This window comes from Triticum urartu, chromosome 5A (genome assembly GCF_056163025.1).
Source record: "Triticum urartu cultivar PI428250 chromosome 5A, HENAU_Tu73, whole genome shotgun sequence".
Taxonomy (NCBI): domain Eukaryota; kingdom Viridiplantae; phylum Streptophyta; class Magnoliopsida; order Poales; family Poaceae; genus Triticum; species Triticum urartu.
In genome coordinates this window covers 43,446,861-43,518,949 of record NC_141877.1, presented here as the reverse complement: position 1 = coordinate 43,518,949, position 72,089 = coordinate 43,446,861, and positions in this window count along the sequence as shown.

Sequence of the window (72,089 nt, the reverse complement as noted above, 5' to 3'; positions counted from 1 at the left end):
GTACCCACGCTAACGTGGATTATAGTGTGTGTCACATAATTAGTTATTTGAATTAGAGTGTGTGTCACGTAGATAGTTATTTGAATTAGAGTGTGTGTCACGTAGCGATCTCCAATTCTAACGTGGATTTCGCATTTCACTGTATCCATGCTACTTTTTTAATACAAATTCATATGTATGATGAACACCATGGTAGTGAGAAAACTTTTGGATGGATTCAAACATATGACCTACAAAATAGAACAACAAACTGAGTCAATGTCAACTTTTCGAAACTTAGTATGGCATGAATTCGAAATAATTACCCGTATGCCTGGCCCTTGGTTCAAATCTTACCATGTACACCGAATGGAACATCGATATTAAGTCTTGTACTATGTACATTCAAATATTGTTTTTAGCCCCCCCACACACAAACGCTACATACTTCCTGTATCGGTCAATCTTCCTCTCCTAACCACCTTAGGAAGCTATCGGTTTCCAACACACGTTCATTCTTTCTCTCCATGTTTCGATCTCTAAGTCTCTCAACTACACAACCCCTTTTTCCACTCGGTTACCAAATGTATTTACCTCACACACCCGCCATTGCACCCCATGCCGAGCTCTCTCTCTCCCCCCTCTCCCTCTCACCCTCTCGCGCTAAATACATGCATTGCCTATCTAGCCCCCCAACCTCTCGTGCGCACGCACACACGTTGTATATCTAGGTCACTCCCTCGAGACTGTCTCACTCTTTCTTCCGCACGGCGGGCCACACTTGCTCAATCTCGCTCTCTTTATCCGAGTCTCATTTAACCTCGTTTTCTTTCACGCATAAATGATATATCTCCCTGTTCGGGCCTCGATCGACACACTCTATACTCTCTCACGCAGATTGTCTATCTAGGTCAGTCCATCCAAGCCGCCGCCACTCTTTCGACCTCATGGTGGGCCACGCTCACTCAATCTCTCTCTTTCTCCGTATGTCTCAATTGACCTCGCTCTTTCTCGGATAAAAACAATATATCACCATGTTTGAGCCCAATTCGACCTATTCACATTGTATACTCTCTCACGCACATCGTCTATCTAGGTCACTCTCTCCAACCCGTCTCACTCTTTCGATCGCACGGCGACCCTATGTGATCGGTTGACCTTGCTTCCTCCCAAGCACAAAATATATCTACACATCTGTGACTGGATCATCTCTCAAGCTCTATCTTACAGCCCTCACCCTTGCCAAAAAGCTCAATCGGACAATATATCTCCAGAGCATATATATTTGTTCAATGAATGTCGGACCACACTCACTTTGTCTCTCTATCTATATGTCTCTCGATTGACCTCGCTTTCTCACACCGTATCTTCCACGCGTTGAAGCTACTACCTCTCCATCCCTCACAAAGCCGGAGCTATTTACATTGCGAGGGGCACTCCAACCTTGGATTAATTTGTGTAGGCATTTATTCCGGTCGGTTTAGATTATATTTTCGTAGCATTCGGCCCACAACTACTCCAAACACCGTTGCAACCCATGCAACTCCCCTAGTTGATTTCCCTCTGGCTCGGTCATCGCTCTCTCGCACGTCCTTTCTCGCCTTCAACATCGCACCATGGCATTATTGAAAAAACTATGTTGTTCTCTTTAATTATTATAAATAAGCTACAAAACTACACACCAATAGTCCACTTGAAATGGAACAAGTTTCGACCCACAAATTAAAGTGCTACAAACTACACACCGAGGGGCCCACATGCCATGAAACAAATTTGGACCCATATACAAATTAAAAATAAAGGACGAGGATCGAACATGCGACCGGGCCTTCAAGCCGCACGTCAATAGGCAACATACGTAGAATAGCAATGTTTGTTGTACCCCCTTTGTTCACATAATGTTTTTATATTACCACAGCCTAATTAATGGATAACATGTAATATTATTTTTAGTACTATTCGCCTTCACTTACTGGTGGGTTCCATGTGTGCTCTCTCTCTCTCTCTCTCTCTCTCTCTCTCCTCCCCTTCCGCGTTTAGACGCACGGGCAAACAGGAAGAACTCGCGGGCAATGTTGCCGTTGACCATATCTGGACGTGTTCACAAGTCACGGCACCAGTTTCACGTATTAGCAGCACTAGTCAGTGTGTACGTACAATGCATGTTAATTTGGAAGTATATTAAGTGCATGTGGATATTAACTACTAGGATATTATTTGCGTGTTGTCATGTGATTAGCACTATTTTTGGCATGAAATTAACTGCACGCTAAACGTGTTGAGCGCTCGACATTGAAACAGTCTAGGTCGTTGGATGACAAGGAATACATGTGGCTTGATGACGTTTTATATTTAATTTGATACAGCTCTAGCAGAACATTCAATCGATCAAACCATACATTTCGATCAAACCATACATTTCGTTCAGTCTGACTCCGACTTTAAATTATACGATGATTGATATAAAATAAACGGAAATGATAAACGTTCGGATTTTAAGCATGGCAATCCGAACGTTTTTCATGGCAAATTTAGATTACGCGGCGGCGGCAGCACTACTATGAAAAGGGCTATAGATAGGATTGACACTAATGGCGCACCAGGGAAGTAGTGCGCCACTACTATATACTAATGGCGCACCAGTTGGTGATGCGCCATTAGTGTGGAAGACACTAATGGCGCATCAGAAAACAGGTGCGCCACTAGTGATAAATTTTTTATTATTATTTTTACATACATACTAATGACGTATCCTATGTCTGGTGCGCCATTACTAGTTCTAACTAGTAATGGCGCACCAGACAAGGAGTGCGCCAGTACTGAATTTTTTTTATTCTTTTTTTACAAAACTATTAATGGCGCGCCCTATAAAAGTGCGCCATTAGTATATATTTTGATATCATGAATATTTTTAAATATCATGGGCACTTTTTGATATCATGAATATTTTTAAATTTCATGGGCACTTTTTGAATTCATGAATATTTTTTCAAATTTGATGATATTTTTTCATATTCAATATGATAAAATATTGAATATTCATGAATACACTCGATCTCGACCCCCCTCCATCTCGATCTCGATTCCCCCTCCATCTCGATCTCGATCCCACCCGCGCCTCCTCTCCCCTCTTCATTTAAAAAATAATAATAATAAAAAAGTGTAGACTACAATTGCTGTTAAACAACAATTATTACTGTTTTTATAAAAAAATATTACTGTTTCATATTCATATTCATTTTCTAAAACATTATTACATGCAACAAAAAAAATTACTTATGGCGCACCTCTGGCTGGTGCGCCATTAGTAAGATTTCCCCTAGCTAATTCCCTCCCTCTCGCCAGATCCCCTTCATCCCTCTCCCTCGCCCCCCTAGCTAATTCCCCCCGCTGCCCTGACCCACGCCGCCGCCGCCGACCCCCCGCACCCTCCGCCGCTCCACCGCCGCCGACGACCCACCGCTCCCACCCCCGCCATCGTCGACCCCCCGCACCCTCCCCCGCTCCACCACCGCTGCCGACCCCCTGCACCCTCCCCCGGCCCGCTCCACCGCGGCCGCCAACACCCCGCACCCTCCCCCGCTTTTTGATAATATTTTCAAATAACAAATTTTATGATATTTTCAAATAACAAACTTGATGATATTTTCAATTAAAAATAAAAAACAAATTTGATGATATTAAAAAAACAAATTTGATGATATTTGATGATATATTTTGTTCTAGTCCTCATGAAAATAACAAATTTGATAAAAACAAATTATTAGATGCAACAAGAAATAATGAAAAAAAGAAGTTACTAATGGCGCACCAGAGGAGGGTGCGCCATTGCTATCAGAAAAAAAAGTTACTAATGGCGCACCAGAGAATGGTGCGCCATTGCTATGAGTTTTTTATGGCGCACCCCTCGACGGTGCGCCATTACTAACATTCGGTCCTCTATAGCTGGATACCCGGCCCTTCGCCCGATACCTCCTTCCCTCTTCCTCGCCAGATCCCCTTCCATCCCTCGCCACACCCGCTCCGGCTCCCCCGCGCCGCCGCCCCCGCGCCCCCCGACCCGCGAAGCACATGGCCGCCGGCCTCCCCACGACCAACCGAGGCGCCTAGGAGGACCGCCGTCGTCTTCCTCTTCGACTACGAGGACCCGGACGAGCTCGAACGCCCTCGATCCACCCCTTCGACGCCGCCACCGACCCCGTCCCCTCCGGCGACTGGCCACGCCCGCCCAGGTACCTCTCCTCCTTCCTCCCTCTCCACCCTTCCTCCCCATTCCCTCCCTCCCTAGTTCTTCTTGCTATATGGATCAGAACATATGGAGCATTACTATTGCTATATGGAGCATTACTATTGTTCTTCTCTGAACCATTACCATTCCCTCCCTCCCTAGTTCTTCCTCCCCATTAATTTGCAGGATCAGAACAAGTTTGTAACAGGATGCTCTACAATGTTGATTATGTGCATTACTATTGCTATATGGAGCAGCAATTTACTATTGCTATATGCTCTAGTTTGTATCAATGTGATTGTAGTTTTTCTTGTCATCAAGTTTAGTTGATGTTTATTTAAATATAGCTTATATGATCAGCCACTCTATGTATGATTGTGGCTTGAAGGTTCTGGAAGAACGTTTTTCCTTCAAATTCTATCTGGTGGCATTGTCCTAGACTCCCTAGTTGTGTTGTTAATTGTGCTTCTATTAAAAGAATTGGGAGTTACTCACTGTACTAGAACTCTGTAGGTTGAATTTTGGTTAAATAATACTGACGTTATGAGAATGTAAGCACCTATTATTGCTATTGATATCATTGGCTCATTGCTGCCTTTGTGCAATGCAGAACTGTTAAGAGTGATTTGGAGGATTCAAGATTTTGTGAAGCTCTTTTGACATTTAAAACTCAGAACTGAAGGTACTTAATAAACTCAAAAGCATTGATGATAACTCTTGTTGCCTAGAAACAGAGGTAGTTTACATATTGCATTGCTGGTGTTTCTTTATGTTCAGAGTTTAAGCATGTGTAGTGTAGTGTAGTGTAGTGAGCTTGTTCTAGTGTAGTGAGGTCTGGACCATTGCACGATGTAGTGTAGTGTAGTGAGCTCTGAACCATGTTTAGTGTTGAGTACTTCAAGTTTACCGAACCTATTCATTTTTGTGGACTTAGTGAACATGATAAGACAAGCCAGATGCTCTATTTTTAATTAACAGTAATCCATGATCAGCAACAATTTCTTTCACTAATTTTCAGTTAACAGCAATCCATGATTTTTTTCAGCTAAAACTATTCATGATTTTTTTGGGTGACCTATTAGATCTGGAATGGAAGCTCACATAAGTTGAGCTGATTTTTGTCCATATGAAAGCAGAGGACCATATGGTCTGTGTCCTTTTCATCCATATGAAAGTAGAGGCACATTGTGGTGCTAGTTTGCTGGGTTTTGTCTCCGACCATCGTGTCGTGATGATTTTTCAGGTACCCCGAGAGGCCCTTGAGTTTGCCGGAATGTCGATTAACTTCCGTTCCGAAAAATTCGGGTACTCCATATGTCTTATTTTCAGCAAAGGTCATGCTGAAATTTTCTGTGAATTTTAGCATGACTTTGCTAAAAATCGGACATATGGGGTACTTGCTACTAATGCATGGCCCGGGGTATCTTAGTACTTAATTAAGTAGGATCAACTGCCCCGCCATTCTTGCTGCATTAAACCATAGGTGGCAATAGAGCCAAGTGATTAGGCCCAACTTAGAATTCTCGTTAGCATCGATAAACCCTAGATGATAAACCCAACATAGGTGGCAATAGAGCCAAGTGATTAGTGCCAAGTGATTAGGCCCAACCTAGGGTGCCTCGGTGTCGATGAGAACCTAAATGATGTACGCTTAGGCTTTTAGGGTGCCTCGGTGTCGACAAAACCTAAATGATGAAAGCTTAGGCTTTTAGGGTGCCTCGGTGTTGACAAACCGTAAATGATGTAGTTTTGAATTATGAACGTAGGATATGTCGTCATGATCATCGGACGACGAAAGTCTCCCGGCGGAGTGCGATTGGTGCCACGACGATCGAGGTCTGTGAGACATGCCTCACCTGGACGATGATCGGCGCTTCAGCATTAAGCTCGAGGAGACCTTCGAAGTTGAAACGGTACACAACGACGACAAGTGTTATTTTCATAATTAAGCATGACTTCAACTATTTCAACATGTAATTTTCATCTTTTACAATTCGAGTATAGCTTATCCCATGCCATGCAAGACGCTATGTCTTGGAGAGGATGGATTTTGAAGACCCTGAAATTTATGAAACAAAGAAAATTCACCTAAGGACTCATCACGATGTGGACTTTGAAGTAAATCTATATAATTCTAAGAGCCTAACCCATTTTGGTTGCAAAAATTGGGAAGCATTTTGCAAGATGTATGGTTTTGATGAGGGTATGCTTATCACCATGGATCTTGGTAATCCTGACATCAACCAAGACAATATGGACATTTGGATCCTTGTTGATACACCTCCAGTTCTACCGCTATGTGAGTTTCTAAAACATAGTTATTAGCTAATTTATATTGTTTATTTCAAAATAGTTGACAGCTTATTTCCATTGACAGCTTATTTTTATTGTTCAAAGAATGTGCGGGAGATGGTAGACAAAACCCACTACACCGATGGCTCCGAATTAACAACTTACAAGGAGAAAAATCATTTGGTCGGATTTTGTACTGACATTGAGAATTACAATATCTACAATCAAACTCCTCAACATTATGGTAAATACGTGCCACTAGTGCATGTGTTCAACTACGGTAACTACCATGGAGATACCCTGGTAAGATTTTTACTATTACGACATCCGTGCATCTTTTGCATACTTCTAAAACTAGTACATCATTGCTAACTATGAAGTTATTACTATGTTTTTCAACAGATAATCCCAGAGAATTGTGTGCCTCATATGATGTATCTGAAAGGTAGTGTTAATGTTTTGAACATACAGCCAGGTCGTCCTATGTCATGGAATTGTCACGGCAGATGTCCTTAGTGTCAGGACTTAGTTGCGAGGCCAACGCATCTATGTGGTAGCTTGAGAGGGGTTGAGCGGGACGAGAGACGCGATGTTTTACCCAGGTTCGGCCCCTCACGGTGGAGGTAAAAGCCTACATCCTGCTTCATATATGTTGATGATGATCACAGTTACAAGAGTGCTCTATCTCGAGAGCTATTGTCTAAACTTAACTTGTCCAACTTGTGGAACTTGTCAATATTGTCCCTCTTGGGGTACCCTGCCCCTCCTTATATATGTTGGAGGGGCGGGTTACATGTGGAGTCCTATTAGGATTAGGACTAGTCTACCTCTAATACAAACCGGATACAAGTCCAAGTCTTAGCTCCTTGTAAGATAATGTTCCTCATGCCTTTCCTCTTAAACCGGCCCACCGTTAAACGTGAACCAGCCTTCTGGGCTTTGGGCCTTGTCATCCGTCGATCCCGCATGCTGGATCACCAGTGATTCATAATGACCAGGTGGGCTGCTTGTAAACCGCCAGGTCAGGGCGGGTCGCCAGTAACTCGCCAAGTGTCAGCGGGGTCTTCAGATAAACCGCCAAGTCCGGCCGGGTGAACAAACCAGCTTCATAATCAATTTGCCGACATTGGCTTGTCACCAAGAAATATTGTGAAGAATAACTCCTTTGACTCAGCTCCGCCGGTTTAAGAAATATGGGTCTGAAAATACTTATCTAATATTCAGCCGGCTTGAAGATGTAAAACTTGCCGGTTTAATATTACCAAAATGGCCGGTTTATAAATATTGATGGCGCCGGGTCATAATTGTTGTCGACACCGGGTCATCTAATTGATCTTCCTGATTTGCTCAAAACTAATAAAATGAAGATGTTCCTCCTTTATATGCATAATACCTGTAGCCCCCAAGTCTTAAGAGGAGAACACAGTGATAACTTAAGACTTGCTCCAATAAGTGTTTCAACTTTGAAGAAATCCGGTTTGTTCATCTCGATCATATAAACTGAATACTCCATATATGTAGCCCCCAAGTGCCGGGTTGTCATGCTTGCAGCAACCTGGGACTTGCAATTGCTTATAAAAACTTCAATCAGTGTAGCCCCCAAGGGCCAGGTCATTATGCAATAATTAGCAGGGACTTTATAAATATAATCATGTAGACTTGAGCAGTGATGTGTAGCCCCCAAGGGCCGGCTTAGTAAGATAATAATGAACTAGGACTTGATATATACTGCAATGAAAATAACATCTGATAATGTAGCTTCCATCGTAGGGCTTGAACCCACATCCACAAGGTTAAGAGCTTTGTGTTTTACCAACTGAGCAACGGATCCTTCAATATTATGGACAAAAACTTGTGTACCTTGAATTGTTGACAGGAGAAATTGGTAGCCCCCAAGGTCTGACTCATTATGATGTGATGAGTCGGGTCTTCGATGGGGTGAGAAAAAATTACTTTGCATTAGCCCCCAAGTGTCATGGTGCATGCTTGCAGCGACATGAGACTTGCATATTTGATATAATCTCAACTTAAATAATGTAGCCCCCAAGTGCCGGGTTGTAAGCCTGCAGCGACTCGGGATTATTCCTTCCATTGTAGAATAAATCATATCCTTTGATAAAATAATAGCCATTGCGCTAAAGTGACTTTGAAAATTCAATAATACCGGTTATTAATAACCATACAAATCCAGCCATGTTGGCTATTCAAGATAATATAATCTGGTATGAAAACCTTATTCATTCAATACCATAATGAAAATTCAGCCACGTTTGGCTATTTGAATAATATAACCCAATGATTTATAAGCGCATAATTCCAATGGCGCAATCCAAATATATATATATACTGGCGACTTATAGTCCAAAGCCAGGCCGGTTTAACAAACCTGTTTCTGCATACAACAAGTTTAAAGTGTCCTGGCGGTTTACCGTCGGACAGGTCATAATGCCCAACATATACCCCGGGTTTATAACCAAGGCTGCACTTAAGAATAATCAAATATGAAATATATCATACATGTGACATTGAATCACATTGTTGGTTTTACCAACTTTTTTGTAGTAAAGGTGATAACCCCAATCTTGAGTACTGATAGCTCCTTCCATATTGTGCCGGTTTAAGATAAAACCGTACCGGGCTATGATAAACACTGGTTTAACCACAGATAATACTGGCGACTCGTAGTCAAACCAGACCGGGTTGATAGTCTCCGGATTATAACTTGATCGTGTACTGACAACTTGTAGTTGACAGCCTAACCGGGTTGATAAACGCCGGTTTGAAAGCATCACAAATCTTATCAAGAGAAAGCAAAACTTAGCAAAAAGCAAATAAAACCGTTGTAGTCGAGGCTTTTCACGGGCTGCCAGGCCCCAAATTCGAGGCTTTTCATGGGCTGCCAGGCCACTGAGTTAAACCATTTTTGCAAAGCCTTTTAAGATGGTCCTCAATCCTTAACCAATCATCGTTTTAACTTGACAAGTTCAGGGTCTTCATTTTAGAATAACTTGTCAAAGTTCGAAGGGTCATACTAGGTTTACCTGGGCGGAGTGACTTACTTAAATAGGCAGGTTAACCCGGGGTTTTAGGTGTATACACCAGGCTTCCAAGCCATGGCTTGATAGCCCATTACAAGTGTAGATTCTAAGTTCATTTTGATAGCAAAGAATCCCCAAGTAACATTTTGAGCTGTGCTCATTGGGTGCCTATGTTTGAGTTGTTGTTTTACAACACTCTCTTTGGCCCCAGATTGATTTGTCTTTGAGCCGATCAAAAGGTGTGACTATGGTTCGGATACAACCAAGCCCCCAAGTGATCAATAATATGATAAGCCAATAAGGCAGGATACCCATGTTTGAACCGCGCATCATGGCAGCAGGTCCTCTTTGGCAATTTTTTACTTTTTGCAAGAGATAAATTCTTCTTGAACCGGGATCTTGAACCGGATATTGAGAGCTTCAAAACATTGTGGGAGACAGAACCGGATTTTAAACCGAAATCATCATTTTCAGCCGGAAATTTTCTGACGGCCTTTAGATTTGCACCAATATGGCGGTTTAGGGTCCTGCATTAAACAACTTTGCAAACCGGAGTAATTTCTCTTTTAAAGAAGGCAATATAAAATATATTGGATGGGTTTCACCTGATATATCATGCCAGGGGTTATCCACCGTGGAGTTGATGATCACCGTCGTGAAGCTGAAAACAATCATCACCGAGTCGGCCGCGGGTGCTGACAGATATTTTGGCTGCGGCGTTTTAAACCGGTGTGGACGAGACAGTCAGCCATAGCGTTGTAAACCGGTGCGGTTGCGAGAGATGGCCACAACGCTGTAAGCCGGTGCGGTTGTTCGTTGAATAACGACGACCACTTGGGCCGAAAGATGTTGGCGTGCCTCCATCTCCGCGGTATAATATCACTTTTTGTCGCCCTGCATAAACAATATTGCAGACCAAGGCAGAGATAAACTTGTTTTTTGACAAAAACAACATGTTCTAATAAATCAAATTTGGATGGATATCACCTGATTTGTTTGGACGACGGATGACAAGGACGACCGCAGCATCAGAGGCGGCTCCGACAGACAAGTCGGCCACGGCATTGTAAGCCGGTGCGGACGGGAGAATCGGCCGCAGTGTTGTAAACCGACGCACACGCGTGAACCGGCCATGAGAGCGGACGGGTGAGCCAATCACAGGCGCAGTCCCGGCTAATTGATGTAAACCGGGCTGTACGGGCAGCAGCTTGTACGCGTCCATTCACCGTGTAATGTGGTATGGACGATCATCGGGCAGGATGTTGCCAGCGCGTACACCGTACCCATGGTATAAACCATGTTTTATAATGAATGAATAATTGTCCTGCATTTCATAATATCCGGTCCAAAGTAATTGTTCCCTTGATAAAAACAATATATACCAAGAAATTAGATTTAGATGGATATCACCTAATGTTTTTTATTTGGACAACAGATGATATGTTCGTCGTGCCAGAGGCGGTTTACATGTCTGGCGAATCAATATGGTCCCGGCGGTTCAAGCAGAAACCCTCCGGGTTATTCTCCAGGTCTTTAAATGCCCGGCACGGGCGGTGCAGATGTATACGTTGCCTCCGACGCCGGTGCATGAGGACCGGATCATACCTTGGCCATGAGTCCGTTGACCTGTGTATAGCATAGCATATCGTGGAAAAAGCTTTGAATGATACTTAGTTGTACCAGTAAAAATTTAGAAAAATAGCACCTGATTTGTTCGTATGGCAGATGATCCATATGTATTATCCATCAATAAATTTGGGAGTGAAGCGCGGCGGGAGGTGGAGCAGCGAAGACGATTTTGATGTGGCTGGGTGTGCAGTACTGCTGAACACGGGCCGGCCCTCGGCGAGCGGTGACTTAACGCTGGTCGTAGCGGAAGCGGCTCATCGCGCAGTAAAGGGCTCAAAACAGAGACGAGACGAGTCAGCCCGCCGGCGGAGACAGCATAAGCCGACTGCATGTTAAAGCGGCGGTGGCCGTTGACCACTGTGGTGACGTATCTGCTTCACGTGCACTACTACTTGAAGTAGTACCTTTCCTTCTATCTTTGCTCCATGCTCGTGGACGTTGCAGCAACAGCGTACGCTGATACGCCTTGGGACTTGATGCGAGCGCCCGGATGATTGTTTCTCACATCCAACTTGTACGAGTAGCACTTGGTCCTTTTGAAAAAGCTGGCCGCAAACCTAGGGTGCCACGCCATGCAATAATGATGCTCCGAGTTGGGTTTGGACACGGATGACAGAACCTCCAAAGTCTTTCGGTCTCGGCGAGTTGCACGTCGTGTCGATTGATTTCAGATGCAAGATTTCGACCCTCAGCGACAACGGAAATAAATCCAGCCCCGATGGATCATCTGGTGGTATCCGCTGGCGCATAAACGCGACCCTAATTTTCTCCTTTGATCTTTAAATCTTGTATACGTCGCTTTGACTGTTTGTTGATGATGTTGTCTTCTGCGTCGACTTCTTTTTCATCCGGAAAATTGCGAACTTCTCGATCCTTTTAGAGAAATCCCTTCAAGAACCCAACACCACCGTGCGCAGGCCCACGGTGGGCGCCAACTGTCGTGGAACTGTCACGGCAGATGTCCTTGGTGTCAGGACTTAGTCGTGAGGCCAACGCATCTATGTGGTAGCTTGAGAGGGGTTGAGCGGGACGAGAGACGCGATGTTTTACCCAGGTTTGGCCCCTCACGGTGGAGGTAAAAGCCTACATCCTACTTCATATATGTTGATGATGATCACAGTTAGAAGAGTGCTCTATCTTGAGAGCTATTGTCTAAACCTAACTTGTCCAACTTGTGGAACTTGTCAATCTTGTCCCTCTTGGGGTGCCCTGCCCCTCCTTATATATGTTGGAGGGATGGGTTACATGTGGAGTCCTATTAGGATTAGGACTAGTCTACCTCTAATACAAACCGGATACAAGTCCAGGTCTTAGCTCCTTGTAAGATAATGTTCCTCATGCCTTTGCTCTTAAACCGGCCCACCGTTAAACGTGAACCGGCCTTCTGGGCTTTGGGCCTTGTCATCCGTCGATCCCGCACTCTGGATCACCAGTGAGTCATAATGACCAGGTGGGCTGCTTGTAAACTGCCAGGTCAGGGCGGGTCGCCAGTAACTCGCCAAGTGTCAGCGGGGTCTTCAGATAAACCGCCAAGTCCGGCCGGTTTAACTTCCGGCCGGTTTACACCGTGGGGTATATCCCCGACATCCTACGAATCTCAACTGTCCATACGAGATTTCTAAAAGAAGTGGAGACATGAAAATCAAAGGATGGAAAAAATGTATGGACAGTCGTAAGGAGCTTCTTGGAAGCAAAAGGAAGCGAAGCGCAAGAATTGGAGACATGATGTTCTCCATTCTCCATAATGGAGAGTCAGGGTCTGTATTGTTTTATGCTATTTTAGCTTAAATAGGGTATTTAGGTCCTGCCTAATACTGATGATCATGTGCTAAGAACAATTAAGTAGGGTTGGTTCGATGACTATCAAGATGATGATCGTATGACTTGTTATGAATAACGAGTAGAAGTTGTATGATGATGATTAGTAGGACTTGTTAGGATTAGTATTACTTCCGACAAACTCGATACTCGCGGTCTCGAGACTTGTAATGTTTTATCTTTGTTCGGTCTTTTGAATTCGGAGACTAATATGATGAATTGTATTCGGAGACTAATCTTCTATTGTATTCGATGAATCTGTTGTTGCTGTGTGCTACTGTCTATATTCTGTCAAATAATATATTTTGTAACATGTGCAAAAATCATAAAAGTAAAAAAAATAATAAAACCTAATATTCATACTAATGGCGCATCACTACAGAGTGCGCCATTAGTATGCCAATTATACTAATGGCGCATCCATCCGCAGTGCGCCATTAGTGTGCCAAAGCACATGGTTAAATATGGCCCTTGGGAGGCACATGAATGGCGCATGGTGTTATATACTAATGGCGCACTGGATGGTGCGCCATTAGTAAAAAATACTAGTGGCATGCTAGTAATGGCGCACCAGTGATGCGCCATTAGTAGGCAAAACTGGTGCGCCATTAGTAGGCCTTTTCCTAGTAGTGCGGGGGCGTCTCGCGGTGGGAAGCGGCTCCTCTGTCGTGCTCTGTGTGTCGTCGGGCAACTGACCGACGGCGACGGCGGCGTCTTGCGCCGTTGTTGGCATACTCCTGGACGTTGGACTAGCTTCAAGGAAGGCCAAAATGTTCTGGACTTCGGAGCGAGTCAACTAGCGGGAGGAGGCGACTGGCGTTGGTGCAAGGAAGCGGTCGATGGCGGCCATCCATGCCGCCGAGGGGGGCACTGGCACCCGCGCAGGGACAGGCGCTGTCAATGGCGCGGCGGAGACATTCATGTGCACGGGCACTGGCAAGGGGGTGCGCACGTCAGTGCACGCGCAGGCGCATGCGCTGGCAGGTGCATGGGCACCGACACGGGGGTATGCGTCAGGGAACGCGCATGCGCATGCGCTGGTAGGTGCACGGGCGTGTGAAAGTCAGCGGGGACCTCGTGGAACCCCGTGGGATCAAGCTCGACGACAATGTGCGGCTCCCAGCCCATCAATGCCACAGGGATGGGCGCTGGCGCAGTCGGGGTGACGGGAGGTGGAACGGGAGCGGGGACAGGTGTGACGTCTTCCCGCAAGGCCAGTTCAAGCTCGTCCCAAAGCGCCTTATGTTCTTGAGACTCCGGCTGGGTGTCTGCCTCAGGAAACTGTAACGTTTAGGTCAGGCTAGTTGGAGGTAGACGACAGGAGAATCAAAGAGGAAGAGAGAGGATTGTAGCGATACCGGGTAGTGCGGGGTTGATTTTAAACTGCGGCGCCGGCGACATTAAAAGTGGGAGCAGTTGGGACGATGGTGGGCGGCGGAGCTTGGTCAAAGGGCTCGCCTCCCGGTGAGCCTGCACAGCGGTCTGCTCGCACACCTCCCCGACAGCCGGCGCAGCGGTCTGCTCGCACGCCTCCCGTCAATTCACACGCTTGCTCTGATGACACCTGCCGATGAGAAGCGGGGACTCGTGGCGGCACGTAAACGCCCACGGTTTCAATAGTGAAAGTGTTCGCCTTAACGTGACAGATCTTTGTTCCAAAATACCTTGGCTCTTCATTTGTGCAACTTGTCATAAGCAGCTTGTCTGAAATTGAAGAAAAAACTTACGAAGTAATATTTGTGCCGTATCACGTGACCATGCTTAGTTTCAAGAATTTATGCTCACTTTTGGATTTTCTAAAATTTAAGACCCAGGATTCGAAACAATATCATAACCTACATCATGCAATAAATTTTCGAGCCGTACATCTGTCCTGTTGTATTTCTTAAGAAAGGATTTGGTCAAACATTTTGCTTAGTTAGACTTCAGACAAGTTATATATGCAAAGTAAAAGGATAATCCCTCCGTACCAGTGCATTGCCTGATATATTAACTCAAGTACTAGGCACGAACAAACGGGCTCAATTCTGTGCTCATCCTGGTGTAGTAGTAGTACTAGGCAATGCAGTTGACGGGTGACCTTGACGAGCGGCGACCGAGGGAATTGAACCGTGCTCGGCACGGTAGGTAACATTGTCTAGTTACTAAAGCATCCCTCCGTTGTTCATCGGTATTCATTATGGACCGGGGACATGAGGGGAATTTCCTAGGGCTGGAATTTTGGCCGCCAGATATTTCGACTTGAAACGGTGAGGCTCGACTGGTTGGGGTTGCCTAATGTGCGTACCACGCACGCCACCGAAGGAAACGAGCCTGGTTTTTTTAGGATCAACACGAGCCAAGGTCTGGCTGGTATGCCGTTGGGTCCTACCATTCGAGAATACGAAAGGAACCTTTTAAATTGCCGAACGAATCTATGTGTATTCCAATACCCATATTTTCCTTGCAAATACTAATCTCAACGTGGTAATTGATTTATGACGAGTTGTTGAATTAGAGTGAGTTTGTGATATAGTGATCTCAACGTGGATTTCACATTTCATGGTATCCCTAGTAAGTTTTCCAATGCAAATTCAAATTTAAAAGATGCACAATATGGAGGTGGGAAAACTTTGTATGTATCACGCATATGTCCACACACACACACACACATAGAGAGACACACACGCACGAACACAACAACAATCCAATAAGTATAGTGCATCTATTTTTCCAAACCATGCATGTATGACACAAATTCAAAAATAATCCTTCTATTCCTAAATATTAGTCTTTTAGAGAGTTCAACAAGTGACTACATACGGAGCAAAATGAGTGAATCTAGACTCTAAAATATGTCTATATACATCCGTATGTGCCAGTCCATTTAAAGCCTCTAAAAAGACTAATATTTAGGAACGAAGGGAGTAAAATGTAAGACACCCATGGTCCTCAGTTCAATATTTAAAATGAACATGAAACTGAAACATGAATATTAAGTCTAGTACTACAGTACATGCAAATGTTGTGTTTAGGCGGAGCTATGATTGTCGGGGGTCAACCCCTCGACCTTAGATAAAATTGTGGAGCTCTGTTTAGGGTTGTTTAGATTATATTTGTCCCCACCCTCCCAACCACCGATTGGTTGTGCACCCCCACCCCTCCTCCCCGGGAGAATATCATGTGCCCCCATACCTTAGATGCTATATGCCGATACGAGTTGCTTGGAGCTTGTAGATATGAGATATAGCAGCTCACATGATGTGTCTTAATATTTTTGCAGGAAACCTTGATGAGTTTGAGAATTGCACACAATTTGTACAAAAACTACCTAGATGCCCTTTGATCCCATATCCAATGACCTCGAAGCTCGTATCACCATAGCATCTAAGATGAAGGAGGACATCATATTCTCCTGTATGTAAGAATATCATGTGCTACCACACCTTAGATGCTTTGGTGATACAAGCTCTTCGGAGGCGTTGGATTTGTGACCCAACACCTCCTCGGTGGTTCGAATGGTTTTTTGCAGAAAAGCCCCAAAAGAGTTCGGCCACTGCTTACAAGAAAAAAGACTGCTCAGATGCCATTGGATCTCAGATCAAACGACCTCAAAGCTCGTATCACCGTAGCATCCAAGATGCGATAGCACCTTATGTTTTCTCACACGGGAGAGTATGAGGTGCTCCCGCACCATAGATTCTATGGTGATACGAGTTCACTGAGATCTAACGGCCCACAGTAGGCGGTTTGAATGTTTTTGCAATATACGACTGATAGAGTTTGGGAAATGCGCAGATCACTTATCATACGACCTAGATGCTCATATCACCGTAGCGGGTAATTAAGCTACGGGGAGCACCTAATATGAGCACCGGGGAGCTGTTGGATCGAAGATGCAGCAGCACACACGAGGCCTAAATATTTTATTTGCAAAAAAACCTTTGGAGAGTTTGGAAATTGCGCATAATTACAAAGACTACTCCCAAGCCATTGGATCTCACTTCCAGCGGTGTAAAAACTCGTATCACCATAGTATCTAAGCTGCGGGGTGGATGTGATATTCTATGCCGCTGTCATTTTTGTTCGTAAACTTGCAAAATACGTGTCACTCGTGCCGTTACTTGTCTAACCGCGCAAAGTGTTTGTTCAAAAAAACCACCCTACACTGAAATATCGGAACAACACATGGGGGTTCCACTTGTCATTAATCAAATTTGGACCTAAAACTAACAAATCTGAAAGACGAGATTCGAACTGGCAACCTGGACTACAAAGCGTAAGTCGATAGCCTGAAAAAACGAACGGTTGTTGGCTTTGTCCCATAACTTGATTTTATACAGTACTTGCGTTGAGTAGAGTGGAGGGAGTGCCTCGTCAACATGTGCAAGACCGTTGTCTCACTTACTGGTGGGCCCCAGGTCTGCGATCTCAATCTCTCTTCTCTCCATCGTCTAACCTTTGCACGGGCACACACGAAGAGCGGCGCTAGCTTGCCTTGGTGTTATTACAACTAAAAAAAGCTTGGAAAATAGAAGAATCTCCTAGAACAAGAGACGTTGTGGCTGGTCGAGACAGAGCTAACCACATCTATCCTCCGTGCCACGTTTGCATGATGAAGCTGTGTGGCTAGTGGGGTGTTTTTGACCGACTGGCTGGGTCCCGAGGTCAAACCATAGGTACTACGTCTGATATAGTATATTTTTACACGCACATTTTTCCTCCGTGTCGAGACGTGGCACACCCTACAGCGCGGTTTCGGGGTCCTCCCGGGTGGTGCACGCATATATTCTTCATGACGTGGGACGCCCTACCGCGCGTTTTCTGGGCCTCCTCGGTCATAGCGCCGAAGCAAGTAAATGAGTCATCAAATCACGAAAGACCACCTTTCCCGCCGAGTACATCAGTGAAGCACGATGTCTAGCTAGTTGGGCTAGTTCGACCAATTATCTAGGCCACCGCCACATTTTCTTCACCCCTTTTTTTATCTACTTGCCGGCAGGTAAATTTAAATATCCACTGCGGCGTTGCCCTGGTGTTTGGGTGCGGCAGGATTTTTAATTTTTTGATTGACGGGAGCAGGCGCGGCAGGATTTTTAATTTTTTGATTGACGGGAGCAGGCGCGGCAGCAATTAGTCACGATGACTCTGCCTGTAAAAACCCACTGCTCCCTGATGTGAGAAGTCGTCGACTGGTGTTTTACCGTGGTGAAAACCAAAAGATTCCCCGCTCCCTCTGTCTTCCTGTAGATTGCATTGCCTTTCAGCCGTTTCGCCCCCTTTGCTCCCTCTCCCCATTGCTTCTACCTGGTGCCATGGCAGCGCAGCAGATCACAGAGTCCGAGGTGAGGCGCCTAACACAGGAGCTCCATGCCAAGGATGCGGAGCTCAGGGCCAAGGACGTGGAGCTCCGTGAGCTCAAGGAGGAGAGGAGTGCCATGCTCCTCCGTTATGTGCGGGAGTTCACGGAGCTTCAAAAGCGGCAGATGTCCACCACAAAGATGCTCGAGGCATCGGAGGCATTGCTGCAGAAAGCGGGAGATACGATAGGCCGTCAGGGGAGCCGGCTGGAGCGCGAGCGGGCTGATCGTGACAAGGTCCAGGATCGCCTCAGCCACTTGGTGAACCAAGTTGCCACACACGTGTTGCGACTGTCCGATGCCTACCGTTGTGCCAGCGCGACGATGCCAGCCATCGGGCTACACCCGTTCGACCACCCGGTCGACTTCAACGACCCGCGGCTTCCTGACCTGGTCTCCTTCTTCACCTATATCTTCGAGGAGCTGAGCCGTCTCCGCGCGATGGTGGGGGATGAGCTGGACAAGGAGGGGTTGCGGGCTGCCGTCACCGTTGCCGGGCGAATCCTTTCAGGGCTCCGTCACCGAAATCCATTCATGCCATTGGACACCGTCTTTGATGAGCTGGCTCCCGTCGACCGGGAGCAGGCTCTGCAGGCGGTTGCACCGTGCATCACCAACGTCGTGCGCCTCGAGAAGCAGAGGGACTTCGGTGGTGTTTAGGCCCCCTCTACATGGGCATGTCCATGTCTCGGCGCAACATGACCGTTGGATCAAACTCAGACCGTGCAGATCAGTCACTGTAGCACAAAGCGTGTGGGTGTGTTTGGTTGCATGCTCATCTCAATATAGTTGTTTCCTCTTCGTGTATTTTTGTCAACCTACTAGTGTGGACTCATGCACCCTTCATGCACTCTACCAAACACCCAAAAGTGGGTCGAGAAGGGAACTTTTGCTCCCATCCCGTGCACCCTTCATACACCCTGCCTAACACTATTCGTGCTTCATATATATGGTTCATGTTTCGTGGAGTACTATAGCACCGTACTCTCCGTGCGCTGTGGACCCAGTTCTGTTAACATTGATCTCACCGTTCATTCTCGACCGGACAGTCAAAAAAGCGGTACTATGTTACATATAGGAGTAGTTGACATGCGCACAACATCATTTGTTATCGTCATATCTTACTACACTAGCAACAAGATTGTGTAGTACTGACGTATGAACCACTGCATATGCCTAGTAGTAGGAGAACTGTGTATGTTAAAGTGGCTGCCGTGTTTCGCACTCCTCCATCGTAAGAGTGGAAACGCTTGCTGTAATCATTTTTTTCTTCAGAAAAACAATGGACACGCTCTACCGTGCGGATCCTCCTCCAGCCATGCACTAAATTACTCACTTTCGCCGACGTGTGGGACAGCCAGCACCTGGGTTCACCAGCCATGCACTAAATTACTCCGTAGTAGAGTGACGGTAGACTACCCCGATCGAACCGCCGTAGTAATGCCCAATGAGCCATCAAATCACAAAACCCCCTCCTTTCCAGCAGTAAGTTGGACGGACGAAGCAACCATCATTTCACTCTTCTCTCTCAGCTTCCTCTCTTAAAGAAAACCCCCACTCGCTTCGCTTCTCCCTCATCTCGTTCCTCCTTTCACTCTTCTCTCTCAGCTTCCTCTCTTGGATGGACGCCGGAGCACCGGCCGACGTGATGTCTACGGCTCTAGCCAAAACCGTCGAGGCTCATGGTACGAAGAAGCGCAAGCACCTCGCCGAGACTACCACAGACAAGCTCAAAGCCATCGCCCTGTCCAAGCCCCCTCTCCTGGATCCCTCATTAAGCAAGTCTCGGTAATGTCTCTTGTTGACGATCTTTTTCTCAATCTTGATCGTGTTTTTTCATCTAACACGCAGTACTAGTACTGGTAATACAACTTTCTGGGTGATCTTGCATCTGATTTTAGTGTGCCAAATGACAGTTCTAAATTCCTCTTTTGACCAAAACATGCGAGAGGTTGACACCGATTTCTTATAGATTACTTTCAACTACTCCCTTTGTCCCAAATTTCTTGTCTTAGATTTGTCTAGGTACGAATGTATCTAATACTAAAATGTGACTTGATACATCCGTATCTAGACAAATCTAAGACAAGAATTTTGGGACGGAGGGAGTACTTTATGAACATCAATGCTACATTTTAAGAGGGTATATTTGCCTCAGTAACTTGTGTTATGGATATTGCATGTAATCCCTCTGCTCTCATGCCTTTGAAGACATGTTCTAGTGTCTTTGTTCACTCATTTCTGTGTGTATATGTAGTCATATATGGAGTATAATATCGAAAATCATCTTATATTTCTGAACGGAGGTAGTAATAAAATATGGTTTCTGTTTGAATTAGAACCAGGTCCGCGGTGGAGATGAAGTTCTCAAAGTCATGCCGTGTGAACTGGAAGACCTGATGATGAGTTCTACTGCTGAACTATCCAGCTGCTGTGTCCTTGTCGCCACGTGTCCTGAACTAGTGTTTTCCTGTAGCATTGTTGCCCGGCGTGTCCTCGAGGCTGTACTTGACCACAACAATTTCCTGGATGTGCCTTCGATTACGAAGGGTGTGGTTCTTGTAATGCTTCCCAACAAATATGATGCGGCCTGTCTTCATCATCATGTTTATGAGTGGAAAGACCACTCTATTAGGTTCTCCAAGGTTGACAAGATGGTGATGGTGCATGTAGACATCTCACACGAAGTCCATGGCCTAGTCAGTTATGCGGGGTTCATCTCGTAGGTCGGTGGCAAGAAATAGTCTGCAGAGTTTAGTTAGTGCAACTTTGCTTGTCTGTAGTAAGTACTATTGTTCAGTACTTGATTTGTTTTTGTGAACCCTGTATTGTTTATTAGTACTGCCGCTTTTGGTGTGTGGTCAGTCCTGAGAACGGTATATGTTAATGTCTGTCCACTAAATTCAGTCTGTATATTTTGAAGTATCCAGATCATATTTTTTGTGAGGATGGTTTATCAATTATGGTTACACTCCAATATCTGTATGCATTGCAGGGTTTATCGCACCCACCAGGATTTCCAGTCCCATGGATGTTCGGTCCATACGATTTGTCACGACCTTTGGACTGTCCTGCTTGTGGGAGTAGGCGATGCCCCTGCATGCCACGCGTAGTTGAACGATCAATCTTCTGTTTAGTACTTCAACATAGTGATTTCCTGGCAAGGATTCACTCGTGTCACATCAAGTAAATCTTATTGATTTACTGTCTAAATCTTATTGATTTAATGTCATGTTTTCTTTCTTTTCCTGCAATTTTACGATGCAGGTTTTGCCATGTGTCATTCATCACAGAATAAACCGTTTGGTTTGCTCTACGATGGCTATTTTTGCAGGTTTCACTTCTTATGTCATGTCAGTAACGAAGGCACTGTCCATCACTTTGTCACAGCCCTAGATTTTGCTTCCCATTAGTTGCCTTAAAGCATCCATGCATCATGTTTATTTTTCAATTAAATTTGAAATGGGGATGATCAAACCCTAGCACCACATGAAATTCAAATAGGTTCAAATAAAATCTTTTTCAAAGACCCCAAAATGCCCTTTGAAAATGTTCATGATTTATGATAAAGGTGAAAACCTCTGCCAAAAATGATGAGCATATTTCTTGGCCATTTATGGATTTTTGAATTAATTCATATTGTATTTGAGTTGGAGCAAATAAAATCTATAACTAATTTCATTGCTCCAAATATTTTGAAAGTAATTGTGGATCATTGGTATATTGCAGAGAGCTCCCACAATTATTGTCAGAATTTATATAAATGGTTTAGTTTTCAAACTAAATCAAAACAGAGAAAAATAAATAGAAAAACAGAGTTAAATGAGAGAGAGAGAAGTGCTTACCTGTAGTCCACCTGGCATAGCCACCTGGCCCAGCACAGGAGGCCCAGCCCACAAGGGCATCCTTGTCTTCTACCCCTGCCAGAAGGCAGAGGCGAACCAGAGCACGACGCCGGCCGTGCCAGCTCTTGCTTCGTGCTGGCGAGCTCCCCTTCATCCCACCCGCGCCTGGAGAACGCGCTGGCCCCTCTCGCTTCCCCTCCTCTCTCTCGGTGCTCTCTCCCTCTCCTCTAGCTCCTCCCCCTCGCGTTCTCGCAGCCACCCAAGAGCCACCCGTCGCCGCCGTGCTTCGCTTGCGTGGCCGCCGTCGTTCCAAGTGCCACCGCCCTGTTCCAGAGATCCACCTCCTCGCGTTACTTCCTCCCGTTGACGCACGCGAGGCAGGGAGCAACAGAACGTCGTCCCCTTCGTCTCCATCGCCGTCTCTGCTTCGTCATCACCGTCGTCGATTTGCCAGCCACAGCGCTTCCCCGGCCTCTTCTTCGACTCCACCCGAACCATGGTGAGCTCGTGAACGAAACCCCTCTCTCGCCCCGGCCTCGCACGTCCTCTAGCCGCCGTTCCCGCAAGCTCCAAAGCTCGCCACCGCTGGCCATGGCACCGCCGCGTATAGAGCTGCCGCAACCCGCGTCCGGGCCCGCCAACGAGCTCCGCACCCTCCTAGGAGATGAACACCACCACAGTTCCCCCTCCCGTGCGCTGTAGCGTCATTTCCGCCACCGCCCGATCTCCGGCCGCCGCCCCGGTGCTCGCCGTCGTCGACTCCGGGCACCCCGTGACCTGCCGCTGCCTCTGCTGGATGTGCGGGAGCATGGGCTTCCTCCTGGTGCCCTCGGCGCACCTAGCCACCGCCCCTGGCGCCACTCCGGCAAGCCACCACCGCTCTGGATCGTCGCCGTTGTCTAACCGTCAGCGCAATCCGATGTGGCCGCGTGATTAGCGCTAATGACGCCTAACTAATCCCCTAGCTCACTGACACCTGGGCCCCACTTCCTATTTAACCTAGGTTTTATTTCTGTTTAGACTAAACTAATCCCACCGGCCCCACAGGTCAGTTTGACCTGGCCATGTCACATGTTGACCAGGCCCACCTGTCTGTGACCCTAGCTTGCACTTTGTCACCGACGTGTGGACCCCACACGTCAGGTTTGACCTGGACCCGTCCTGTTGACTTGATGACGTCATAGTGACGCAGTGATGAGGTCATAAATGCTTTTCTAGATTTTAAATAAATCAGAAATGATTTATTTAATTTAGAAAATGTCCAAAACTTCAAAAATTCATAGAAGTTCAACCGTAACTCCAAATGAAATAAATTATATATGAAAAATGATCAGCAAAATCCAAGGAATCTGAATATGGCACTTTCATGCATGTTTGAAAAACTCAACCTCACTGTCTAGTCCAAAACATGATAATGCACTATTTGAATTCATAGTTTGAATTTGAACCTAGGGTTCAAACCAACTCCATTTAACATGTTGCTAGTTGCATTAGCTCAAACCACAGCATATTGACATGTCATGATCATGCATCATATTGTTGCATCGCAATGATTGTGTTCTTCCTTGTTTGCCGGTAAGTGTCCCCTATCGGTAGACGCTGCTTCGACGCTGTGATCGTTGACACTGATGAAGACTCAATGTTATCTTCAGGAGTGCCAGGCAAGCACAACCCCCTTGTTCATTCCGATACAAGACCACTCTCTCGCTCCTGCTCTTTTTACTGCATTAGGACAACAACGATTCATCTGTTACTTGTTGCGGTAGTTGAACCCCTTATCCTCTGCTTGACCTGTCATTGCCACAGTAAATAGATGAAACCCACTAGCATGAGTAGGAGTTGTTTGAGCCCTAATGTGCCTACTCATTCATGCTTGTTTGTCATGCCTGCTATTGCTTAGAGTTGTGCCAGGGCTGATTCATCGGGGATGAATTGGAATAGTGATGAACATGTCCTACTATGTGTGAGCTAAGTGCGTGAACATGATTTGGTAAAGGTAGCGATGAGAGGCCATGTAGGAGTACATGGTGGGTTGTCTCATTGAAACCATTCTTAGGAACTGAGCTCTGTGTTTGTGATCCATGAAACAGTTACTACCATGCATTGGGCCCGAAACCAATGGACCCTCTCGGCTTCTTGATCACCCTTGTCCTCTGTCCAGGAGTTGCAACTAGTTTCTGGTGTTTATAGGATATGTGTTGGCAGCCGTGCGTAGCGCTGACCCTAGGGGTGGGCTATGATGCGGTAGATACACCATGGCCGGGCATGCCGGGTGCCCGTTTGGTGTCTCGGAACCCTGTACACATCATCCGGGGCCGTATGTGGAAACCTCGGCCGGACTCCCTGCGAATGGAACCTGGATAGGCGATAAACCTGTACTAGAGACTTGAGTGTTTAGGTAGGCCATGGCCGACACCCTCGTTGGGCTTCTGCTTGAAGATTGCCGAGTACATGTCATGTAAACGGCGGTAAGTGGTGAGAGCGTGTGTGAAGAAGTACACCCCTGCAGGGTTATAAATGATCTATTCGAATAGCCGTGTCCGCGGTAAAGGACTTCTGGGTTACCTATAACAGTTCATAGATAAGTGAAAGTGGATACTCTAAAACTCGCAAGATAAGTATGAGTGCTATGGATGGCCTTCTCGTAGGGAGACGGGAGCGGATCCATAGTGGTGTATTGAATGGTGAATATGTGGACTCGTGTGCGCCACCTCAAAAAAAGTTGCTTGCAGTCGTAGTTCAGGTTAGCCACTGAGTCAAAGCTGGCTTGCTGCAGTTAAACTCCACCACCCCTTTATTGATACTGATGCATATGTAGATAGTTCTGATGTAAGTCTTGATGGGTACATTTGTACTCACGTTTGCTTAATTTATATTTTGCAGAGAGATTTCAGTCTTGCTAGTAGTTCCACGGGGACTCCGATGTTTAGTTTTTTACCTCAGCTACAATCTTGTGCCCTCAGCAGGATCTGGTAGATAGTCAGGCTTCTCAGCCTTCTTCATTTGTAGTTGTCTGTACTCAGACAAGTTAAGCTTCTGCATGTGCTTGTTGCTTCTATGCTCTGTATGTTGGGTCATGAGACCCATGTTTGTAATATCTCGCTCCTCGAAGCCTAATGAGTAAATACTTGAGTCGTAGAGTCTTGTTGTGATGCCATGTTGTATTTACACATATCGAGCATATTGTGTGTATGATTGAAATGCTTGGTATGTGTGGGATCCGACAATCTAGTTGTTTATCCTTGGCAGCCTCTCTTATGGGGAAATGTAGTCCAGTGCTTCCATGAGCCATATTAGTCCTACTAGCCCAGCACTACTGCTCAGGACACTTGACTGGCCGGCATGTGTTTCACTTCGTTCCTGTGTCTGTCCCTTCGAGGAAATGTCACGCGGTGACATCCGGAGTCCTGCCTAGCCTGCTATAGACCGGGTTCCCGGAGTCCTGTTAGCCCAGTGCTACAGCCCGGATTCACACGCTGCTGACCAACATGCTCGAAGTTGATCATGTATGCCTGTCCCCATGGGTTAGTACCGCTTTGGGTTCACGACTAGCCATGTCGGCCCGGGTTCTCTGTCATATGGATGCTAGCGACACTATCATATACGTGAGCCAAAAGGCGCAAACGGTCCCGGGCCAGGTAAGGTGGCACCCGTGGGAATACCGTGCGTGAGGCCGCAAAGTGATATGATGTGTTACATGCTATATCGATGTGGCTTAGGATCAGGGTCCTGACAGCGTTGGTATCAGAGCCTGACTGCCTGTAGGATTACCAAGCCAACCCGTCGAAGTTGAGTCTAGAAATGCTTTAGTTATGTAAGGGAATTGATTGTGGAAGGGAACGTAAGGCTCTTTTTACTCCTTATACCTCATGGCCTTCTGATCTGAGTCATCCTCTTCCTTTCTATGGGGATTAAGAACTAGGCCTTCTCATCTATCTATTAGGATGACGAGTTACTATGATATAGACTTGTAGGATTGATGTATTCAAGCCTCTGTTCAGTTTCTACTACTTCTATGTGTTCTCAGTTGATCTCAGAACATTGATATTGTGATGTTGAGTGGTTATGCCACCATTTTGCAGGATGTCTCAAATCATTTTGAGCATTACAGCCATTATGCTGTCCGAGTCATCCCAGGTGTCTAAATAGTCTGATGCATTTGCAAATCCCTTCTTCTCGTTCCCAATGTTTCTTCGGGCTAGTTTAACCACACTAATCGGTGAGTTTATGTACTCCATTGCCTTGACATATATGTTGGAGCTATTATTATGACCCTAGGTGTCTTAGGAGTCATCTAGTAATCTAGCAATGCTATGTGTTCCCGGTGTGATGATTCTGGCCACCATTCTCGAAAGCATTCCGTGATGCCATTTAGTTAGTAGGTATTCTATTCCTGGGTTCTTGAACCCGAGATTCACCCTACTTACCTCATGTTGATAGTGTTGCTAGTTCCTTTAGGATATTAGTAACCTTTTCATTAGTCCTCGAGGTCCGTGGTAATTCCTTCTTCCAAATACTATGAACCACTTATGGCAGAAGTTCTTGAACCAAAGGATCACAACCAGAGTGCTCTTGATGAGTTCTCCATTCTATATTGTGGCTCTGCCAGTTCTACCTTTCTGCATGGGTTATCCGGAAGAAATATGTTGAACTCGTTCGACATACTAATCTATGCATCCACAACTCAGAAAGTTATATGTTCCTTTGAGTTGTCCCCCTTCAGTTATATTCCGACCTTCATCTATCAATTGATAGTAAGGAGTAGTTGGCAATCGTGTTTATCGATGCCTATTACTCTAGTGGTCCGTCAAGTCATTCTATTTCAGAATGACTAGGAGAAACAAACTCCAGTACCTCATCCATATCTAGGATTGGGTCAAAGAAATTGTACTTCGCAAATCAAAATGCCAATCCATCTTTTGTTCTGTTCTACCTCGGAGTATTACCCCCTTTATGTCAGGATTGTCATGAGAATTGCACCATCTCTCATGAATTTTTGACGCAGTGATACTCTCGCCATCATTATTCGTTCCTCGGTCTCCTTGTTGTTGTGACCGGAATGCCGACAAGTGAACCGTGATGTGTGAAATCAATACTCCTAGCAACCCAGTTGCTTGGTAGTTAATGGACAATAATTTCATTCTTAGCGTGTTGGTTATTCAATCATCATTCTATGATTAATCATGCTACCTAGTCCTTATTTCCGGTGCACACTTCGATCAATGAGTTAGGATTATTCAATCCCTTACTCTTCTGATCATGCCGTCTTGCCTTGAAAAGCAAGATTGTTCTCGAGCTTAGAGACATATCGGTGGTTCGTGATTTTCTGGATATCTTCATGGGAGTATCACCAGGTCGTCCCCTGACCGATATGTTGAGTTCGTGATCAAGTTGGTTTTCCAATAAACCACTCTTTCTCCAAGAATCTGTGTTGGATACCCTGAGCTAGTTGGTTAAGCTAAACAACAACTTGGAGAGTTGGAAGATAAAGGCTATATCCGACTTAGTTCTTTCCAAAGGGATATCTCTTTGTATATGTGTGTTGAAGAAAGATGATATCTTCATCGATTGATCTCCGTGACCAATTGGTGGAGCTATTGTTTTGTCCAAACTTTGACTTAAGTATGGGCCATCGTCAAGTTAAATCAGAACCAGCGATGTTCGTAATGTTGTCTTACTCGTGGTTGATCCCTCGAGCATACACCATTACATCTTTTGGTCTGACCAATGCTACCACAGTGTTCACATGATGGTGGGAGTCCAGTGATATGGAAATTCCGATGATTTGTTGTTGAGCCCATCAGCAACATTTTGTCTCCCCCATGATCCATATTGAACATTAACCTAGTGTTGAAAACTTTGTAAGCAATGCCTTCGTGTTCCGTTCATGAAGCTTATGCTTGGATGGAAGAAGTGACTTCCTCGAATTCATGTGCATTTGGTGCAAGTTGCCGCCGTGAGTTTGAGAAAGATTGTTTTTGCCTCCTCTGGAATCATCCCAAGTTAGTCATGCACGTGCGAAGTGCTCTATGGTTTGATAGGTTGGCCGCCTCTACTCCATATGTGTTCCTAGCACACCAAGCCACTGATTGATTTGTTCAAGAAAAAGGAGTTGTTGTGCGAATACTAGTTCATGCACAAGATTCCAATATCCTCGAAGATGGTTCCCCACCTGATCTCGGTAGTGTTTTATTATAAGTCTACTACGTGATCATGCTTGTCTGGGACAGTGTGTTCACATGTATGTAGCAGAACCAGCTCATGTTTTGGAGCTTGCTATCATAGTTCATTTCATGGGAATCTCGCAACGTCATCTCGTCGGTTTGTGTTGCAAACTTCCTTTTTCCGAACATGCTGTCTGAAATATCCTGTTACCAGCCAGATCTGAATCTCAGGCAGATATGATGGTTGGAACGTTTCTCAAGAGCTATAATATTGGTCTCTCGATAACCGGTAAAGTGGATGTCGTGGCCAACACATCTAGCCGGAAGACCTATTATTGTAGTATCTTGATTGAAGAAAGTTGGCCACCTTCCCATGAGGATTTCGTAGGATTTACCTCCGTAGTTAATCCTTACGGATTCTTGAGCTTCCGAAGTCCGACCTTTACTTGATGTCCTAGATACCAAACCGTATCAATAAATGGCTTATCCTAGCACATCAAGGAGAACATTAGAACCGGAGTGCTAAATGTCTCTCGGTCGATCATCCAGATTTTGTTCCCTTGGCCTCGCTAAGGTGAAATCTGAGAAAGTGTTATCTTCCTTTGCATCTGCATTATCCATCACCATTCATCATGGTGGTATGTTGTGTTGCCAGGATCCTTGACACGGATATTGGTAAAACCTTGATGAATATGGAGATGCTCAAGTTCTTGAGAGCATGCGCTAGCACCAGGTTTTACCGTTGGCGTTAACTGGGATTTGCTTCCAGTTTCCTAGGTTATGTTATTACCCTTTTCAAATAGTGGACTCACTCTCGACTGTTGAGCTCTCCCCAGTTACTAGAATCATTCCTAGCATTTGCATTTTGTTCCCATCTTGCACCGCCATTGTGTCATCCTACTACGGACTACCCTTCTCAGTAATTACTGATCAGGATCAACTTCAAAGTGGTCCTACCACGGGTTTCATCCATTTTCGATGATAAGCAAAAATCATCCATTGCGTTGTCTTCAACAAGATAGTCCACATCATCCTTTCTAGTTCAAGTTTATCATTCCTTTGAACTCCTTCAAATGATCGATTGTGATTGCCTTAGGCTGGCATAAAGAGTTTCAATGATCTCCGAATCAAAAGTAATTCTTTTTGCCACTTAAGGGAATAATTCTACGAGTCACCTTCCCCGAGGTATCACGTTACGAAATCATGGCAAATATTTTCTTGCTACTTTGAAATTCATGCTCCATCTTATTCGAGTATGGAATTGTTGCCTACCTAGTGAACCTTCACCATCCGTTTCACTCCATCCCTCTAGGTGTATGCTTCGTGTCTCAGCTCAAGAGATGTTACTATGTCTCATTCCATGAGTTGATCTTGTGATCATTAAGATGATCCTAAGTTGCTCAAACCTCAGGGAGGTCGATTCTTCTTAAATTCTCCCTTTCTACTCGTTGTCATGTTGGATGTAGTTCTCAAAGCAAGACGTCGAGATCAAGGTGATGCAATGAATCAACATCCTCAAGAAAGACGTCTGGATCGTGAAGGTCGTGTTAGCTGTGTATCCCCTCTGTCTTCTTACCTCACGTCTTGAATCTCGGGACGAGATGCTTGTTTTAGTGGGGGTGAGTTGTCACAGCCCTAGATTTTGCTTGCCATTAGTTGCCTTAAAGCATCCATGCATCATGTTTATTTTTCAATTAAATTTGAAATGGGGATGATCAAACCCTAGCACCACATGAAATTCAAATAGGTTCAAATAAAATCTTTTTCAAAGACCCCAAAATGCCCTTTGAAAATGTTCATGATTTATGATAAAGGTGAAAACCTCCGCCAAAAATGATGAGCATATTTCTTGGCCATTTATGGATTTTTGAATTAATTCATATTGTATTTGAGTTGGAGCAAATAAAATCTATAACTAATTTCATAGCTCCAAATATTTTGAAAGTAATTGTGGATCGCTGGAATATTGCAGAGAGCTCCCACAATTATTGTCAGAATTTATATAAATGGTTTAGTTTTCAAACTAAATCAAAACAGAGAAAACTAAATAGAAAAACAGAGTTAAATGAGAGAGAGAGAAGTGCTTACCTGTAGCCCACCTGGCATAGCCACCTGGCCCAGCACAGGAGGCCCAGCCCACAAGGGCATCCTTGTCTTCTACCCCTGCCAGAAGGCAGAGGCGAACCAGAGCACGACGCCGGCCGTGCCAGCTCCTGCTTCGCGCTGGCGCGCTCCCCTTCATCCCAACCGCGCCTGGAGAACGCGCTGGCCCCTGTCGCTTCCCCTCCTCTCTCTCGGCGCTCTCTCCCTCTCCTCTAGCTCCTCCCCCTCGCGTTCTCGCAGCCACCTGAGAGCCACCCGTCGCCGCCGTGCTTCGCTCGCGTGGCCGCCGTCGTTCCAAGCGCCACCGCACTGTTCCAGAGATCCACCTCCTCGCGTTACTTCCTCCCGTTGACGCACGCGAGGCAGGGAGCAACAGAACATCGCCCCTTTCGTCTCCATCGCCGTCTCTGCTTCGTCATCGCCGTCGTTGATTTGCCAGCCACAGCGCTTCCCCGGCCTCTTCTTCGACTCCACCCAAACCGTGGTGAGCTCGCGAACGAAACCCCTCTCTCGCCCCGGCCTCGCACGTCCTCTAGCCGCCGTTCCCGCAAGCTCCCGAGCTCGCCACCGCTGGCCATGGCACCGCCACGGCTAGAGCTGCCGCAACCCGCGTCCGGGCCCGCCAACGAGCTCCGCACCCTCCCAGGAGACGAACACCACCACAGTTCCCCCTCCCGTGCGCTGTAGCGTCATTTCCGCCGATGCCCGATCTCCGGCCGCCGCCTCGGTGCTCGCCGTCATCGACTCCGGGCACCCCGTGACCTGCCGCTGCCTCTGCTGGATGCGCGGGAGCGTGGGCTTCCTCCTGGTGCCCTCAGTGCACCTAGCCACCGCCCCCGGCGCCACTCCGGCGAGCCACCGCCGCTCTAGGTCGTCGTCGTCGTCTAACCGCCGACGCAATCCGACGTGGCCTCGTGATTAGCGCTAATGACGCCTAACTAATCCCCTAGTTCATTGACACCTGGGCCCCACTTCCTATTTAACCTAGGTTTTATTTCTGTTTAGACTAAACTAATCCCACGGGCCCCACAGGTCAGTTTGACCTGGCCATGTCACACGTTGACCAGGCCCACCTGTTTGTGACCCTAGCTCGCACTGTGTCACCGACGTGTGGACCCCACACGTCAGGTTTGACCTGGACCCGTTTTGTTGACTGGATGACGTCATAGTGACGCAGTGATGAGGTCATAAATGCTTTTCTGGATTTTAAATAAATCAAAAATGATTTATTTAATTTAGAAAATTCCCAAAACTTCAAAAATTCATAGAAATTCAACCGTAACTCCAAATGAAATAAATTATATATGAAAATGATCAGAAAAATCCAAGGAATCTGAATATGGCATTTTCATGCATGTCTGAACAACTTAACCTCACTGTCTAGTCCAAAACATCATAATGCACTATTTGAATTCATAGTTTGAATTTGAATTTGAACCTAGGGTTCAAACCAACTCCATTCAACATGTTGCTAGTTGCATTTGCTCAAACCACAGCATATTGACATGTCATGATCATGCATCATATTGTTGCATCGCAATGATTGTGTTCTTCCTTGTTTGCCGCTAAGTGTCCCCTCTCGGTAGACGCTGCTCCGACGCTGTGATCGTTGACACTGATGAAGACTCAATGTTATCTTCAGAAGTGCCAGGCAAGCACAACCCCCTTGTTCATTCCGATACAAGCCCACTCTCTCGCTCCTGCTCTTTTTACTGCATTAGGACAACAACGATTCATCTGTTACTTATTGCGGTAGTTGAACCCCTTATCCAATGCATGACCTGTCATTGCCACAGTAAATAGATGAAACCCACTAGCATGAGTAGGAGTTGTTTGAGCCCTAATGTGCCTACTCGTTCATGCTTGTTTGTCATGCCTGCTATTGCTTAGAGTTGTGTCAGGGCTGATTCATCGGGGATGAATTGGAATAGTGATGAACATGTCCTATTGTGTGTGAGCTAAGTGCGTGGACACGATTTGGTAAAGGTAGCGATGAGAGGCCATGTAGGAGTACATGGTGGGTTGTCTCATTGAAACCGTTCTTAGGAACTGAGCTCTGTGTTTGTGATCCATGAAATAGTTACTACCTTGCATTGGGCCCGAAATCAATGGACCCTCTCGGCTTCTTGATCACCCTTGTCCTCTGTCTAGGAGTTGCAACTAGTTTCTGGTATTTATAGGATATGTGTTGGCGGCCGTGCGTAGCGCTGACCCTAGGGGTGGGCTATGATGCGGTAGATACACCGTGGCCGGGCATGCCGGGCGCCCGTTTGGTGTCTCGGAACCCTGTACACATCATCCGGGGCCGTATGTGGAAACCTCGGCCGGACTCCCTGCGGATGGAACCTGGATAGGCGATAAACCTGGACTAGAGACTTGAGTGTTTAGGTAGGCCGTGGCCGACACCCTCGTTGGGCTTCCGCTTGAAGGTTGCCGAGTACATGTCGTGTAAACGGCGGTAAGTGGTGAGAGCGTGTGTGAAGAAGTACACCCCTGCAGGGTTATAAATGATCTATTCGAATAGCCGTGTCCGCGGTAAAGGACTTCTGGGTTACCTATAACAGTTCATAGATAAGTGAAAGTGGATACTCTAAAACTCGCAAGATAAGTGTGAGTGCTATGGATGGCCTTCTCGTAGGGAGACGGGAGCGGATCCAGAGTGGTGTATTGAATGGTGAATATGTGGACTCGTGTGCGCCACCTCAAAAAAAGTTGCTGCAGTTAAACTCCACCACCCCTTTATTGATATCGATGCATATGTAGATAGTTCTGATGTAAGTCTTGATGGGTACATTTGTAATCACGTTTGCTTAATTTATGTTTTGCAGAGAGATTTCAGTCTCGCTAGTAGTTCCACGGGGACTCCGACGTTTAGCTTGTTACCTCAGCTACGATCTTGTGCCCTCAGCAAGATCTGGTAGATAGTCAGGCTTCTCAGCCTTCTTCATTTGTAGTTGTCTGTACTCAGACAAGTTAAGCTTCCGCATGTGCTTATTGCTTGTATGCTCTGTATGTTGGGTCATGAGACCCATGTTTGTAATATCTCGCTCCTCGGAGCCTAATGAGTAAATACTTGAGTCGTAGAGTCTTGTTGTGATGCCATGTTGTATTTACACATATCGAGCATATTGTGTGTATGATTGAAATGCTTGGTATGTGTGGGATCCGACAATCTAGTTGTTTATCCTTGGCAGCCTCTCTTATGGGGAAATGTAGTCTAGTGCTTCCATGAGCCATAGTAGTCCGGCTAGCCCAGCACTACTGCTCAGGACACTTGACTGGCCGGCATGTGTTTCACTTCGTTCCTGTGTCTGTCCCTTCGGGGAAATGTCACACGGTGACATCCGGAGTCCTGCCTAGCCTGCTACAGCCCGGGTTCCCGGAGTCCTGTTAGCCCAGTGCTACAGCCCGGATTCACACGCTGCTGACCGACATGCTCGAAGTTGATTCATGTATGCCTGTCCCCATGGGTTAGTGCCGCTTTGGGTTCACGACTAGCCATGTCGGCCCGGGTTCTCTGTCATATGGATGCTAGCGACACTATCATATACGTGAGCCAGAAGGCACAAACGGTCCCGGGCCAGGTAAGGTGGCACCCGTGGGAATACCGTGCGTGAGGCCGCAAAGTGATATGATGTGTTACATGCTAGATCGATGTGGCTTAGGATCGGGGTCCTGACACACTTATATTACTGGAAAAAATTGGATCAGTCTGTTGTCTGAGTACAAGCCGAATCCCTATGATGAACTGCAGTTTGGTTTAACAAAAACGCCATAATTAGTCCTTCTCGCGTTTAAAAGAAATGAAGAAAAAACTGGATCACGGACACGGATCCTAGTCAAGTTAGAAAGCTGATCATAGCAGACCAGACACGATCGCCACTGTCTCGCATAGATCGAGCACCGGCAGCTGCTCTAGCACTAACAACGGCAACAGCTTAGTCTGATCCAGTTGAGGATTGGGCACCGACCGCGTCAGCGGATCAGTATGATCTACCGGAGGATGGGGCATCGACACCGGCACCTGCTCCGACACCGGCACCAGCTCTACAAGGAGCACCATCTTCGGTAGCAGCAGCGGCTTTGGCACCTGCACCAACACTTGCACTTGCATCTGCTCCGGCCCGTGCAGTTGCACCGGCAACAGACTGGGCTGCAGTTCGCACTTCATATACCAAAGTACTTACAAAAACCGACATGTCCACCTTCTTGGTAAGCATTAGCCGCCCAAGTGCTTCGTTCTTTTTTCTTTCCATGTTGTTTCACATGATTCACTGTGTTGATCTAACTGTTTGGGTATGTCTTCTTGTTTGCAAACAGAGAATTCCTAGAGCAACGATGGAGTCGTTCAACAATCCGGGCGACCGTGGCCAAGTTTCTCTTACCATGCGCAGCCTTGGTGTGAATGAACCTGCTCAATATACCATAAGTACAAAGGATGGTCGCATGATGATTGATGCTAAAGGATGGTCAAGGTTCAAATCTAAATCATATCTTGCGGTAGGGGATGATGTCAAAATCGAACTTTCTCGGCAAGGAGAGCTGGTCCAAATCTACTTTGAAATTCTTCAGTAGCAGGACGCAACTGCCGAACTGATCTATCATCAGAGAGATTTTGATATAATAATCTGGCATGGTGAAACAAGTGTCTTGTGTGTATAAGTAGTACGACAATATTATTTATCACATGGTATATCATTGATAGAATTGCAACTCCGATTGCTGGTTAGGAACTGTCATTCGATTTCATTTCAACAGCTGCCGTGCTTTATTCAATTTTGTGTATTCGCCTTGCGACAACATCTAAAACCAGCGCCGTACCGATCGCTTGCAATATGAAAAACGCCGAGGTAGAACACATGGCCCCCAAACATGCAGGGTCGGCCTGCGGCCCAAAGTCCAGAACCGTGAGCCTATCTGAGTATTATATTCTCAGCTGAACCCCCATAAAAAAAACTGAACACCCATAATGCCCGTGTGTTGTAGAGGGAGTATATTTCTCGGCAAGGTGAGCCTGTGATATAAACGATTTGTATATTTATTTACAGAGGGAGTATCTCTCTATCAAAAAATATATTTATGTGTAACTAGTTACTCCTGTCTTTCTACTTCCTTTCGCTGATATGTGGGGCAACCGTCAACGGGGTCCACGTGCCATATGCACAAATTAGAGTGCACAACTTCACAGTAGACACACCCCGGTCGTAGCGCCGCAGTAATGCACAATGAGCTGTCAAATCACAACCCCCCTTTCCAGCTTTAGCAGTAAGCTGGACGGACGAAGCAGAAATATTTCACTGGGCCTGAATCCCCTTCTCCCTCGTCTGCTTGTTCAGAGAAAACCCCCTCTCGGCGATTGCATAGGGTTTTCTCATGAAGAACCAGGTACGAATTCTTCATCCATCCCCGATAAATCCAAGTCCCTTGGTCGCAGGTAATCCTAGGATGGCAGCCGCCACCGTTGATGCATTTTTCTTCCTACTGAATCTAGTGTGTTTCATTTGCAGTGCCCAAAGTGCGAGAACCCTACAGGTTTCTGCGCCCTCGGCGAGATGCCACACTTGTTCCTCCTCATCCTAACACAGCATTTTGAAACGCGCACAGTATGTTCCTAGAATCCTCTTTTCTATCTGGGAGGGTGGGGTTTTTTTGAACATGCTGTGTTCTCATATTATTTTTCCTGCAGTGTATTATTTGCTCTGCCAGAACACATGTACTCAAGATGCTCAGCCTTGCCATAACTGAATACACTAGTTTAATGGTCACAGTGAAGACAAACAATGGATATAAGTTCCGAGTTGGGTTCATGAACCAAGAAGATCGTTGCTTTTTTTATGGCTGAACTTGGATAAACTTTCTCAAGTGTTACAGACTGAAAGTCGGCGCACGAATGTTGATGGAAATAGCAAAACCCGGTCTCATCTTCAATGCGATCTTCCACCCCGACGTCGTTCCAATTGTTCATCCATGTTAGTTTTGTATCTGGTTCTTGCTTGTTGCCTCGATTACTTCTTAATCCACCTATTCTGTCTAACTAATCACAATTTAACTTTAGAAGTAGCAACGAATCTCTCACGAAGATGCTACTTCTAACTAATATTTTCTTATAATTGGTGGCACATGTAGGTTTTTACGGAGTTAAGCAGTCTGCTCGTTTGTTACTCTGTAATAACTCGGCTGTTACTAATGGCACTGAAGTTGACTGGATCGACATCCACAAGTTCCTACACTTTATTGATCGTCTTGAGGTCCTTGTGGGGCGTTTCAATGGTGGAAGGCCACGTGGGATATGTGTGCTACTGCTGCACTCGTTGAACAGGTCCAACTGTGTTGAGAAACTTATGGTACGAGCTGTTTTCTGTTATATATGTTGTTCATAAACTATTGCTTATACACAGTTTTACAGTTGTGAACTTCTTGAAACAGGAACTGCCGAGTTCTATTGTTCCTATACAGATGCCTGACCATGGTCGGGTCAGACTTGCACTTGGTCACAACATGATGTTTATGTCGACCTACTCAATTCCCCTTGGAGATGAAAAGATACTTATTCATGGGTGGTCTCAAATAATGAAGGCCCGTCCATCTTGGAGAATAGGACAGAAGATTATGTTCATGCTTTTCCATGGCTCTAAAGAGAATATCCTGTTTATTGACCACGTTGCGAGATGAAGCCACTTTCAGAAGGTAGTGGATGCGCGGGGTGGCGCCTGGGCCTTGTCCTGGGGCTTGGCGGCCTCACCCTTGGTTAACTGTAGGCAAAGTAGCACTGTTCGAGGCGTGCTTTATACGGTTGAACCTGTAAAAGTACTCATACTGCTTTCAGCTTTGGTTGTTAAGTGCCCCTGCTGGTTTCAGTTAAGGTTGTTAAGTACTCCTGCTACTTTTACAGTCTGTCGTGTTTCTTCAGTCCTGTCTTCATTCAGCCGTCAAAACCAAACCAGCGCCGGTGGGGCCGCCTGCTTCCGCCTCCCACGGCTGGCTTCGCCTCAGCGCACGCATCGCCGCCCCAGCATCTCCTACATCGTTAACGTCGACGTCCTCCGCGCGCCTTGGTGCGCTCGCTGCGGCGCCGCCCTCTCGCGTTGTCAACATGGTCAACAAACAACAGGAATCGGCAGAAGTACGTGGAGAGGATGACAATAGGGGCCCACCACGTCAGCGTATGGAAAAATAAAATGCTTCCTCCTAGTGTTTTCCTGACATCTGGGACCCACGACATTGTGAGCGTATATAGTCAATAGACAAGAGAACAACACAAAATCGGCTGACACATGGGACGTAGCTACTCGAGCAGCATTTTTTTATTTGGTATTGTTGAGACGGAGCAGGGTTTGAACTGGGCTGTGACCCGTCTAGCCCAGACTTATATTTTATGTTCACCATGTGACCAGCCCAACTATTTTTTCTTTATGAAAATGAGCCCAGTTTATTTTTTTTGAAGAATAGCCAATCCAGGCCTACTTATTTTTCTACGCCCTGATGGGCTGCAACTCTTTCAAGACGCCTGCAAATCATGAAAGTAATATGAAATGGGTTGTAAATATAAAAACAGATGACAAATTGGCAATTACTTTATAATTTCTGAATTTTCACATTTTCAGATTCCTATTTCACTGGGCATTAACCTAATTTAAATATATCTTCAAAGTACTTTAAATCTGGCTCGACATTTCGGTATTAAAAATAGTTTGGAACCCACAGAAATATGCGAAATTGGCCCTGGCCAACCGAAAAAATGACCGCAATAAATTGCATAAGAAGTTGCCATGAGCTATATATAAATTATTAAAAAAAGAAGGAGTGGTCTGACTTGTGGACCTGTTTAGTTGACGCGTATGCAAGATTTTTTTAGTTATTATATACGTTAACAAACGATTCTAGCAGACGTAACCGTTGGATGTCAATCCAACGGCCGACGTGTTTCTTCAACCTCTGATCTTCTTGCTCTAGCCGCCAAAGCAACGCCAGCGGGACCGCCTACTCCCGCCTCCCGTGGCCGGCTGTGCTGCTGCGCAGGCCTCAGCGCCCCATACTACTCCCTCCGCTGGCCAGGGCATCCCTCTACTCACCCACACCCCCTGTTATTCCGCGGTGACGGCAACCTCACACCGCAGCCGAGCCGGTGAACCCTCGTACTCCTCTCCGCGCGGGCTTCCACTGCCGCGTCTTCCCTGGCTCCGCGTCGTCCCCTTCCTAGGCCTCGTCGTCGTCCACCGCCGTGGTGCTCTCGGCGCGGCGAGGTCAATGTGGTCAACGACTGACTTCCATTGGAAGAGTACTGTACGTGGAGCGGCTGACAGCTGGGTCCACGGCAGCCGCAAGGAAGTGCCTCCTTATTACGCGGAAAATAATTATTCATCCACCTGATAGCAGGGACCCACCGGATGGGCCACCAGTATTTCACGAAAAAAAACGTTTCCCCCTGACTGCTGGGAACCACAGGACGGGCCACCGTATTTCGCGAAAAAAACGCCCCCCCGCTGTCAGCTCGGACCCACCGGAAGTGCCTCCTTATTACGCACAAAAAAATGAATACCCCCTGCTAGCTGGGACCCACCTTGGTGGGAGGCTGACTTGTGGGCCTACTAAGTTGACTGGGACGGAGGCCTTTGTCAACTTTAGTCAATATATGAACGATTCTAGCTCCAGTGACCGTACGATGTCCATCCAACGGCCTTACTGCTTCTTCAACCTCTGGTCTTCTTGCTCCAGCCGCCCAAAGCAGCGCCAGTCGTGCCGTCTGCTCCTGCCGCCCGTGGCCGGCTGTGATGCCGCGGAGGTCTCACCGCCCCCTACTACCCCCACCGCTGGCCAGGTCATCCCTCTACGCACCCACACCCCCTGTTATTCTGTGGCGACGGCAGCCTCACACCACAGCCGAACGAGTGAACCCTCATGCTCCTCTACGCGTGGGCATCCACTGCCGCGTCTTCCCCGGCTCCACGTTGTCCCCTTCCTAGGCCTCGTTGTCGTTCACCGCCCTGGTGCTCTCGGCACGGCGTGGTCAACGTGGTCAAGGAATGACTTCCATCGGACGTGGACTGTACGTGGAGAGGCCGACAGCTGGGTCCACGGCCGTAGCAAGGAAGTGCCTCCTTATTACGCGCAAAATAATTATTCCTCCATCTGACAGCGAGGACCCAGCGGACGGGCCACCGTATTTCGTGAAAAAAGCATTTTCCCCTGACTGTTGGGACCCACCAGCTACATCTTCGCACACAAGGAAGTGCGTCCGAAAAAAAACGATTCGCCCCCCTGACTGCTGGGACCCACCAGCTACATCTTCGCACGCAAGGAAGTGCATCCGAAAAAAATGATTCGCCCCCCTGACTGCTGGGACCCACCAGCTACATCTTCGCACGCAAGGAAGTGCGTCTAGGCAAAAAATAAATAAAACGATTCCCCCCTGACTGCTGGGACCCAGCAGCTACACCATCGCACGCAAGGAAGTGCGTCCGGGCAAAAAAAACAAAACGATTCGCCCCCTGACTGCTGGGACCCACCAGCTACATCTTCACAGGTAAGGAAGTGCCTGACAGTCGGGACCCACCTGGTCGAAGCGTACGTAGCGTTGTCATTCTGGTCGCGAACGTGTACGTACATATATACTGGTCTATGTAGAGGTGCGCACGTGTCATAGTAGAGGCGCGTACGTGTTGTAGTAGAGGCGCGCACGTAGCATGTACACGTACGTACAGCGGTCAGGGTGCAAGAAAGAAAATACGGCCACGTATGTACATACGGGCAGGGTCTCGAACGCCTACTCGCGCATACGTACGGCCAGGGCTCGTGTACATGGCTGGGTCGGAATGGAGAAACAACGTCGTCGTCGTGTTCATGGGGAGGCAACAGAATGCGTCGTGTTCATGGGGAGGCAACGGAATGCGTCGTGTTCATCGGGAGGCAACAAAATGCGTCGTGTTCATCGGGAGGCAACGGAACGCATGGGAGCCAACCGGCTGGGTCGGAACGGAATGCGTGGTCATGTTCATCGGGATGGCTTGGACGGAACAGGCGATGGAAACGAGGCCTGGCGTACCGCAAAACGGAGAAAATGGCATTGTGTTCGACCGGCCACGTTCGAAATGGGATCCTGTTCATCGGGAGGGGTCGGACGTACCGCAAAACGGAGGAAACAGACCTCCTACGGTCGAAACGGGGGTCCTGTTGATCGGGAGGGGTGTGGCGTACCGCAAAACGGAGGAAACAGACTTGTGTTGGAGCGCTACGGTCGAAACGGGGGTCCTGTTGATCGGGAGGGGTGTGGCGTACCGCATAACGGGACTCCACGGGATACTGTTCATCTCCACCGTCGACCTCCTCCAGCCTCCACGGGCTACCGTCGACCTCCTCCAGCCTCCACGAGCTCCTATTCATCCAGCTTATACCGCATGCTACTTCACCGGCTACTGTTGAACCATCCCTCCACGGGCACCCCTCCACCGTCTACTGTTCATCCAACCTTCCACACCACGGGGTCCTGTTCATCCAGAGACAACGCCACCGCTCACTGTTCATCCACACCCCCCCGCAACGCTCACTGTTCATCCAATCGATCGGCTTCAGTTAGCAGCAGTAGCAAAGGAATCGCTCGATCCGGTTCAGTTAACAGCCATCGATCGATCGCTCGGGTTCAGTAACGCGTAACCTGCAGTGCAATCGCTCGGGTTCAGTTAGAGCCCAACGCCTCGCTCGAGTTCAGTTAGAGCCAACGCCTCGCACACACGCGCGTACATGTACGAGAGAAACGCGCATCACTCGGCCCCCGACCTCCCACCGTAACCGGGAACTCCCCGAAATTTTCCTCCCCCTTGCTTCTAGCTACCACGGTTTTTTTCGTCTTGGACGACCCAAAGAATGTCATGCAGCTGCGTTTCCGGCCCGCCCAGGACGAAAAACTCATTTTTTGTCATAGAAGTAGGAGCCCATCACATCTATTATGATACCGGATTTTGTCACAATTATCATCATAGAAGTGTCATATGTATGACAGAAATTATTTTAGTTCGGTCCAAAATGTCACGGATGTGTCTTTTTTTTGTAGTGTGAAGTTGACGATTCTAAAGTTGATGTTATTAAAACTTGGCCACAACCAACCAACTTAGCTTAAGAGTGTAGTTTCCTTGGTCTAGCCGGATTTTATCGCCGCTTTGTTAGAGTTTAGCAATATTGCTTCGCCATTACATGCTTTGAGTAAAAAGAACATACCATTTTTTTGTGGAACCCTCCCAAGATATCACATTTCATGAGCTAAAATCTTTGCTAACACATGTCCCAATTATTGCATTACCAAATTTTGAGAAACCTTTGAAGTGCATTGTTACACAAGTGGTAATGGCATAGGTGGCGTATTGATGCAAGAAAAGCGCCCATTGCATATTTTAGTGAGAAACTTTTCAGTGCACAACTTAATTACCTCATCTATGATAAAGAATTATATGCTTTGGTTCGAGCCTAGCATGTTTCGGAGCATTACCTTTGACCACGTGAGTTTTTGATACACACCGACCATGAGACGCTTAAATAGCTTAAAGGTCAAACCAAGTTGAACAAAAAGCATGCCAAATGGAGTGAATTCTTGAGTCTTTTTCTTATGTCATTAAGTACACTAGTAGAACGCCCGTGTGTTGCCACGGGCTTTTAATTTATTTCTTTCAATTACACCTACAAATACAATTCATATCACACATGTAAAGTTTTTCTTAATTATGCATATAATGTATATCATATTTCGCAGTATAGACAAGATAGCCTGCAATATTTGAAATAATTGAAATTCACTTCACCTACAATGTAAATCGATGATGTATTCATAGATAGAAATGATCTAGATAATTATATGTTACAAACTACGATCTACTTGATGCGCTTAAGATACTCTCGTACAAGGCAAGGAATACAAACAAGAAGTTTATATTGTACTTGCACACTACTTCAGCAAGTACAATACAAACTTGTTTCTCAACTCACAACCATTGTGCACAAGCAATATATATGGTTAGTACTCCCAATCCCCTTCCACCTCCATCAACACACACTTTGAATTTCAAACACGTAACGACGGGCTTATGCTATATTTCATAGCAAAGTTCTCTCTTTCTCTCACTGTAATATGACAGTCTCTCTCTCTCTCTTTCTCTCTCTCTCTCTGAACTCAAACCTTAATTTTGGCTCAGCATAATTTTGCTCAGTGTTAACTTCAGTGGTTACAGTATATCATAGAAGAGGTTAGGTAGAGGTCACCCCATGTCAAATTTTCTACCTGATTGTAATCAGTTTTCTACATACAAATTCTTAGAAAATAATCACCCCATGTCAACACATTAGAATGATTATCAAGATTTTGAATGTAGCAAACTTGATAATGTTACTTCTAAATATGTAGGATCTTAGTCAGAACTCAAACCTTAATTTTGGTCAGCTAAATTTTGCTTAGTGTTAACTTCAGTGGTTACAGTATATCATAGAAGAGGTTAAGTAGAGTTCACCCCATGTCAAATTTTCTACCTCATTGTAATTGGTTTTCTACATACAAATTCTTATAAAATAATCACCCCATGTCAACACATTAGAATGATTATCAAGATTTTGAACGTAGCAAACTTGATAATGTTACTGTTAAATACATAGTGTTGCTGCGAAAATGATTCTTTTAGAAGAAAAAAAAGGCAAATTCGTTCCTGTGAACCGGAGAACTTTGGGCATGCCTAAATTTATGGCCAGTATAGCCAACTCACCTAGAACTACTTGCTGGCAATCCACACTGTACGACCAAATGAAGCAAATCATTCGATTCCTCACCATGTTTTATGATGTCAAGTACCTAAGCTCATGTTCGATTAGCGTGTAATAGCGGAGATAATGAATATTACGGCAAACCTCAGTTGATCGAACCATGAGCAATGCTAGACTCACGGGGTTGTTTTTTATAGGTTTCACGGAGCTGCTGACGTGGAGGTTTGAGATTGGATTAAGCGGATGGGAAGGGGCCCACCCCCTAAAAATCAGGGGGAGAGAATTCTGGTTTTGAAAAATTAAGTAAAACGTCTGTATTAGTCCGTGCTTGTACTCCCTTCGTCACAGTTTAGAAGGCACCGTTAAATTTGCGTGCGTTTCCACAATAGACAAGATTTAGGGCGCATTGCATTTATTTCTAGTAGCTAATTAGTACTCCAATATACTATTTCTATATGCATGCATAGTGTGAATGCTATTTTTTAGCCCATCTCACAACCAATAGATAACCATCTAGGTCCTAGAAAATTTTCAAGTGCGCCTTCTAAACCGTAACGGAGGGAGTAGTATTATTGAGTCACTAATACCTTGGGCTCACGCAGCCCGCTTGGTGGTGCCTGAACCATGTCGTGCAGTACGTGGAGCGCCCTATCAGCACCTAATTAAGGTTGTGCCTTGGTACTTCCAAACCTGCCATTAAATACAAGACATGAATGGATGAAAATCGCAGAGCGCAAAACAAAGCAAGCCACGCCATGGCAGCCAGCCGCGGCCAACAACGCACTACATGCTGGCTCTTTAAAGGGTGTTTGGATATGTTTTAGTCTCATAACTAAAAGTGGTGGGACTAAAATTTGCTAGTCTAACCCATGCTTGGATTCAAATACTAAAGAGACTAAAATTAACTATCAAGTTAATGAGCATTTATTATCCTCAGAACCCTCCAATCCAGAGCTCGCATGTGTTAAAGGAGAGGAGTTAAATAAGAAGAGAGAGGGCTAATCCAAATTTTAGTAGGGGTACCCCTGACTAAAAAAATTTAGTCTCAAGACTAATTTTAGCCTCTTTTTAGTCAGAGGCGCTTGGAACTTTAGCCTTTTAAAAAGACTATTTTTAGTCAGACTAAAATAAATTCCTTGGATCCAAACACCCTCTAATGTATTCCAGGAGATTAGCACTATCATTAGTGAGGAATGTAAAACCGTAATCAATTAATGAAATGCTCCCCCCCCTCCTCCCTGCAAAAAAATGTTATCGTTGTGGTGCTAGAAACTACGGTGTACATTAAACTGGTGCAAAAACTTGGCTGGAGTGTGCAAATACATCGCTTATCACATTGGTATACGGAATCTATATTGACTAGACGCATGGGTCCTGCTGTCATTTAGGACCTGGGAGAGAGGGGATATATTTTTTCACAAAAAATTCCCTACGACGTGCCATTCTTCATCTATAACCAGCGGTCCCGCCTGTCAAAACTAAAAGGAAAAGGTAGAGGTCAAGATTTGAACGAGCGACCAAGACTACAAAGAAAACCTGTTAAACCATTACGTTGTTCAAGTTAGAACATATACAAAGAATAACTACACTATATGTATTAAACAAGTACGCCTCTGAAGTTTAAATGGGGCACAGATATTGTGTCCCATTTTGAGCGAGCTTCTTTTTAAAGATATTTATAAAATGTAAGTAACAAAAATTATGTTTAAATATTTGTGATCTATAAATTTTATACAAACCAACCATGATTATTATTATAAAAACATTTAAATATACACCCATGTATTATATAAATATTTACTCAATATGGACATTTAAAATGTATATTAATAAACTTGTTCACGTGTTACTTCAAAACACATTCCTATATTTGCAATAATATTTATGAATTATAAAAAAATGTCTATATAGTTTAAAATGATACAATTTCTTTGAAAATTACATTTAAAACTATTATTTTAATTATACAAACATTTCAATAATTGTCAGCATATTCATATAGTTCAATTTTTGTATGTTTAAAAATATTCATAATTTTAAGTTTTAAGTGTATAGTATGAAAAATACTTTTTTTTCAAAATAAGTCATGAGTAAAAAATATACATATGTGAATAGTTATAGATATTAAGTAAATGTTTGTATTCATCATTTTAAAATTTAAATATTTATGCGTGTATATTCTTTTGTATTCATTAAACATCTATCTATCTATACCTATACTAATTTGTCACTTCCTAGAAATTCCCACGTTAATTAGATTTTACGAGCCGTTAATCAGGTGGGACCGAGAATTATTACGGTGTAGATCGTCTCATATAGAAAAAAACTCATGTATCCTTCTCCACGTCTCATTTATCTCTCCAATGAAAAAAAAAACTAACTTATCTCTCTCCCATGTCCTAATCTCCCACGTGTCTCTAAAACAACTCTCTCATGTAAATAACTCTCTCACGATCTGTTAAATAGGAAAAATAATTTAAATAGCTTCTACCACAATCTATCTACAACTCCCCGTCTCTTTCTTGGTTATAAAAATAGGAGAACTCGTATGGACTCACAACTCTCACGTATTCTTTCTTTTTGGCTGGCTTACGCCTCTCGCATGTCTTTTCTTTCTTTCTCACGCATCTCTCTCTCTCTCTCTCTCTCTCTCTCTCTCTCTATATATATATATATATATATATATATATATATCAAAACTATAGAATCATTAGAAAAAAAGTCAAGGCCCATAAAGCACCTCTCTCTCTCTCAAAACCATAAATCTATTCAGTAAAAAAATCAAAGCCCGTAATATTTTTTCAGTTGAAAAATAGAAGTAAAAAACTCTCATAGAAAACGCCCAAGGCCCATAATGTTGATCAGTCAAAATAATAGAAATAAAAAAACCTTCTATCCCGATTTATCTACAACTCTACGCATGTTTTCACGTCTCGATCAATAGAAGGAGAAAAACTCACATCTCAATCTCCAACTACCTAGAGCTCCATGGCATCAATCTCCATGATTTTTATCTAACTATTCTCTAAGATCTATTCCCTCTCATCAACACTCGCTTCTCCCATGAAAAAAACCCAACGAGTCTCTCTTCTTCCATGGGAAAATATCCATCATCTGTCTCAACCTGAAGGAGGTAGGTTGAGGTGGCATGCTTATGCAGCTATATTACTTCCTTGCCAATCGGTGTTGGTAGGAGATGAAAAGCTGCAGTGGGGTGCCTTCTGGCAGGTTAGCTCGATTATTTACTAGCCGATCGATGTTGACAGCAACTGAAAATATATGGTAGAAACATGCATGTAAATAAGGTAGCAGGCTGCATCGATTCCGCTCTGAGACGAGGTATATTATGCTAATTCCTTCGGTCTGTTTGGGAAAACACACGCAGATGGCGTCACAATTTTTTTGACGTAGACTTGTGATGTGCTTGGTTGAATCAAGCTAGCCTGTATGTGCATGTCCATGAGTCCATGAACGGCCAGAAATAACATGGCCGATTTGATGTGAGCATGCTCTCAACAGAAAGTAATCGTCTACAAGAGATGATCGGGCCTCCACCATTGACAGAAAATTTTGCTCAAGCTCTTTACATGCTTCAGCATTTTGCTTCCTATTTACACGGAAGTAGTCAGATTTTCAACCTGGGAAGTATATTCGAATCAGCGTCACAATAATGGCTAGCCTCAGCCGTGTGAGCGCTTGCCCAACCAGAGATTTGCTTTATTGCACCACTCTTTTGATATTTTGAGCAAAAAACAATGTTTTTGCATTACTTCTTCTGTTTGTTTCATTTTTGTATTTAGACTAGTGTGCATGCACATATATCATGTTAAATATTTTGAATTATTTCCTTCTGGCTTCTATGGATGTAAGATGCACAACTTGCTGGGACTATTTCACAAGGATGTTCATCAACTGATTATCACTTCCTAAATTCGTAGAAGTTTATACACTTAATCATCTGTTGGTATGTTTTTGTGTACCACTATTTGATGAGTTAGGACATGAGGTGAACTTCCTTATGTTTTCATGGCAGTAGGCCACACCTACTTCTCTAACCACTTGGTTCCCTCCTGCCTTTCGATCTTACATCACATGAGTCATGTTAAACTCTTATGCCGTTCTTAATTTCATGGGGAATAACATAAATTGATATTATTTTAAGGCAGTAGGCCACACCTATTTTACTTTCATCCTTCAATCATTTATTATGATTCTAGAGGATACCCATCGATTTATTATGTATAGAGTTCGTCAGTCAATTAAGTAGTTTTTTTGCCTACCTTAGGCTCTCCAAACGCCACCGCTGTGTGTTTTAACAAAGCTTTCGAAACTCTACACTTTTTATCACGACCCATATCTTCTGCTCTTCAGCATACAATTTAATGGTCAAATTTTCACAGTCATAAGTCAATATGGATTTCTAGAAGTGCCTATTTATCTACACATTCGTAATAGGAGTTGGACGAAAGGCTAATTAGTTACTACGGGATGAAAAATATCATACTTGAAGTAAAATATTTAGGGACGATTTTTCATACATGGTCATAATAAACAATACTATTTACTGTCATGTTTGATATTCGTAACATAAATGTTCACAAACTATTAGAAGTTACTATTATGAAACGGTTTGTCAAGACAATTTTAAGTTACTACATATAATTACTCGACCTTTTTCGAAACTTCTATATATATTAGTAATGGAATTTAGAGAAGTTTATGTGTGTCACATAGAAATTCTAATGTTCTATAGTTTGAGTCTTAGAATTGCCTCACGATATCATTCTAGATATCTTAGCATACACGAGAAATAATTTGGGAAATGGAAATAAAATTGCAAGAATATCTAGAATTTTTATTGTTCAATTTTCTTTGAGAAGTTACAAGTATAAAAAGTCATACCCTATACATCAGAAAAACAAGCAATATATTCGGCGTCTCTATGTCCTTCCCAAATGAGACCAATAAACAATGATTATTGAAACTATTCACACATGATTGTATCTTCATATTAGAGAACTTTTAGCAATATAGCGTGATTCTATGTCATTAGCATTTTAGTTTGGTGATGTTACATGATGATTTCATTTAACTTATATGCATACATCTTTATGAAAATCACTGTGACTCCACAAGCATATTCTTAGAGTATCTATCAAGTATAGCGGTCCATATATAAAAAAGGCATATTTTTTCAAAATACAGATTGATAGAAAATTTTAGATCACCAGCCCGTGCGAATGCACGGGTTGACGACTAGTTGTATCTAATATACAACTAAATGTCTGTATTAACTAAATATTTTTTATATAATATATGGGTAGATATTTCAATGGTTTTATTTATATAATATTGAAACGCACAAATATTAGTACATAATTATGTTTCTAAAATCTGCTATAAAAATAGCTTGTGCAAAATGGGCTGCAATATCGGCAGCCCATTTAAGCTCCACACGTGTCTTTAGCTAAATATTTAGGAGGTTATTATCAGTATAGAAAATATCAATGTCTAGGGTGGATTGGTTGATAGGTTTGTTTTGGTAGCCCGTAGTCGCCGGTTTGAAACCTGCCTGAAATCTTTTTTTGTAAATATTGACAGGCAGGACCCGTCCACAGGGTCTTTTTTTGTTAAAAATATGTATTTTGAGGGGGGTTTTCAAGAAAAAGAAAATTCTTCCTGCTTCACTCGCTGACAGTGAACCGACACACATAGTCAGCACGGATTCTGTATACTCCCCCCGTTCCTAAATATAAGTCTTTTTAGATATTCTAACAAAGGACTACATACGGAGCAAAATAAGTGAATCTACATTTTAAAATATGTCTACATACATCAGTATGTTGTAGTTCATTTGAAACCTCTAAAAAGACTTATATTTAGAAACGGAGGAAATACAAAAAGGGACAAACACTGTATTGGCACGCTCGAGCCACATTTTTGCACCATTTCGATGTACACTACAACTTCTAGCATCAAAGTGATCATTTAGACCAAATTCTAGCACCATCAATGTAATTGACTCTTGCTAATTATTCTTATAGGTAGCTTTTTTTGCGGGAAAACTTTCAATCTATGCTTATAGGTAGTTGACACACATGTTATGAACAATTACTTACAGTTAAAAGAGATATGGGGATTGTGAAACAATACGCAGTATATGTAATACCACATGGTAGAGAGATGAAGAAAATAATTGAAGGAAAACAGTTTTTTGCCCAGATCTTAAAATGGTAAATATGCAACTTTATCTGCTTGGAAGACACTGATCTCTTATTCATTAGATAAAAATAGATTCACAATTGTGGGGCAGTCACAATCCAAGACAGATCTTGCTCGTACAGATTTGGTACTTTTCTTACCTCAACTTTACGTAGTACATAGTTGAATTACAACATTGCAGTTCCCTAAAATCGTAGGGCAATCACAAACTCACAATCCAAACAAAACTTGCACGTAGTACATATTTGGTAAGCCTCTTACGTAGGAATAAGAGTTCCCTTCCGTTTTCTGTTCGATTGAATAAAAGGAAGCAACAGCGTGGGATGGCGCGTGATAATTGGATCAAATTGTTTAGTCGGGAAACGACAGCGTGGAGTTAGTCATGGGATGGGATCTAATTCCGTTTCTCTCGTTCTTTCTCTTTTCTGTTCGACTGAATAGTAGGAAAAGAAAAAACGGCAGCAGTCTTCTTCTACCTATTGCCCCTGTCTCTGTGTCAATTGACTGAATTACACTTGATTCCGGTGAACAACGTCGGGGCAGGGCATGGCCGGGGCGTCGCTGGTGGCTGCGACGCTGAGGAACGATCTGCAGCTTCGATCTGCAGCAACAGAGGATCTCGCGGCGGCGGCACCAGAAGGACAGTGGCTCTTGCCCACGCCCTCCTCGACACCATGGTGAAGTAATTGTCGCTAGCGGGAGGTTGTGGAGGAGAAGCACGCGGTGTCTATGAAGTGTGATCTAGAGACTCCCATCGCATGTGGCCACTCGTGAGATAGGAACCCGGCGCATGGAGGGCCGAAGCCTAGGAGCTGTGGTAGCGGAGGAGGTAGAGTAGGGATGGAAAGGGGCGGGCTGCTGGAGCCTGGAGGTGCGCATGAGAAGGGGAGACATGCGAACGAACAGCCAACGACCTACATACTGCTCCTTTAGTAATAGAGATTAAAGATAAAGAAAATGTTAGGGCGGATGCTCTTCCCGGCAACTGCATGATAGTTACTCAATTTGAATTGAATGTTACTGGTTTTGAGCACATGAAATATTTCTATGCACATGATCCTTCGTTTGCGATTACTTATGCCAAATATCAACCTAACACCTGTTGGGAGCAATATTTATCAAGGACGATTATCTTATGCGGGCTAACAAACTTTGTGTACCCGAATTTTCACTTCATTTTTTGCTTTTGCCAGAGGCTCGCGGTTGGGAAATTATGAGACATTTCGGCCGCGACAAGACCTTGCGACCCTCTCCATCAAATACTATTGGCCAAAGATGTTTTGTGATGTCGCGCGCTACACCAACCGGTGCTCTACATGTCATAAAGCTAAGGGCATCTCCAGCCGTTGGCCCCCCAGGGGGTGTCTAAAAGCGCCGCCTGGGGGTGAGCCGGCGCAAAAAATGGCCCTGGGGGCGAGTCGGTCCCCAGGGCCGCCCCAGGCGCGTATTAAAAAACAAAAAAAAAGAACGTTCGGCGAAGTTATGATAAAAACTAGTTAAATTTCGGCCAAACATGGCAAAATTTCGGCGAAATTCGTCAAAACATTACATTAACCTAATCTAAAAAAAAGAAAGCGGCTGAAGTCGTCGCCGCCGTCGCCGCCATCGTCGTCGTCGGCCTTCTCCTTGACGCGGGCGCCCCTGCTGGACCCCTGCCTGGCGTAGCCATGGCGAACAGGCGGCGGCGCGTCGTCGTCGTCGTCGCTGTCGCATAAGACGACGACCCCGCCTTCCTCGCGGCCGCGTCGGCGCTCCTCGAAGCAGCGTAGGGCGGCGCGCTAGCGCTCCTTCTCCTTCTCGCGGCGCGCCTTCTCCATCGTAATGGAGTCCTGCCGCGCCCATTCGAGGGCGGCATCGCCGTCGTTGGCGAACTCGGCCTTCACCGGCGCCAACCCCGGCTCCGTCTTTGGCTTGACGAAGCGCGGAGGAGCCGACGAGGGGGCGCGCCGGCCGCCCTCGTTGATGACGATGCCGGCGCTGCGAGTGCGCCGGCCGAGCGGCATCTCCGCCGAGGGCTCGGCCTTGACGCCGAGCAGCACCGGAGAGCCGGAGGAGTGTGAAGAAGAACGGGATGATGAGGAGGAAGAAGAGGAGGTGCCGAACCTCCTTGGAGCCCATGGCCCGGCGCGTCGGTGCTGCGCCGGGGCGGCCACCCTCGCCGGGGGGTACGCCAACGGCGGGTCGTTGCCGCCCTCGAGGTACGTGAGCACGCCCTCGAGTGTGCGGCCGGGGACGCCCCACCAGAGGTAGCGTCCCTCGCTGTTTTGCCGGCTGCCGACCACCGGCGCGCCGTTGGTGGACGCCAAGCGCTGCTATTGGCGGCGCTCGAAATACGCCGCCCAGGCCGCGTGGTTGTCGGCGGCGTACTAGGGGAGGGAGAGCTCGGCGTCGGTGAGGGACGCGCGCACGATCTCGACCTCCTTGGCGAAGTACCTGGGTCCGCCACGGCGTCGGGCAACGGGGGAATGGGCACTCCCCCGGCGCTGAGTCTCCACCCCGTCGGCCCGGCGCGCATGTCCGGCGGCGCCGGGATGTTCGCCTAGAACAGGAGCCAGGACTCCTGTTTGCGCAGCGAACGGCGGCCGAAGCCGTTGGCTGCCGCCGTATCTCCGGGAAAGCGTTCTGCCATGGCGAAGGCGGGGCTGGGCGGGCTCAGAAGAGGTAGAGGGAGGGGCTGGGCGGCGGCGCTCGGGGAGAGGTAGGGAGAGGAAGGGCTGGACGGCGGCGAGGGGCGGGGCTGGTGTGGGCGCATGTGAGTAGAGGCCGCCGGCTTTTATAGCCGGGCCGCGCCCGTGTGTACGCGTGCGAGGGAGTGGAGGCGTCGGCGCGCCGTCCCGTGAACGCGCCGCCCGTGAGGAATCAATGGCAAGGCTGACCGGCGGCAGCCTTGCCATTGATTCCCCGCAGGAACCGAGGCCGTTGGGGGAAGACGAGGCGTCGAGTCGCTGACGCGGCTGGCCCGCGTCTTTTTCGCACCAAAACAGCTCGCCCCGGCGCCCCCGGACGCCCCCCAGCGCGCCGGGTTCGGCCTGGGTCCGCCGGCGCTGTTTTCGGCCCAAGCCGGTGAAAATCGGGCTCCTGGGGGCGCGACTGGGCCGTTTTTTCGGCGCCGGCGCGAAAAAATCGCCTGGGGAGGCCTTCCTGGGGGCGCGGCTGGAGATGCCCTAAGTCAGAATCTCAATCCCATGGTCTATATGCCACTTCCCATTCCGTATCAAACATGGGAAGCCATTAGTATGGATTTTGTGCTTGGATTGCTTGGAACAAAAAAGGCAAAGATTATGTATTTGTTCTTGTAGACCGTTTTTCTAAAATGATGCATTTTATCCCACGCAACAAGATAGACGATGCTTCACATAGTGCAAATATCTTTTGTAGGGAAATCTTGAGGTCGCATGGAGTACCCAAGACGATCGTGTCGGACAGCGACGTCAAATTCCTAAAGTACTTTTGAAAGACATTATGTGCCAAGCTCGGAATCAAGCTACTCTTCTCTTTGGCATATCATCCACAGACCAACGGTCAAAGGGATGTCATCAACCGACGCTCTCTACGCTTCTTCGTGTATTGATCAAGAAGAACATTAAGGAGTGGTAAGAATGCTTACCCATCATCAAGTACGCCTATAATCGAGCACGGCACTCTACCACCCGTAAGTCCCCCTTCGAGGTGGTCTATGGCTTAAACCCATTGTCTTCACTGGACATTCTTCCGCTATGTCTACAAGAACGAGTGCACATGGACGGCAACACAAGGACAAGTTACGTCAAGAAGATGTATGAAGATACAAACAACACAATTGAGCGCCAAGTACATCGCCTTGCCACCAAGCTAAACATCAACAAACACCCCATGATGTTCAACCCCAGCGATCTCATATGCCTACACCTTCGCAAAGACCTTTGCCTTGCCGAGCGCAAGTCCAACCTTCTACCTCGCCAGTTGCCGATAACTCGGTTACAAAACATGATCATCTCATACAATAAAATCAGCATCATGTCTTGACCATATCTCATCACAACATGCCCTGCAAAAACAAGTTAGACGTCCTCTACTTTGTTGTTGCAAGTTTTACGTGGCTGCTACGGGCTTAAGCAAGAACCAATCTTACCTATGCATCAAAACCACAACGATAGTTTGTCAAGTTGGTGCTGTTTTAACCTTCGCAAGGACCGGGCGTAGCCACACTCGGTTCAACTAAAGTTGGAAAAACTGTCACCCGGAAGCCACCTATGTGCAAAGGACGTCGGGAGAACCGGTCTCGCGTAAGCGTACGCGTAATGTCGGTCCGGGCCGCTTCGTCCAACAATACCGCCGAACCAAAGTATGACATGCTGGTAAGCAGTATGACTTATATAGCCCACAACTCACTTGTGTTCTACTCGTGCATATAACATCAACACATAAAACCTAGGCTCGGATGCCACTGTTGGGGAACGTAGTAATTTCAAAAATTTCCTACGCACACGCAAGATCATGGTGATGCATAGCAATGAGAGGGGAGAGTGTGATCTACGTACCCTTGTAGATCGACAGCGGAAGCGTTATGACAACGCGGTTGATGTAGTCGTACGTCTTCACGGCCCGACCGATCAAGCACCGAAACTACGGCACCTCCGAGTTTTAGCACACGTTCAGCTCGATGACGATCCCCGGACTCTGATCCAGCAAAGTGTCGGGGAAGAGTTCCGTCAGCACGACGGCGTGGTGACGATCTTGATGTACTATTGTCGCAGGGCTTCGCCTAAGCACCGCTACAATATTATCGAGGACTATGGTGGCAGGGGGCGCCGCACACGGCTAAGAATATGATCACGTGGATCAACTTTTGTGTTTCTAGGGTGCCCCTGCCTCCGTATATAAAGGTTCAAGAGAGGAGGAGGCCGGCCGGCCCCTATGGCGCGCCAAGGAGGAGTCCTCCTCCTAGTAGGAGTAGGACTCCTACTAGGAGGGGGAAAGAAGTGGGGAGGGAGAAGGAAAGGGAGGCGCCGCCCCCCCTCTCCTAGTCCAATTCGGATCAGGGGGGAGGAGGCGCGCGGCCCACCTTTGGCTGCCCCTCTCTCTCCACTAAGGCCCATATGGCCCATTACTTCTCCCGGGGGGGTTCCGATAACCCCCGGCTTTCCGGTTTTCTCCGAAATCACCCGGAACACTTCCGGTGTCCGAATATAGCCGTCCAATATATCAATCTTTATGTCTCGACCATTTCGAGACTCCTCGTCATGTCCGTGATCACATCCGGGACTCCGAACAACCTTCGGTACATCAAAAACGTATAAACTCATAATATAACTGTCATCGAAACCTTAAGCGTGCGGACCCTATGGGTTCGAGAACAATGTAGACATGACCGAGACATGTCTCCGGTCAATAACCAATAGCGGGACCTGGATGCCCATATTGGCTCCTACATATTCTATGAAGATCTTTATCGGTCAGACCGCATAACAACATACGTTGTTCCCTTTGTCATCGGTATGTTACTTGCCCGAGATTCGATGATGGTATCCAATACCTAGTTCAATCTCGTTACCGGCAAGTCTCTTTACTCGTTCTGTAATACATCATCTCGAAACTAACTCATTGGTTGCATTGCTTGCAAGGCTTAAGTGATGTGCATTACGGAGAGGGCCCAGAGATACCTCTCCGACGATCGGAGTGACAAATCCTAATCTCGAAATACGTCAACCCAACATGTACCTTTGGAGACACCTGTAGAGTACCTTTATAATCACCCAGTTACGTTGTGACGTTTGGTAGCACACAAAGTGTTCCTCCGGCACACGGGAGTTACATAATCTCATAGTCATACGAACATGTATAAGTCATGAAGAAAGCAATAACAACATACTAAACGATCGAATGCTAAGCTAATGGAATGAGTCATGTCAATCAGATCATTCAACTAATGATGTGATCCCGTTAATCAAACGACAACTCTTTGTCAATGGTTAGGAAACATAACCATCTTTGGTTAACGAGCTAGTCAAGTAGAGGCATACTAGTGACACTCTGTTTGTCTATGTATTCACACATGTATTATGTTTCCGGTTAATACAATTCTAGCATGAATAATAAACTTTTATCATGATATAAGGAAATAAATAATAACTTTATTATTGCCTCTAGGGCATATTTCCTTCAGGGACGGGGGGGGGGGGGAGGGGGAGGGGCGGGCGGAGGACGACGAGGGAGGAGCGATGGGAGGAGGGTTGCTCGCGGAGGAAGGAGAAGGGACGAGGGGGCGGACGGAGGAGGAGGGAGGGGAGGAGGGACGGAGGGAGTACCTCAGTGGAGGACCAGCGCGGCGGCGGCGGCGGACGATGGCGGCGGCGGACGACGGGTTAGGTGCGGGCAAGAGTGAGTGAGAGGGTCGGGCGCGTGGTGGGGATAAGGTATGGTAGTAGTAGCGCGGGTCCGCGAAAAGTGCTACTGCTACGGAACGTAACAGTAGCGCTGGGTTCAGATACACGCTACTGCTAAGTGGGACTAGCCATCTGCTTCCAATACAAACATAGCAGCAACTTGTTTTCCTAGCATGCGCTACTGCTAAAATAGTAGCAGTAGCGTGCTTTATTTACACACGCTACTACTAAGTAGCAGTAGCGCACTATTTTGTCTAGCGCTACTGCTAAGATGTTGTGTATAATGTTTTCCCTAGTAGTGCTCACCGATGTAGCTACCCTGTGCGCACGGGCGTGTACCGTGCGCACGGGTTCAACTTAGCCCGTGCGGACGACCCTCCCAGCGAGTTGGTTGTGACTTTCCTATTTCGCCCCTCCACTGCATCCCTCACCCCTATATATCTCATGCCTAGGACATTTGTTAGCGTTAGCAAAGTGTATGACATGATCTAGAGAGAGCTTTTCCCATCTACCACTCCTATTGGAGATCAAGACCTCCTAGGAGAAGATCCCAAATGGTTATCAAGACCTCCTCTTGGAGAAGACTATCATCAAGACCCCATCTCCTTTGGATTTGAAAAGAACCCTACCTTTGTGCTATTTTCCTTTGGTTGTTCTTGTATTCTTGTGGATCTCATGTATACTATTCTAGTCGATGTGTGATTTGGGTTTATTTAAGTGAATTTCCCTCTTGTATTCTTATTGTTCTTCCCTTTCCCCCCTTCAAGTGTGAAAAGATCTCCAATTAGGGTTCCATCCTAGAACACTGTCCCAGAGAGCTTTGGCGAGGGAGGAATTCATGGTGGAAGTGGTGTGGACATGGATCGGAGGCGGATGACTGCCGCTATGGCCGGGGCTGTGGTTTATATAATAATGATGGGTAGAAGAAGGACACACGGGTGGTGCCGGAGTAGACGCCTCAGTAACCGCATGTAATTAATGTGGGCGGCAGACGGATGGACGGGCGGCGGTCATGTTGTTTGAATGTAGAGCAGTCGCCTGCACAGGAAGTGGCGCGGGCGGCGTTCTCTCCGCCGACACGCTACTTCAAAGTCGGCGCCAGTGAGTAGTCAGAAGCGGGCTTGGGAGCAGTCCGAACTCCCAGAAAGCCCCTGCATTTGTCTACGGTTTGCAGGGAAAACGAGTCCATACCATCTAGCGGACCAATATAGACCCGGGTTAGATGGTTTCAACTGGCCGATACAGACCCGTGTTAGATGGTTTCGACGGTCCAAACAACGTGGTATGGACATATATTAGTGTGACCCGACCTAATCGTGCAACCACTCTGTGAATGCAGATGCAGGAGACGAGGCAGGCGTCCTACCATCACGGTTGTAGTTCTCGCTCAACTCAAGATACACTACAACAGTTTGGGTCGTTAGTTGTATGTATAATAGCATCGACATATACAAAAAAAAATCTCCCGCAAATACCAACATATTTTATTGCATGCATGCAGTCAGGCTAATCATATATAATTATTATCCCTCAAAAAAAATCATACAATTATTAATGACAAAAGAAAATGTAACTAGGGAATAGAGTAGTACAGTAAGAGGGTGTTTGTTTCCAGGGACTTATTGGTTTAGGGATTTAAAAAAATCCCTATAACTCCTATCTAAACCAAACAGAAGGACCTTATAGAGACTTAAATGGGCATTTGGGACTTATGAAATAAGACTCAAGGAGGGACTTATAAGGACTTATAGTTGTAATATGGTCTTATAGAGATTTATAAGTCCCAGGAACCAAACAGGTAGGGACTTTTTAGGGATTTGAGACTTATAAGTTGGGACTAAAAAAAGTCCTAAGACTTATGAACCAAACAGGGCCTAATAACTAAGCTACGGGAGTAGTTCCGGAGGAAAGACCCAGGTTAGCTCCTCCGGCTTCGCTAAGCTTAGGTATATGTTGTACTAATTGAAATCATTCCTCTCGGCACTTACACTTTGGGGTCTCATATCAAATACATCATCTGAGTCAACAAAATAGATGGCATCTTTTCCTGTCTCCCTGCTGATGCTTATGCAAGCAGCAGAGATAGACTTGTTGAATCGTCTGCTCATGAAAAGCACCTGGTCCTTTAGCCCGTCCTTCACCGGCACCCACATGGCTTCACTCATGTTGGCTTCGAGAACCTCTACCTTGCGAGTGAACTCTAATGACGATACCACTTGTCGCCTTACCATGAGCAGCTTTCCACGCGACTCCACCAAGTACCACATGGTTTGGATGTCATGCTCCATGGACTCGCCTAGAGGAACCATGTCCTCCTCGGTCATCTTGGTCAAGTCATCATCTGTGTCATCGTCCTCTGCGTTGTCGTCTTTGGCGTCGCCATCATCATCATTCTCGTACTCGTCCTCACGGTCGCTGTTATCATCATCACCATCATCATCCTTATCATCATCATCATCCTCATCATCTTCATCATCATCCTCATCGTCGTTGTCGTGAGGATCATCATCATCATCAAAGTCGCCGTCGTCGTCGTCGTCATCATCATCATCATCATCATCATCCTCTATGCCATCATAGTCAAAACCTTCTCTGATGACACACTCGCCACCAGTAACCATGGGTACGCCGCTATCATCCAAGGTGATGTCAAGGAAGACGAGACCCTCATCCTTGGTGATCCCATAAAGTCTGTCTCCAAGAAATACAATGTCAACGATGTTGAGGAGGAGAGCTGCATAAGACTTGGGCAACCACACGCCCTTCCCAAGCCGGGTTAAGATGATGGGGCAACTGCGATGGTCGGTCATGACAGCAATAACGTCATCTGGGGTCGACCGCAACAACACCTTGCGGATCTCGAAAAGCTTGGAAACATGGCCGATGGCAGCGTCCAGCTCGGGGAGCGACAATGTCGTGCCAGAAAACATGTTGTGCAACGAGTAGTTCCTATGCATGTCGTCCACACGGTCGTGGATGGCGATCCAGCCATCGGTAGAGCCGATGCATGTCACGGTCCTGGGAAAGGAGAAAAGTTGGTGCAGAGCACGGTCGGCGGGAGCCATACCAATGCAGCACCTCATGGCCTTGGGGTAGGAGTCGATAAGGTGGAGAGTACGGTCAGAGGGGGTCATGAACGCCCCTTTCGGGAGCACGATCCACGGCAGCTTCCGTGCAGGGGGGCGCACTGCAGAGCGCCAAGAATGGCACACGGCCTCAAAGCAAGCACGCTCGAGGGGGAAAAAGATGCTGGCAAAGACTAGGGCTAGGAGGTCCTCTGGGAGTTCAGACCACGACGCCATTGATTGGCGAGCGAGCTGATCAGAGTAGAGGATCGAGTTGCCTGCCTCCCTCGGTACGCCGCTGGCCAATATATATAGGCTCGATCGCTCTTGGCCGAGTTGTATTGTTTGATTGATGCTAAGCTCCTCAAGGTCCTGTTTATATAGATAGATATGGATAGATAGAACCGACTCCGGCCAGAGTTCCAACGCCAACACGACTCGGACTCCCAGAACTAACAGGAGTACGTATACATGACCAAAGAAAACAAAAAAGCAAATGTGCTAAACTTGTATATATATACGATACATATATTGGTTGGTAGCGCCAGGTCTTTCGGCTGGGTTTCGAATCGGAGAGCCCAGGCTTGCTAATCGAGTCCAACACGTAATAAAAAATATGTAATAAAAATTATACGGACATATATGGCCCGGTCGAGTCAAACTAAATCTCCACTTTTTTTTTTGAGAAACAACTTTTTTTAGTGTTAAAACCAAGCATTATCCGGCACACTCTTTAGGAAGTGGCCGGAAGCCCGGCCGACTGCATCATATTCAACCGGGTAACAAAGCCATTGAAGCATCTCGACTTGATTCAAATCATATCCAACCCGGTAATCAGAATCGCGAAGGTCTAAAGCATGAAGACTCATTACATTTCATAAATGCACTTCATATAATATGTAGCATAACGCCCCAAAAGTTTCAAGGTTTAGAACAAAACCATAATAATAAGTTCGATGCGACCTTCTGAGAATTACTTCAAATATACAAAGACACCTTCGTACTGACATTTAATTACATAAGATTAAAAAAATCAGAGTTCATTAAATTATTTGAATCAACAAACAATAGTTTCAAGAATAACATTGACACACAACTGGGGTTTTTAGAATGTGGCGGGCTGCAGGTTGCATCTGCGACCTGCCGGCGAACGCCTAATTTTGTGTTGGGTCTCAGCTCTAGTCTGCCTAGACTGCTTCCCGGCTGTACTATGTACTTCTCTTCCTATCTAATATAATTCGGCCACCAGCCCTTCGACACACAACTGGGGTTTGGAATACTCTGAAGGATAAACATGTAAGCAACATATATATCTATTGTCCAGATCGACATACACTATAGTTTCTCTCTCAAACATATGTGAGACAGTGAGACATTTTGACATATATAAAACATGTCTTGCTTCAGTAAATAGATTAAGTAGCCCGCTTAGATATTCAGGCCTCATTCGGTTTGGAGGATTTTTGTAGAAAAAACATAGGAACAAGTATTCCGGAGGAATGAAGGTTCCCTCAAGTTAGGGTTTTTTTTCCTCTCGAGGCGATCTTGGCCGCCGCCGTTGAGAACCTGATTTCCCTGTCTCCTGCCGCGATCTCCTGCCCTCCCTCGTTCAGGGTGCCGTCGCGCTCATCGGCCTGAGGCGAGCAAGGGGAGTAGGAGGTCCTAGGGTTTCTGCAAGGCCTGAGTCGTTCTGATTGGGTTAGGGTTCGATAAATCATGGCATAGGGCGGGGCTTCAGGATCTCGTCCGAGTGGATCGATGGAGACTGACGACGTGACATCCCTGATGAAGGAGCTCGGTCTTTGGGAGGAGGATCTCGACGACGTGATTTTTGATGAGAAGGAGGCTCCAGCCGAGGCGACGTGCTGGATAGCTTTGATAGGGTTCACTCGCCCAAGACATATAGCCAGTTTTGGTTCTTCAAAAACATGAGAGCCGCGTGGGATCTTGCCCAAGATGTTCAGTTCAAGCCCCTGGATGACAACCTCTATACCGTGCAATTTTCCTGCTTGGGGGATTGGGAAAGAGTAACGAGGGACGGCCTGTGGCACTTCCGAGGAGATGCTGTCATCCTCAAGCCGTATGATGGATTGACAAAGCCGTCCACAGTGCAGTTTGACACTATAGAAATTTGGGTACATATCCATGATGTACCACCACTGTATGCTCATCTTGTCCCTTCTCTAGCAGCAAAGGTTGGCGAAGTCATCTACGCCGAACCCCAATCGCAAGACTTTGCCGGCAACTTCCATCGAGTTTGGGTCCGGATCAATGTTGATAAGCCTCTGAAGAACATAGTTTCTATGATAAGAGAGGGAAAGCGTTAGATATACATGATTAAGTATGAGAAACTTCCGGACTGGTGTGCGGTCTGTGGCATGTTGGGGCACCAGTTCAAAGAGCATGGTAATGGTATACACCCTCCGTCCATGTTGATCTTTAAAGATTTAAGGGCCTCGTGGGTCATGAGGATGGGACAAGGCCCGGGAGGGGGCCGTGGAAGAAGAGGAGGACGACGGGGAGGCCGTGGTGGCCGTGGAGCAAACCCCCGTTCGGATCAGGATGATGGTAATGATGGGAAGGGCAATATGAGTTCTGAATCTGATGTTGTCATGGATGATGCTGATAAGAACAGAAAGAGGGCACAACATATGAAGCACTCGGTGAACAACGAAGCAAACAGTTCCGGTCCTGGGATGATGTTAGCTCTAACCTCTTCGCCAGCTATACCACAGAGCCCGAGAAGAAAGCAAGACCAAAAGAGAGCCAAGAAAAACATAGATGCAGCGGATGAGGACTTGCAGAAAGGTGTCGGTCACGGCAATATCATCACTTCTTTGGCGGGCTCCTTCGAGGAGCGCCACCGAGCCCAATGAGTGTGCTATGCTGGAACCGCCGAGGCGCGGGTAAACCTGCGGCAGTTCAAGAGCTTCACGAATTCGTGAGGAAGTTTACCCCTACCCTACTTTGTATTGTTGAGACACAGATAGATGGTCGAAGGGTAGAAGCTATGGCTAGCTCGATAGGATATGATAATTCCTATGTTGTTGATAGTCAGGGAAGGAGTGGTGGAATTGGCTTATTTTGGAACAATGCAATAGAAGTTGAGATTCTCGGTTATTCGTGCTATCACCTTGATGTTTCAGTTGCAGAACAAGGAGAGGAACCATGGAGGGTGACGTGTATCTATGGGGAGGCGCAGACCCATCTTAGACACCAAACATGGACTGTACTAAAAAACATCAGTACTTTAAATAGCCTTCCATGGTTATGCATAGGCGATTTCAATGAAGTTTTACGTCCAAGCGAGCATGAGGGTGTAGGGGAACGAAGTAATGCACAAATCCATGCTTTCAGAGATACAGTTGACGTTTGCATGTTGCCTGATTTGGGCTATAAGGGCTGTTTCTGGACGTTTGAAAAGAAAGTGACTGGTGGTTCATTTACTCGATGGCATTTGGACAGGGTGTTGGTAAATTCAGACTGGTTGGCGAGATTCCCGTCAGCCTCTATTACACACGAGGTTGCGGCGTCATCGGACCATATGGCTTTGCTTCTGGATTTTGGCCGAGCTAAGGGCGAAAGGGCAAAAGGGAGTTTAGATACGAGACTATGTGGGAGACTCATGCGAGCTTGAGAGATATGCTGATCCAAAGCTGGGAAACCGAAGTTCCTTGCAACTCGGTAGATGATATAAGAATAAAGATCAAGAACCAGTCTCGAGGACTTGACAGATGGAGTAATGACACGTTCGGAAGCGTGAGGAAGGAAATCAAGCATTTAAAGAAAATGTTAGAAGAGCTACAGTCCGATCCTCTCCGGACGGGGCCGTCACATGTTGAACTCAAAAAAAATGAACGTCTCATTGAAATGTATCACCATGAGGAGATAATGTGGCGCCAGAAGGCGAGGATAGATTGGCTGAGGGAAGGTGACAAGAACACCAAAATTTTCCATTTGTGAACAAGTTTGAGGAGGAAGAAAAATATGATAAAAGCCTTACATAATTCCTTGGGAGCAATTGTAGTAGATCCATATGAGCTCAAATCCATGGTAAATAATTTTTACCAAACGCTATATACTTCCGAGGAGGTACAGGGGATGGATGAAGTGCTTACTCATGTGCCAAGGAAAGTGTCGGAAGAGATGAATGCTATGTTGAATGCGGAATACACTAAGGAAGAGGTGAAAACAACACTATTCCAAATGTTCCCGACGAAGGCACCGGGGCCAAATGGTTTCCCGGCACATTTTTATCAGCGCCATTGGGATATATGTGGGGATGATGAAACAAGGGTGGTGCTGAAAATAGTCCATGGAGAAGAGAGCCCAAAAGGTATTAATGACACCGTTCTTGTTCTAATACCGAAGGTAATAAACCCCACCCTCCTTTCCCAATTTAGGCCCATAAGCTTATGCAACATTATGTATAAAATTGCCTCTAAAGTGGTGGCCAACAGACTGAAGCTAGTTCTACCAGACATAATTTCGGATGAACAGTCTTCTTTTGTTCCGGGGAGGCTTATCACTGATAACATCATATGTGCATACGAGTGCTTGAATTTCATGAAGAGGTCTAAAGCTAAGACTAACAATTATTGTGCTCTCAAATTGGATATGATGAAGGTTTATGACAGATTGGAGTGGCCTTATTTGAGGGCTATTATGAACAAGCTTGGCTTTTCTCATCGATGGATTAATACAGTTATGGGCATGGTCTCTTCAGTGTCCTTTTCTGTTCTTTTTAATGGTGAGAAGCTTGATTCTTTCAGACCAACCAGAGGTATCCGACAGGGAGACCCAATTTCCCCTTACTTATTCTTGATTGCAGCAGAGGGCCTTTCGTGCCTCCTGAAATCCAGTACACAGTCATCAATTGCAGGTATTAAGGTGGCCCCAACCGCCCCAACTATAAACCACCTTTTGCTTGCAGATGACAACCTGTTGCTTTTTAAGGCTAATGTTGAGGGGTCAGTTGCAGTGTCAAACCTGTTGGAAACATATTGTAAGGCTTCCGGGCAATGTATCAATCATGAAAAGTCATCCATCTTCTTTATCCGGGGCTGTCCAGGCTCTATGAGGGAAGCAATAAAAACTCCTTGCAGGTGCACAATGAGTCCTTAAGTGAGCGTTATTTGGGCATGCCAACGGACGTAGGACACTCCAAGAATGGGACGTTCAAGTACTTGAGAGGCCGGGTGTGGGAGAAGGTTAAAGGTTGGATGGAAAATTTACTTTCTGCTGCCGGTAAAGAAGTGTTGATCAAGGCAGTTGCGCAAGCAATTCCGGTTTACTCTATGTCATGCTTCCGTCTTCCTAGAGGGTTATGTGACAATATATCTGCCATCATCAGGCAATTTTGGTGGGGGAGTAAGTGATGGAAATATGCCCTAGAGGCAATAATAAAGTTGTTATTTGTATTTCCTTATATCATGATAAATGTTTATTATTCATGCTATAATTGTATTAACCGGAAACTTAGTACATCTGTGAATACATAGACAAACAGAGTGTCACTAGTATGCCTCTACTTTACTAGCTCGTTGAATCAAAGATGGTTAAGTTTCATAGCCATAGACATGAGTTGTCATTTGATTAACGGGATCACATCATTAGAGAATGATGTGATTGACTTGGCCCATTCCGTTAGCTTAGCACTTGATCGTTTAGTATGTTGCTATTGCTTTCTTCATGACTTATACATGTTCCTATGACTATGAGATTATGCAACTCCCGAATACCGGAGGAACACCTTGTGTGCTATAAAACGTCACAACGTAACTGGGTGATTATAAAGGTGCTCTACAGGTGTCTCCAATGGTACTTGTTGAGTTGGCATAGATCGAGATTAGGATTTGTCACTCCGATTGTCAGAGAGGTATCTCTGGGCCCTCTCGGTAATGCACATCACTATAAGCCTTGCAAGCAATGCAACTAATGAGTTAGTTGCGGGATGATGCATTACAGAACGAGTAATGAGACTTGCCAGTAATGAGATTGAACTAGGTATTGAGATACCGACGATCGAATCTCGGGCAAGTAACATACCGATGACAAAGGGAACAACGTATGTTGTTATGCGGTTTGACCGATAAAGATCTTCGTAGAATATGTAGGAGCCAATATGAGCATCTAGGTTCCGCTGTTGGTTATTGACCGGAGATGAGTCTCGGTCATGTCTACATAGTTCTCAAACCTGTAGGGTCCGCACGCTTAACGTTTGGTGACGATCGGTATTATGAGTTTATGTGGTTTGACGTACCAAAGGTTGCTCGGAGTCCCGGATGAGATCAGGTACATGACGAGGAGTCTCAAAATGTTCGAGACGTAAAGATCGATATATTGGAAGGCTATATTCGGACATCGGAAAGGTTCTGAGTGGTTCGGGTATTTATCGGAATACTAGAGAGTTACAGGAATTCGCCGGGGAGTATATGGGCCTTATTGGGCTTTAGGGGGGAGAGAGAGGGGCTGCCTAGGGCAGGCCGTGCGCCCCCAAGGCCTAGTACAAATTGGACTAGGGGGAGGGGCGGCGCCCCCTCCTTCCTTCTCTTCTCTCTTCCCCTTCCTTCTCTCCTACTCCTACTACTTGGAAGGGGGGTAATCCTACTCCCGGTGGGAGTAGGACTCCCCAGGGCGCGCCATAGTAGAGGGCCGGCCCCCCTCCTCCACTCCTTTATATACGGGGGAGGGGGCACCCCGTAGACACACAAGTTGATCATTGATCTTTTAGCCATGTGCGGTGCCCCCTTCCACCATATTCCACCTCGGTCATATCGTTGCAGTTCTTAGGCGAAGCCCTGCACCGGTAGCTTCATCATCACCATCATCACGCCGTCGTGCTGACGAATCTCTCCCTTGAAGCTCTACTGGATCGTGAGTTCGTGGGACGTCACCGAGCCAAACGTGCGCAGATCGCGGAGGTGCCGTACGTTTGGTACTAGGATCGGTTGATCATGAAGACGTACGACTACATCAACCGCGTTGTCATAACGCTTCCGCTTACGGTCTACGAGGGTATGTGGACAACACTCTCCCCTCTCGTTGCTATGCATCACCATGATCTTGCTTGTACGTAAGATTTTTTTTGAAATTACTATGTTCCCCAACAGTGGCATCCGAGACAGGTTTATGTGTAGATGTTATATGCACGAGTAGAACACAAGTGAGTTGTGGGCGATACTAGTCATACTGCTTACCAGAATGTCATACTTTGATTCGGCGGTATTGTTGGATGAAGCAGCCCGGATCGACATTATGCGTACGCTTACGTGAGACTGGTTCTACCAACGTGCTTCGCACACAGGTGGCTGGCGGGTGTCAGTTTCTCCAACTTTAGTTGAATCGAGTGTGGCTACGCCCGGTCCTTGTTGAAGGTTAAAACAACACATACTTGACGAAATATCGTTGTGTTTTTGATGCGTAGGTAAGAACGGTTCTTGCACAGCCCGTAGCAGCCACGTAAAACTTGCAACAACAAAGTAGAGGACGTCTAACTTGTTTTTGCAGGGCATGTTGTGATGTGATATGGTCAAGACATGATGCTATATTTTATTGTATGAGATGATCATGTTTTGTAACGGAGTTATCGGCAACTGGCAGGAGCCATATGGTTGTCGCTTTATTGTATGAAATGCAATCGCCATGTAATTGCTTTACTTTATCACTAAGCGGTAGCGATAGTCGTAGAAGCAATAGTTGATGAGATGACAACGATGCTACTATGGAGATCAAGGTGTCGCGCCGGTGACAATGGTGATCATGACGGTGCTTTGGAGATGGAGATCAAAGGCACAAGATGATGATGGCCATATCATATCACTTATATTGATTGCATGTGATGTTTATCTTTATGCATCTTATTTTTCTTAGTTCGATGGTAGCATTATAAGATGATCTCTCACTAAATTTCAAGGTACAAGTGTTCTCCCTGAGTATGCACCGTTGCGACAGTTCTTCGTGCTGAGACACCATGTGATGATCGGGTGTGATAAGCTCTACGTTCACATACAACGGGTGCAAGCCAGTTTTGCACACGCAGAATACTCGGGTTAAACTTGACGAGCCTAGCATATGCAGATATGGCCTCGGAACTCTGGAGACCGAAAGGTCGAGCGTGAATCATATAGAAGATATGATCAACATAGTCATGTTCACCATTGAAAACTACTCCATCTCACATGGTGATCAGACATGGTTTGGTTGATATGGATCACATGATCATTTAGATGACTAGAGGGATGCCTATCTAAGTGGGAGTTCTTAAGTAATATGATTAATTGAGCTTTAATTTATCATGAACTTAGTCCTGGTAGTATTAGCATATCTATGTTATGGATCAATAGCTAGCGATGTAGCTCCCCGTTTATTTTTGATATGTTCCTAGAGAAAAATGAGTTGAAAGATGTTAGTAGCAAAGATGCGGACTAGCTCCATGATCTGAGGATTATCCTCATTGCTGCACAGAAGTATTATGTCCTTGATGCACCGCTGGGTGACAGAACTATTGTAGGAGTAGATGCAGATGTTATGAACGTTTTAACAAAAGCTCGGTATGATGACTACTTGATAGTTTAATGCACCATGTTTTACGGCTTAGAACCGGGGCATCAAAAATGTTTTGAACACCACGGAGCATATAAGATGTTCCAAGAGATGAAATTGGTATTTCATACTCATGCCCGTGTTGAGAGGTATGAGACCTCTAACAGTATTTTGCCTACAATATGGAGGAGAATAGCTCAACTAGTGAGCATGTGCTCAGATTGTCTGGGTAGTACAATTTCTTGAATCAAGTGGGAGTTAATCTTCCAGATAAGATAGTAATTGACGAAGTTCTCTATTCACTATCGCCAAGTTACTAGAACATCGTGATGAACTGTAATATGTAAGGGATGATGAAAACAATTCCCAAGCTCTTCGCGATGCTAAAATCGGCGAAGGTAGAAATCAAGAAAAAATCAAGTGTTGATGGTTCACAAGATCACTAGTTTCAAGAAAAAGGGCAAAGGGAAGAAGGGGAACTTCAAGAAGAACGACAAGCAAGTTGCTGCTCAAGTGAAGAAGCCCAAGTCTGGACCTAAACCTGAGACTAAGTGCATCTACTGCAAAGGGACTGGTCACTGGAAGCGGAACTGCCCCAAGTATTTGGCGGATAAGAAGGATGGCAAAGCGAACAAAGCTATATTTGATATACATATTATTGATGTGTACTTTACTAGTGTTTATAGCAACCCCTCGGTATTTGATACTGGTTCAGTTGCTAAGAGTAGTAACTCAAAACGGGAGTTGCAGAATGAACAGAGACTAGTTAAGCGTGAAGTGACGATGTGTGTTGGAAGTGGTTCCAAGATTGATATGATCATCATCGCACACTACCTATACTTTCGGGATTAGTGTTGAACCTAAATAAATGTTATTTGGTGTTTGCGTTAAGCATGAATATGATTTGATTGTGTTTATTGCAATACGTTTATTCATTTAAAAATCAGAGAATAATTGTTATTCTGTTTACATGAATAAAACCTTCGAACACATAATTTTCTCCTGAAAGCACAAGCTCCTAGGCGACTATAAGGCGATCTTGCGCCGGTGGCCAATCTGGCCCCGGCGGCCACCTCTCCTGTCGGCGGCCACTCCGGCCTCGGCAACCACCACTGAAGATGGCTCCTTTTGCCCTCAACTTTGACCGTGGCAGAAAGTTTCAAGCAGATATGAGAACCAAGTTTGGGCATCCAGTGGTGTTTTCTCCTGGCTTTCGTCAACAAGAATTCATCTTGGTGGTTTCTTTCTGCCGCTAAACCTTCAAGCTTGATGTGCACACGGTTAGTGTCTCTCTCCTGGCCATGTTTGGTGGTTATGCTCAAGGTTTTAGGGTTCGACACTTGAGGGATAGAACTTTCAAGTTCTCGGTTGCTTCTAAGTCTATTGGTTTTGAGATTTACAACAATGGTAGAATTGTTGAGCAAGATTTTGAGGCCGTGTTTAGTTTGTGGAATTATGGTGGGCCAAATTGGTTTAGAGAAGAACTAGATTTTTTACAAAGAACTTGATAATGAGTGGACCTTGGTGGGTAGGCATGGAAAAGCTGTCACCAACAACTCCGGCGATCGCCGGAGCTACAACACGGTGGTCAGAAACGGTCGATCTATTTTTGAGCGTTTATCAGGTCCCATTCAATCCAATGTCAATCAAGGGGAATCTTTGAATTTGCCCTCTCTTAACTCTGAGTGTAATGGGTCACTTAACCAGCCACAAATGTCTCAACGTCCCGCCCCTCGCACGTACGTAGTGTGTTTTGCATGTGGAGGTCAAGGTCACTTTGCACGTAACTGCATGGTTCCAAAGCTGCCTGGGCCATGGCCTTTTCTACAGTTTGACTCTTTCCCGAGCCCACCCGAGCAGGCCTGGGCTGATTTTGTGGTGGAGGCCTGGTTCAAATGTGTCGGCCCAGCTCCACCGATTAGGCAGGTCTCGTCATTTATGGAGCTGGTCAAGGACCTCTTTCCAAATTTCCAACCGCGACTGCAGGCTGCCTCCTCGCATTCCTCTGTTCTTACCAACTCTGCCTCCACCTCTGTTTCTGCCTCGACAAGCTCACCGTCTTCTTCAGCATCGGCGGATCGGGCATTGGTGGTCCGTTCATCGGAAGCTTCGGCCTCGGCCATGGCCAACATCCCCATCGACCCGTCTCCCTTCCTTCCTCATGGGTTCCAGGTTTTCGAGGTGGCTGGGCGTACTGGGTTTCGAGGGCAATCTTGCCGCATCGTCCAAGAAGGCACGAGGACTGGGCGATTGCAACCATTCAACCACATCCAAATGAGGTATTTTTTCCCAATGTTAGAGAAGTTCTTGAGGAGTTCTTTCAAGGTGTTGAAGAGGTGGGGTTCAGAGAAATCCAGCCATGTCCTTTTGGGGAGGCGTATGTTCAGTTTCTACATGTTAGGGATAGGGATCGTCTCATCAGGCAAAGTCCTCACCCATTTGGAGATGTTTTGATCACTTTCACTAAGCACAATCAAGGTAGGAATTGGCGCGGACTGCATTTCAATAGAACCTGCTGGTTACTGTTTGTGGGTGTCCCTTTTGACTACTGCAACACTAAGGACATTGCAGCTGCCATTGCCAAGTGGGGAAGAATAATTAGTTGGGAGAGGGAGGATGCTCTCAAAGGGAAGATCCTAGTGAAGGCCAAAGTTACTGAGCTCATTGATATTCCTAAAAGCATCAGGTGGTCTGAAGGAGAGTGCTTTGAGGAGGAATCATGGACTAGTTCAGTTGAGGTTTTGTTAGAAGAAATGCTGGGAGGTGGCCTTGATGATGAGGATCCTATGCCACCCCCTGGAGTGCACCCACACCCTATTCCACAGCATGCCAATGATTTCCCATGTTTCCATCCTGCTCCAATTCATAATGAGCCAGCACAATAGGATGATTGGGATGACTGGGAAGAGCAGGAAGAGCAAGGCCATTGGGCATTCCCTCAGGAAAATATTCCACAACCACAACCACCTCAGCAACAAGTGGAGATGCCAGTTTTACAAGAGGATGGTTGTAACGCCCCGAGACCGATGTGCCAGGTGTCTTCCAGTTATTCACTGTTGTTGCCTTGTCATTTCTTGCGTGTCATGCATTCCATATCATGCCATCATGTGCATTTCATTTGCATACATGTTCGTCTCATGCATCTGAGCATTTTCCCCGTTGTCCGTTTTGCATTCCGGCACTCCTATGTCCTTCGGTGTCCCTTTCTACCTCTTTTCGTGTGTGGGAGCTAAATGTTTTCGGATTGGACTGAGACTTGTCATGCGGCCTTGGTTTACTACCGGTAGATCGCCTGTCAAGTTTCGTACCATTTGGACTTCGTTTGATACTCCAACGGTTAACCGAGGGACCGAAAAGGCCCCGTGTGTGTTGCAGCCCAACACCCCTCCAAAGTGGCCCAAAACCCACCTAAACTTCCTCCATCATCTAGACCGTTCGATCACGATCGCGTGGCCGAAAACCGCACCTCATTTGGAGCTTCCTAGCTCACTCTACCTCTATAAATAGACCGCCCATTCCAAATCCCGGGTCTCTTCCCCCGAAACCCTAGCAGATCCCTCCCCGCGCCGCCGGACATGTCCGCCCGGTAGCCGGACACGTCCAACCGCCCGCCGCAGCGAATCAGGAGATGCCACCTGTCCATGCCGCCGTTCCCACGCCGCCGGGCCCGAGACGCCCAGATCCGGCCCTCCAGGCCCATCCCAGCACCGCCGCCCGCGCCCGGGGAATCCCTCCGCCCGAGGCGCGCCTCCCGCCGCCCGACTGCACCACTCGCCGCCGCCGCCCTTCGCTGACCTCGCCGCCGTCCGTGCACGCCGCTGGCCAGTTCTTCACGCGCCGCCGCCGCCCACCACCGCATCGCTGCCTCGCCTCGTGCCTTGCGCCGCCACCTGCCTCGCTGGCGAACGCCGTCCGGCCGTCGCCTCGGCCTCGACTCGCCGGAGTCCACCATCGTCGAAGCTCATCGCCCTCTTCGCCGGAGTTCGGTCTAGCCGGATCCAGAGAAGAAGCGGGACCAGATCCACCAGCCCTTCGAACCAAACGTCCGCGCCGTCCCCGGATCTCTTTGTCCCGGAACCTCCTCGTCCAATTTTTCCCGCGAGGTCTAAAATTCCACTAAGTCCCAGTATTTTTATGCATACTTCATCGCATCATAACTCTGCACCCGTTGCTCCGATTCATGCGTGTAGCATATCAAAATGTTCGCATCGACGAGTAAACCATTTCATATCATTGCATCATTTTCATTTGACCTCATCTTGATGCCCAAAATATCGTTGGAAGAGGGCCATGTGATGATTATGTCAGATGTGTTTTAGCAAATGCACTTTTGTCATTTTTTCCATGATTAATGTGTGCATGCTATGATCCCGAGCTCTACATGTGTTTTGTTATATGGCATGCCATCTCTACAGGGGTGTATGCTATTTATTTTTGTGATCTTCGTGGTGACTAGCACAAGCATGCAAAGTAGCTTACTCAATGATGCTGATTTCAGGGACTTAGAATTTCACTAAGTCCTTGCCCTGTCATTATTTTTATGCCATATGCTCATGTTGTTTCCTAGTGATCCGTGCCTATTTTGGGCATGATCAGTAAGGATGTTTTCTAGATATTGTTGTGCTCTATCCAACCATGTATTTGTTTGTAATTATGGAGCACCCTAGCTTGAGTCAATCGAGCTCTACTTTTGCTATAAAATGTTCCTGGCAGATTGTTA